Here is a 72089-nt window from a genome sequence, read left to right on the forward strand (position 1 = left end):
TTTCTTTATCAGAAAGGACCCAAAAAAAAAATGATCTTACTTACGTACTTTTAATTGTTATGTACTTTGCTCAACAAACACTACTACAGAAAAGTCTGAAGATAGCATGCGAAAAACGTTATGGATGTTGTCCATAGCGTTTTCCAAAACGCTATTAATGACGATGCTATGCTTTTATTGATAACATTTTCATAGAAAACGCTATCGAATTTATAGCGTTTCTTAAAAAACGCTATTATATTTATAGCGTTTTTCCCTTAGCGCTATTACCAATCGATAGCGTTTTTCCCTTAGCGCTATTACCAATCGATAGCGTTTAATATGGAAGTGCTATGCTATCTTATTGCGTTTGTTTCTATTGCTATCTATTTATTAATAACATTTTCTCTTTAGCGCTATCAATTCTATAGCATTTTAATTTGTGCGCTATCTATTTTAAAGCATTTCCTAATCACATGTATTTGTAATGAATTTCGCTTTTTTATCTTGGAAACACGATTAATTTTTATTTTTATTTGGATCCAGATGGATTCGAACCATCAACCTCTCACTCTCACTGAGTGAGCACTCTTTCCCATTTTGAGCTTATAGATCCACCAAAAAAAAAAAAAAAACACGACATACATTTGATTTAAAAAGGAATAATCACTTGTAGTTATATGGTTATACTCAAAATAATATAAAATAAATCTATACAGATACACAATATAAGTTACATAAGGAACTAGACATAGGAATGAAAAATAGGTAGTCAATATAATATATCTTCTTATACATGAAAAGACAACAAAAAAAATACAAGGATCATGGCATAAGTACATGCGACCTTATAAGATACTCATTAACAGGAGAAAAAAATCTTTGGAATATAAAGTTAAGGCACTTACCAAAAAAAATATATAAAGTCAAGGCAGTAAAAAGGATTTGGAGTATGCATGATACCTTACGCTCTAGCAAGTAGCAATGCAAATCTTCAAAAATAGTATAAAGAATTATCAGTTGCTGAATTTAACTGTGACAATCGGAATATATAGAAATATCATTGAATAACGTAAAATAGAATTTAACTATGTATTGATTAACTACCAAACAAAAGTCACATGATCACTTCATTTGTTCAATATTTACCTGTCCCCCACTTCACAGAACAAGCCAATCCTTTCAACCCTTAACTAGGATGCTCCACGAACTCTTAGCTAGTTAAGGAATGATGCTTAAAGCAAGTGTGAAAGTTGTTGCTTGTGGGTTGGTCGGTCAGGCAGCGCACCTTAAGGAGAGGAAATCACAAAGCATGTCCTTCCCTACTTCCTCGCTCCACTTGCTTTCAATCCGTAAACCTCTGTTGGAGATGCTTCCTTATTCCTAACATAGCCCACCTACTCTATCACCCAGCAGTTCGAAGAGTTAGCCATCCATCCGAATACTTATTTACTTAGGCCCTAAGAACTACTAAAAACAATAAGTGAACAAACAAACAAAAAACAGTTGAACTAAATTTCATCTATGAGGACCTCATTGAATGAAACCATTATTCTTATAGACCCCTTACATGTCTACCTGAGTCCTTGTTAAAACACCAAGGCAAAATTCAGTTGAGCGACCGACCACTTGAGCGTGCTTATCTTTTGTTAAAGAACAACCCATAGTGTAGCTAACAGAGTATCGTTTGGTTAGTTGAACTTGACCCACCTGAAAAATAAACCAACATCAAAACTAAATAACAAACAAGTCATTGAAAATAGAACAAAGAAGTAAACAAAAACTGATCACACTATTGTACACTTCATAAAATGATTACACTAATAAGAATCAGGCCTAACTTTTCTATAAAAAGAATCACTTGAACAAGTTCTTAAGTATTTCAATTAACTCAAGAAACCAGTAAAAAGTAACGTTAGTTCACATAAAAAATCACAAAGATGTAACATAGGCACCAACATAGTTTTCAAGCCCACGGTCAATGCTCTTTCACAAAGCTTTTGAGCTAGCCTTGTACTGATTTTAAATGGCCCCACTGAAGTCTACATTGAAATGTTTCATATAATATACAAACACAGAATTTACATTCACTTCTAACAAATCAACAAGCCAACAAAAATATTTAACTCATATTCTTAGACAAGACATACATACCCATATTACCAAAATCCCTAGTAGGAAACCACCATTGTGGATGCATTTGCATCAAGTATAATACTTCAACCATTAATACAAAACAAATCACATAATCTCAAACACGACAAGAATTGAAACAAGCCGTATTCTAATTAAAACATAGCAACTCGAGAGAACAATACCCAACACCCAAGGACTTGGATAGTGATTAACTTAATTATGCGTTCAACCTATAATGATTTGAACAATGAAAGTATAAACTTCTAAGCCCAAAACATATTTCATTCACAATACATAAAAATAATCATGCATTGATATTCAAGAGTCGCGCCAAATTCAACATACTTTGAAACTATAATTTATTTAGAATACAAAGAGAAGTAGGTAGATGTACTCACCTCAAATCTATAGGAAATTTACAGCAGTAAAAACAATATTAAATCCTCCAAAGGCCGTGGGTCGAAAAGCTCTCGTCCTCATTCATCACAAGATTCTCACATGTATTTACCCCCACATTGAACTGAAATTCAAACGCAATCATAGTAGAACCACCTACCAAACCATATACCTTACGAAAGCTCTTTGAATCTATTTTCCAACGGTCCAAACCGTGTAAAAACCAATCACTATAGAGAAAGATACAACTGTTTTGGTGAAAAGCACCAAATCTGCTCTAAAACCGATTTCCCTCTCATTTCTTCTTCTTGAGTGATAACATATCATAGATATTAGAATCGAACCATCATGGATTATGGGTATTTGAGATTCCCATCATCTTCTCCATGATCTTTAATCTATAAATAGGTGGATATGGGTTGATATGCATGTTAAGTGGTGCATGTAAAAAACGCAAAACCAGGCACACGTATTACCTGCTCTTGTACTCCCTCAGACTTGCAAAATCGAGCAAGCAACACCAGAGCTTGCACACCTCCCGCTACAACAACTTCTGTGCTACATTTGTCATGGGCAGCCAAGTTTGCAAGTGCACCAGCAGCACGTTCCTGACACAAACAAACGAACAACATGTTATAACGTATTCATAGAACCACATAAAAACATAATGTTATACAACAGAGGGAAGGCACATACAAGTACTCCATCACACCAGAAGGCCATTTAAAGTTCAGATTCACTAAAGCTTTTACACCACCTGCCTTGGCAATGGCACCCTGAAGAGAAAGACAGTTGATATTATATCCACAAACCCTGGAACAACTTTAAATATATAAACATATGTAATATTATATATAATCAACTTAGAGGTGATGACGTACAGTCCAGGTAAGATATGGATGAGACTACTAAGGATATAGACTATGTATAGGAGTTACCTCAAAATTCTCAGTACTCCACTCTTCTAAAAATTCCAAAATTGGATTTTCACCAGACCACATGCCTGGAGTACGTACCATACAGAAAATACCCACAAGTACTCACAGTTTGCAATCTTCATGCAAAAGATCAAAACCAACACATGCATAGAAGAATCTTTCATAATAAAGCATTCGATTGAAGGCATATTATGCACACATGAAAAATATAGCCATGAGAGAAGTGTTTTTAATCGAATAACTAACAGAATAACATAGGACAAGATACCAACATAACCAAACATCTGTTATTGCATAACATCTGCTTTCAATCAAAGAACTAGAAAAATAATATAGGACCACATACCAACATAACCAAACAAAGCCTAAACTAGCATGTCAAACAAATTTTCATTTTTAATGCCACAAAGCAGACACTACTAGGCCAATACAAAATATAAATGGATTATGATCTAGATCTCTTCTAACAAGCTAGCATAAGAAATTAACATTTTTAGAAGTATCAAGGAAAAAAAAATCACATCTAGTACGCTCAATGGACACAATGTAGAAGTTTGTCATAGGGGAGTTGATTGGATTAATTAATTTATAAACAAGTAGTGAATTGAAGGTAAACCAAGAAGTACGTGAGGGTAACCAACAGCAGCATTAGCAAACAGAGAGCAACTCAGATAAACTATTTTTTACTTGAAATGAGACATCTTACTAGAAATACTAAGGATTACAAATAGATGGTATTCAAGTATTCAACTAGAGTTCTATACTTTTATGGTCCTTCAAATATCTAGACAAGCTAGAAAGTTGATGGTTGACTGGCAACCAAAGTCATATCAGTCATAATTTACAGATTTAGAGTATTCTCCTTTGAACTCAACTACAAAAAACCAAATGCAAAAGTAAATTTTTAAAATTTAACTAAACCTCATTTCATAATAATCAATATTTATTAAAAAAAAATAATTAAATAACCCCAATTATTTACCTTGCAAATCAGGGGAACTATTGAAAATGGTGGTTGACGTTGTCCGTGATGGAACACGAAGATAATGGTCTGATCTAGTTCCAATCTGGTGGTTTCCCTGTTGTGGGGATGGAAACCCAACAAGGGACATTACTATTATGCATTGGAAGCATAGCAGAAGCCGTGGATGATGCTGAACTTGGCATTGGTTGAGTTCCACTCTACAACTATGAAGAAGGTCTGGATAGGAGAGAAAAAAATGAACTCCCCAATTCAGACTTGCCTGATTCACAAGACCTTAAGTTCGAGGTCTTGAAATCCACTGGTTCTCATACAATTCCACTGTCCATTGAGCTGAACACATGTCTACCATACGGGTAGATGAAACTACTCGCACTCTTCTCCATTTAAGGAAAAAAAAAAAGGAAAAAGAACCAACACAAAGGACATATTGATTACAAAGCAACTAACATGCACAGATTAAAAAAGTAGGACCACGGTATAGCTTCTCTAAAGATAGCGAATTTCGCAAGCTAATTAAGGTGATCAACGAGATGTTGCAGATGATATAGAACTGATAGACGGGTACGCCTTATTTTGTAATACAATAGAAAATGACATCAAGTTACACTCGGGATTTGGATTAGGTCCGTCCTTTTCTGTTTAGAGCAAATTACCCCATTTATCTTAAGTTGAGGAAAGAAGAAGCACATGGAACAGTTGATGTTTTACACTCATTTTCATGTGATTAATTCAAGAGGTCATGTTGTTTGTGTGAATCAGTATCTTCCACAATAGTGATGACATACAGACCTTATCGGGAAATGTATTTACTTTGCAAAACTGCATTGGCAAGCTGACTGAAAACTTAATTGGAATAGAAGTTTGTGTGTTAGTCATATGAATAAGCACATTTCTAAATTTAAATTCAACATAGACTAGAAAAAACCCATTCAGGTCACTCCTTCCACACAAAAACATATGCCCCAACTCCCAACAAAAAGTATAAGCCACACCAACAAATAAGGACTTGAAAAGGTGAAATATAAACATGAAAACATTTTATAAAACTGGGAAACAAACATACAAGCACTCAAATAAAAAAATTGTCTACAACCTGATAGTGTTACAAAACAACCTAAAAAAATCATCGAAACAAACAAAATATTAATATATATGAAATCAAATTTAATTTTAACAATCGACAAAAGAAGAGATTTAGGATTTGGTTGAGTGTGAGAGTGATGAGTGAGAGAGTGAGTTTACATTACCTTCTTTGAGTGGCTATGAGAGAGGGATGAAGACAGCAAAACGTGTATTTGGAAATCTTGACATGGTCATGTATATAAATCTAAAATACATAAGGGGTTAGAAATAGATAAGGGTTCGGAAAGAGATACTTACTTTTCTTGTAGCAGCAAGATTGATTCGCAAGTTTCAAAATTCAATCTCCAAAAAATTCAAAGTTCCATTCTCAGATTTTGGACGTGGTGGTGGAGAAATGGTTTTGCATTAGAGAGAGAGAGATGGTGGTCGATGTTTGGGGAAAGAGGGAAAATAGAGAAAAAAAAAAGCGGCCTCTTTCAGTTTTTGGGAATTTCAGTTGAAGTGGGCTGAAATTTTGGGCTGAAGTCCGACCTGCCGTTTATGATTTTATTGCATTTGCCATGCAAACGCAATTGTTAGTGTTCCAATTACAAACATACCATAGCACTAGATAGATAAACGCTATCCTTCAAAATACATAGCGTTTTTTTATAAGTGCTATTAAATGAACGCTATCTTATTGCATTTTTGTAGTAGTGAAAATGTACATGTAGCTTTTAATTGTTAGTTTTTTATTTTATCGCGTCCACGAGTTAACCGTCACCCATATAATAAAGTGGTGAACTATATAAAGCTAATCACGTCTAGGAAGTAGTTGATACAACTTCATTTTTCAGGAGCTTAAGTAAAGCCTTTATCAAACTGTCTAGGAGAAAGTAGTTTTGGGATATCTACCTTAACTTCATCAATGAACAACAATTTGGTGAGGTGTGATTGGATGACTTTGCTCTTCGTTTTTGCATACTCTTTGCTTTTGGTTTGTTTTACTTTATGTGCACTCGCATGCTCCCAATTTTCTCATTATGTATGTGTCTGCAAATGTCATAACAACATGGAGAGAAACAAATGCAGGTGGCGGACAGTTGTGCGCGATATGGTGCAGCTTTACAAAAAGGAGTTAGTAAATGGTGGAATACTCAGCCTCCATTCATACGAAATTTGGAAAACTATTTTACTACTTACTTTATATTCATCAGTTAATATTTCGATGTATTAGGGGGTACACATATGATGATACTCACACCCTCGATCATATTCTTTTTTCTTGTAACCTTTTCATTTATTTTAATCAATTACCTTTTAGCAAAAAAGATATATGTCTGCAAATTCTCATTAGCGTAAATCAATTTTCTTATTGGTAGTCTAAAGTTTTCTCGAGATATAAACAAAAGCAAAGTATTTAAATTTTACTTTTAATATACTAAAATGTTGGTTTCATTCCAGTTAGACTATTGTTATAGTTGTATTAGTGCCAAAGGCATGAAAAATAGTGGGTTAAGGGCATTGAAATGTAGTATCATTGGATGGAAGGGTTATTGGGGCGTATAAACGACATTGCTAACATGTGGAAAAGTCCATAGATGAAATTGACTGGAAGTGTTGCACCCAATGATAACGGTACATTAATTAGTATAGGATGGTTATAAAATGTTTGATTTACATGTCAACATGTTAGAAGTTGTGCTTACATTCCTAATTAAGACGGATTCCATCAATTTTACGTATCTGTTGGATGTATATTCATCTCGATATAATCTTGAGAGCGAATTTGTGGCAGACTTGTCCACAAACATCAGCTTCTCATTGGTCCAAACACTTTGTGGGTCAGATAAACAGTTTTTTTGGGCAGGTAAATAATTTTTCTGGGCAGCCTCTCCACCAATCAGCACATGAGGTCTTGTGGACAACAAATAGTTGTATGTCTAAAAAATTATTCTCTATAATCTCAGTTCAATTATAATCCTTTTAAGAGCCTACTTCCTTTTAACAAACTACAACCCTTTAGTTTTTAATCGCCTTCATAATGACTTGAGTGGCGTAACCACGGGTTAAATTATAATATTTTAACAAAATATAAATAAAATTACATAGCAAAGTTGTGAGGGCATTTGAGGGTCTGGCTAAGGGCCGCCTCATGCTTTCACATCTAGGACCTTCCCTCCCCTAAAACGTGAGGGTTGGACCGGCCTGGGGCGAGGGCCTTTTTTACACCCTTAGGCTTGAGTATGTGAGGGGGCAGTGGTTCTTTTGAAGTTTTTTAGAGGGGCCAAGCGTTGTAGTTTCACAAAATTTTGTATTGATTGTCATATAACATAGTAGTTTTCCCAAAAGAATATGGCGCACACTTCTCATCAAGGCACCACTCTCACAGTGGTCCTAGTGGCTTAATGTTTGACGTAGTCACACGACGTTAGTTACAACTCATGAATCACACATCGTCTCCAATTAAAAGTGAAGGTGAATTGAAGATTTTTCCTTAATGTTGGCAAAAACATGACATACCATTGGAGCATTGGACATTTGATTATTTGAAAGCTAATTTTCATTTGATTATGAAAAAAAATGTTTTTAACACCAAATACCAGTTAATACGATACAATTGAGTCCCAGAGTCATATATATATATACATTGAAGACATTATTTTGTGACCGTTGGGTACAATTGAAATATATGGGTCTGTATTGGGCAGCCTCCGAATTAGATTGGGCAGGCTCCAGCCCAAGCCCAAAAATGAAGTCCAAATCAAGCCCAATACACCCCCCACCTAAATCGCGAATTACCGGGAAAACCTTTCTAATCGGTATCATCTCTCTCGCACACTCTCCAAAAAACCCTTCGAGCATTTCTAACGAAAAAAAACTCAAAACCAAACATTTTCTCACCGTTTTAATTCGAGTTTGGACAATTAAATCACCACATTCGAGTTTCTCACCATTACATCAAAACACTGGTATGCTCTCTTGTGTAACCGCCATTGTTAATCTCTTGTGCTCTCATCAAATATCAAATACTACAGGTTTGTTTTCCATCCGTTTTAATTCATTTTATTCAATTTGTTTTCAATTCAATTTGCATGTTTGTTGGAATATTAGTAAATCTATGGAAGTGTGAAACTATTGTGGTTGGATGCATGAATAAAATACCTTCAAGGGTCGTCGATGAATTTACATGTTTGTGGTTGGTTTTTTGGAATAAAATGAGATTTCCGTTTTCTATCTCCCTTGGAACGGAGCCCACATTGGGCTTTTATCGTGAAAATCTAGAGTGATTGCCATTATTTGGGTCATTCTAACTAAACGACCTTCTCCCTTTTTCTCTCTGTCAAGACTACCTCTATATATCATATACACTAAAGTTTGTACTTCATTCTGTGGCATAATGAGAGTTACAACGGATGCGCTTGTGACCGTTGTTAGTGTCTTAAAGATTGTAGTCATCTTATGCTACTGAAACTTGGTTATCTTGGTTGACATTTTCATGACATTCGATAAGAGTTTCTATTTAAAGTAGGAATTGACATTCAAGAGAAGTCATAAAAAAATTTAAACATTTCTAATGGAATTATAGGAGCTGGCAAGTGATTTATAGCTTTAAGGGTTTATTTACTCTTCAGAAAACCATCAAACCATAGTCTTGGGAAATTGACTGGCCTAACACAGTTTCTAGATATTTAGTTGAACGACTGTAGTTTATTTTTAAGTCAATAGATTGAGATATATTTACTACAGGAAAAAGAGTATACAAAATTATAGAGTGGATATCTTAGTAAACTAAAACAAGTCCCGAGCACTAGCCTTTCCACTCAAAGATGATGTCCCCAATGCTCCCAACTAAAGATAAAGAGCTTGGTAGACGGTACAAAAGTTTCTAACATAGGGTCTATGCATATGGATAATGACAACTTAACTAGTAGGAGTAGCATATATGGAATGTAGGTTGGGCAAGGGTATTAGGGAAGACTATGGAGGTTTGAAGTATAGAAAATACTGGAAAAAAGTTTTCTATTAGTTGTAACTTGTAGAAGTATAGAAAATACAAATGAGTTTTATAGAAGTATACCTGGTGCATTGTTAAAACATTGTTTTAAGACTATGTTCATTTGTATTAAACATAGCAATTTATTTGGTTCGATTCCATTATCTATTGAAAATTGTTTGAATTTAATGATGTTTGATTTTGTTTTAATAATCTCAGTGGTATACCAATTATGGCATTTGTTTCTTTGCAAAGTAATCATTTTTGGAAGTTTTGGAAGTTTGGAGATTTTGGAACTATAATAGTAGTGTTAAAAATCAGAATATGATTTAGATTTGATTAAAATTATTATAGTTACTAATACTTGTTTTATTTTTCTTTGTAGTAATGGGTCCTCGATAAAAGAATGTTAAGAATGTCGCTAAAACTACATTCAAGGGTGTACAGAAGTTGTTTGGCAGCAGTGGTTCCTCTTCGAGTCGCGGTGACGTGCCTGAGCCTAAGAAGCAGAAAGTTAGGGAGTTGAGAACATCGGCTTCAATCCGTAGAGGCGATAGAAAAGTGAATGATCCTACTAGTGTAGGTGATGTAGAAGAAGATAAAAAGAGAAAAAGGGGAGCGGGCACTGAGAGTGATAGTGAGGGTGATAAAGATGTAGAAGATTTAGATGTAGATAAAGATTTAGTTGATGTAGATGTAGATGTAAATGTAGCAATGGATCGTGGGAAGAGTTTAGTTGAAAGTGATGGGGATGACTCAGGTGAGGACATAGATGATGGGGAAGAGTCTGGTGATGAGGAGGGTGATGAAGAGGATGACGATGATGAGGAGGATGATGATGATGAGGATGAGGATGATGATTTGGAAGAATTGATACAATGTGTTATGGTGGTGTTGAATCGGATGTTTATACTTTTGGTACTGCAATTAATGCATTTTGTAAAGGAGGGAAGGTTGGGGATGCGGCGTGTTTGTTTTTGAAAATGGAGGAAATGGGAATTGCTCCTAGCGTCATAACTTATAATACACTTATTGATGGGTATTTTAGAAGTGGGGATTCAATAGAACCTTACATGCTTAAAAACAAAATGATTAAAAATGGTTTGATACCTAGTGTTGTTACATACAGTATTCTTATAAATGGTTTGGTGAAATTGGGGAAATTCGACGATGCAGATTGTGTTTTGAAGGAAATGCTTGATAAGGGGATTGTTCCAAATGTAGTCATTTATAACACATTGATTGATGCTTACTGTAAAGTGGGAGAAATTGGCAATGCATCCAGAATGAGGGATTACATGGTGTCCAAGGGAGTCATTCCCAATTCAGTTACTTACAATTCACTTGTCCAGAGATTTTGCAAGGTTGGTTAGATGGAAGAAGCTCAGTATCTCTTGGAAGAGATGTTATCAAGAGGTTTTTCTATAAATCCCTAGACGTTTAATTCAATAATTCAGTGGCTATGTACGAAACTTAAGTTTGATTCTGCTGTTAGACTCTTTAGGGAAATGATGTTAAGAAATTTAAGGCCCAATAATGGGGTTTTGACAACGCTAGTGTGTGGTCTCTAAGGCGGAACATCATTCAGAGGCAATGGATATATGGTTTAGGCTGTTGGAGAAAGGTTTTGCAGCTAATATGATAACTTCAAATGCACTAATACATAGGCTTTGTGAGTCTGGAAATAGGCCGGAGGCATTTAGGATTCTCAAGGTGATGGTTCAGAAAGGGTTACAACTGGATCGTATCACATACAACACACTTATATCTAGATTCTACAAAGATGGTAAAGTGGAAGAAGGATTTAAGTTGAGAAATAAAATGGTTAGCCAGGGACTTAAACCGGACATCTTCACTTACAATGCACTAATGCATGGGTTGTGTAGTGTATGTAAAATGGAGGAAGCTGTTGGTCTATGGAATGAGTTGAAAAGAGAAGGTTTGATTCCTAATGTTTTTACCTATAATGTGATGATAAATGGATATTGCAAGGCTAAAAGACTTGAAGAGGGAGTGAATCTTTTCAATGAGATGGTCAGCCATGGGATGGAGCCAAATATAGTTCTCTATAATGCCCTTATTGGAGGATACTGTAGACAGGGCAATCTGCCAAAAGCATTCTCACTCTGTGATGAAATGAGAAGCAAGGGCATTGCACCAACTATTGTTACATATTCTACACTGATACATGGCATGTGTGGCATTGGCCGTGCTGAGGAGGCAAATAACCTCTTGGGAACAATGAGAAGGGAGGGCTTGGTCCCGAATGTTGTTTGTTATACTTTTATAGTTGGTGGGTTCTGTAAGCTAGGCTTAATGGAGGAAGCAAGACGTATCTTGCAGGAAATGATTGAGCAAGATGTGGCTCCAAATAAATTTACATACACCATCATGATAGATGGGTACTGTAAAATGGGTCATGTGAAAGAAGGGGAAGGGCTGCTAAAAGAAATGTTGGAGAAAAGTATTGCACCTGATGTTGTTACCCATAATGCTTTGACATATGGGTTCTGCAAGGAAGGGAAGATGGAAAAAGCTTTTAAGCTTTGTGATTAAATGTCTCAAAGAGGTTTGGTATTTGATGAAATTACATACACAACATTGGTTGATGGATTGACTAGTTCAGGCTTTGCAAGAGAAGCTACTTTATTATCAGAATGCATTGTTAAGAGTGGTATGGTTACTCTTCGTGTGTAAGGCAGTGGATTCGTTGGTTGATCCCTCCAAGGCTAAACTGGAGTGTTTGGAGAAAATCTAGGATTGCTGGTGAAATCATAGCAGTGTGCCTGTTTTCTTTATGGCCCGATGCTTTCCTAATGAAACCAACGCTATGACCTGAATTGGAACCTCGCAGGAAGCAGTGGTGAAGCTGGTTGCTTGAAACAAGTTTAGCTATGGTAAGACAGCTAATCGTTATATATATATATAATTATCTATCCAATAGATCATTGAACATTGAAAAGTTTCTCATCTTAGGTTGCTTCGCACATGGAAGCCGAGGACTGCATTGGATGATTGATGAACATCTTCTGACAGGTTGGATGGACTCTTCAATGTATGTTTTCTTTTGCTGCATTTCTGGTACTTGACATTGCGTGTGGTATTTATTGGATATGTCTAAATTGATGAAATATTTTGTAGTTTACAATTTGTATATTTTGGACTTGAAATCGTAATTGTTAGATTGACCTGTGGTTTCAATTATTCTTTTGCAGGTAACCTGTTCATCTTCAGTTGTGCGTGGTTCAGCAGTACAAGGTACTTTATATTACACAATTTTCATCTTGCAAAGTATTCATTAGTTCACCGACTCACTTTTAATGTTTATACCGACATTAATAGTTTAATAATATGTAGGTTTCTGTTGTTTCAACCATCATTTCGTTCGCAGAGAACAAGTCTTAGTAAGTTGATTTGTGTGACAGATGCACGTGAATATATATAGGGACTCTGTGTTGGTCCCGAGGAATTTTTTCTTTTCCCTACTTTTTCCAAAGCGAAATCCTAGATTTAAGGCTTTGGTAGACGTATAGCATTTTCTTGAAAAAATTACAACTAAAACGGATTAGATAAAGAAGAAATTGTATATTTGTACATATCACATTTCAAACTTCGAGCATTCTTATCCAGGAAGGAAGAGTCCACAGACAACCTGACATGAGGATCAGTAACTATCCCAAACTTTCCAACCAATGGATTTAGGTATGAAAGGTGTCTTCTAATCTTTCTTTGTTTTGTGTGCATTTCTTGGCTCTCTTGACCATAGAATATTTTTGGAGAAGATAATTTTTTTTGTGAAGTCTGATTTTCTATTTGGTTGATGATGATTTGGTGAACCACACTTGTCAAATATACTTTGTCCTGGAGGGGGTGGGTTGTCTTTTTTTCCTCTTGGTCTGGTTTAGGTTTTCCCAGGTGAAGAAACATCTAGCCATGGTACTTCCCAAGGCCGACCTTTTATGGAATTTTGTTTCTTTTGTTATCTTGTGGGGAGTTTGGATCAAAAGAAACAAGGGGAATTTTGAGGGCAGTGTAATTTTGAGGAGATAGTTTTCTAAATCATATTTATTTTTTTGGGTGCAATGATGTGGGAGGAACCGTATAATACCCCCTTTATCATTTTCTTTTTGGTTGAGTCTATGGGAGTAATTACCCGTGTAAATATTTGAAGTAAAAATTACCTCCAGTAAACAACTACTTTAGCAGACATCACATCGTTTTTTATTTTTATTGACGTAAATAAGGGGTACGTATGTGTGCATTGACATAAGGTGAAGACTCTAAAAGGTGGGCCAAGATCAACATGGATATAGTAAAGAAAATCACGAAGATGCACGCCTTTGTCGAAGATTTGTTGAAATGATACTCGAATTGCCCATCGTGTCATTCCAGCAGGTATCTATTGATCACTATAAAACTCTCGTCTCAAGGGAATGAGCATACTCAAAGATGCATTGTTATTAATGTTAGGTGAGATTACAGAGCATCAGTCATCCAACTGCCGCAATAAGATATTGGGGTGGTAGTAAACCTTTGAACCATGTGGATCCCATGTCATGAAAAGAAGAGCAAGACCTAATGTCTTAACGCTCATCCCCGCCATGTTATCTACCAGCGTGAGGCATAGAAGCACACCAGTTGCTGATCTGAACGTACACATTCTCTGCGAGGCAGATCCCAGGAGACGGATTTAAATGTGTTGCAATATATGCAATGAGAGGGAATTTAATCGGACAAAATAGAAATACAATAATTTCATTGGTACTTCAGAATAAGTTTTTTGATACACATATTGTAAACACATTCAGTCTTTGTCTCTTTGGTATCAATTTCAACAATGATGTAACTGCATAATGTGCTTGTTTTTTCTTTTCTTGAATTTTATTTTTTCACCCACGGCTACTATTTGTGTAAAAGCAAATTTTGAATAAATTTGTTTGTTGAAGTAGAAATGAAATTGTTTTTTTTTTCTTCAGGGTTTGTTGCTTATGTCATTCAACCATTAAATTGTTAACGAGTATTAACCCCCCCAATAATACAAAAAAAAATGGTCAATCCAAGTTGACTTTTTTTTTGTGTGTATTTAAGGAGCCTTAATTTCCACCCATCTAGTAGGGAGAAATCCTAATTGGCTCATCTAGTGGGGGCTAATACTCGTTAACCCTTCAATCAAAACGTCCAAACTACAACTCATTGATAGATTGGCTTGAAAGGAGATTTATACTAGGAAAGCGTCACACCCGTATCCACACAGTGAAGCACTTGCCATAATCTTGCTTTATATGATTATATCAAGCAGCCTAATTATCTCTAAGTAGTTGTCTAATAATCTTATTGCCATCTGGACATCTCCTGGCTTCTGCCAATGATATGTTGATGAATTTGAATAGTACTTCCCATGGTTTTTGTTACGACTAGAAAAATCTAAAGTCTCTTTCTTAGGCTAAGTCTAATGGTGCGCCATCCCACTAAATATGGCGAAAATTGTGATCCAATGGCGCGTCAAAACACTAACCCACCAACGCTATCACTATTAATTTACCTATGTATACAATCAGTTTTAGTGAGATGGCGTATGGTCTGTACGTTAGCACGAATGGCGGCTAAAAAGATATTGAGTTGCTCGCCTCTCCCAATGGCGGGTAGAAAGTGTTTGTTAATATGCCACACGGTAAACATGTCCCACACAATATTTTATTTTACTCAATTATTTTTCTACCCCTAATATTTTTATGTAATTCATTTGGGTGAGGAGAGAGAAAGGGGGAAAAATTGGGAGATTCAATTATTAAATCTGTGTTGCACGCCACTAGGAGTGGTGTGTGGTAATATTGCCTTGATCTGGGCTATACACCATTAGGAGAGGCGGCTAAGAATTTGAAACCATTGGGTGCGACTTACACCATCCCGCTAATGCTATCTTTGTGCTATAGTGGGATACCGCACAAAACCATTGGACTTAGTCTTAGTTCGTTGTGACCTCTTTTCTCCCTTTTCTTCAGGTTCTTTCCTAGGGTTTTTCTCCTCCTCTCCTATTCACTCATCCTCTTCTTTTTATACTGCTGCTCATTGCTACCCTTGTCCGTCCATCCTCTTTGTCATCCTACATTTGGATTTCCTCCACGTGGCCCTCTTCCCACAGTATTTTTCTACTTTCTCATTCCTTCGGCCCATTTTACACTCATCAATCAAGAGCCCCGGTCACCTTGGAGGCCCAATACCCCAGTCCTCATACTTCGGATCTATGGGCCTCATAGGCCTAAATAACAGTTTTGAAAAATCACGAGGGTAAACATCAAGTCAGAAAAATAAGGGTCCTGTATTGGGCAACCACCAAATTCGATCAGGCAGCCTCCAGCCCAAGCCCAACAATGAAATCCAACCAAAATAGCCCAATACACCCCCCGCCTCAACGCATACCGGTTACCCATTTTTTCGAACTGGTTTAACTGGTATCATCTCTCTCGCGAGACTTAACCCAAAAAAGCAATTTTTTTTTTGAGTTTTCTGTCATGTTCATACTACAAATTAACACTTAATTAATATAAATAACTCAAAAAATTGTCCAACTAATACCTAAACAAGTCTGGAAGGAAGGTTGAGCAAATTTTCGACAGGCTCGGCACGAAGGCAATCCATCCAATACTGATAAGGTTGTTTGTATAAACCCATTGAATACTGATGTTGTATAAACCTATTGTATAAACCCATTGAATACTGATAAGATTGTTTGGAAGTACCAAACTGAATTATTGTTTGAAAAAGCCCCAAACGACCCAGCGAGGTCGTTTTCAAGTTGCCCCAAACGACTCCATGAGGTCGTTTTGTATATGGCCCAAACGACCCAGTGAGGTCGTTTGAATGTTTTTTTTTTTTTTTTTTTTTGATTATTTGTACATTAGTTGTACGAGTTAATATAAGATTTTTGAGTTATTTGAATTGTGCATGGAATGATCGTTTTGAGTTAAAAACCCGAGAGTTTTGTCTCAAACGACACGCACAGACCGTTTGAGTGTACACAGAAAGGACATGGAGCGGTTGTTTGAGTGTACACTGAAACGACATGGCGAGACTGGTTGAATTGGTTATTGGGCCTGGGCTTTGATGGCAAACTTGTAATATTTCTTTTTTGTTTGTGGGTTGCCCAATCCAATTTGACGAGTGCACAATTAAACTACCTTTCTTAACTAGCCATGCAGCCAGGCCTATGGCCAGGCCTGTTAATTTAAGGTCTGTTACTTTATGTCCTTATGTTACCGGGTCTGTTATTTGTGGGCCTTTATTTTTGCAATAGTTTGTACGGATAGGCCTGTTAATTTAAACCCTGTTAATTTGTATTTCAACTTTTTATGTGGTTGGGTCAACGACTTTCTGATAGATATAGCCATATAGGGCATGCTTTTATGTATTAGATAAAGTAGGTGTTAAGATTAGATAAGTAAGAACAATAAAACTATTAATAAAGGGTTCATCTCCATTTACATCCTCTCAAGTGATCGATGTGTTGCAGTTCATTCAACGTGTTACATAAGATATTTATACACCTAATTTGCTGACTTCAACCTCAGAAAATGGGTTCACTTTTATGTATTAGCTTAAGTTGGTAAAAAATATCCTAAGTTTTCTCGTACTAAGCCCATGCAGATGGGGAAAAAAATGTATAAAATAGTTGTCAAATAAAAGGCAATCAGGACGATGCAATCATCTCTATGACTAAGCCTATGCCCAAAAAATCTCTATGGTTAAGCTAAATAGGCCATTAATCTGAATTAAGATGCGAAAATATCTAACTATATCTATTATATTCAACATGATTTTGGTGTAATATGTTTCACCTCTGCATTTTCAACTTAAATATATTCTTTGATATATGTTGTTCTAACCTTGACATATATGTTATTACTATTCGTTGGAAACTACTATTTAAGCCACAAAGAGCAAAATCAATGGGTAACCCGGCCAACTTTCCTAGTATGTGAAGGTATTATAAAATTTAGTCGTTTATCTACTTGAATCAATAAGAGAAAATATGGCAGATTGCACTTTAAAATCAATGTAATAGAAATGTGTTGTCATTAAAAACAATAGTTTTAAATCCACACATGCATACATATAGAAGAACACTATAAGTGAAACATCATTTTTTGAAATATAATATAAGACATAAAAAATAAACATTGGTCGCACATATGGCAGACTGGCCTGCATGCTATTCCAGCAAGAAAAGTTCACAATTGTCATATGCATTGTAATTTGTACATCCGATATACCAAATTATTATGCTTGCCTATTTTGGCCATATATATAATATAAGTTACATTCCAAGGTTTCAATATCAGGAAATTGGGTTTTGAGATTACATCACACAATTGATTGAAGCATAGCTATACTAACACGTAATAATAAGGTTAATTCACTTGGAATGGCAAAAGAGTGAGCATATTCATATAGGTGTGTAACTTTTTTTTACTGAAATTTGATCAATATAATACAGTTTCCGGTAGCAAATCAAACACGTCAACTTCCATGGTTTATTAGCACCTTTGAAGGCTAGCCAACGCGCACCAACCCTAACTATGAATTGACATATTCATATATCAAATCTGGTATGCATGACATATGACCAATTAACCAAAACATTCTCACATTAAAACCGACATAAAAATCAAAACATGAGTGAGCATTAACTAACTAAGAAAGATCGAAAGGATGACGGCCACCTAATATCCTCAACACACTTATGTTCACTCTACTTGGTGCAACATTCAAATCTTATAAAGAAAGAGATTTATCATCCCCGGCCACTTGTCAGTAAAGTCCCAAGCTCATTATCTAAAGGATGATTCTGACTGTGTCCTCCAGAAACAGTGCTACTACCACTAAAAAAGTTATCACTGCCACCTCCATTAGTGACACCATACTCTCCACCGCTTCCACCATAACCACCAGCAATAACACTTCCATCAAAATTGCTTCTACTACCATAGACACCACCTCCACTGCTGCCACCACTTCCACCACCACCACCACCATAGTCTCCGCTGCAATTGTGTAGTCCTCCTGACCGATCTGTTGCAAAATTTACCCTTATCTTTCTGCTATGATGTTCCTGTTGGTACATGGTCTGTATAACACTCTGTGCATTCTCATGAGATGCGTACTCAATGAAACCAAAACCTCTGGACTTGCATAGTCTCACGATCCATGATAATTCTTGTGCTTGTTCAAACAACTAACACATCGAATATCAATTCTCACAGTGATAAACCAACAAAAAAAAAAAATCATAAAATCAAATAAATACCCCAGAGAAAATGATAAAAAATATATAGCTGCATTCATATCATTCTCTTTGACATCAATCAAATTTGTACAACTTAGCTTACCCATATAATTTACACGCTCTTCTATAAGGTAAGTCCCAACTAACCTAATGTGCAAATAAAAGCTTCTTTGTGCTTTGTCCAATGTCTAAACAATTCAACAATGAATTCCAATCACAAACCAATATCATTAGTTCATTACCTTCTCAAACCCAATGCTTAACTTAAAGGTGGATAAATGTACCAATCTTCAATATAAATTTTCTAACAATGGCATGAGAAAATCAAACCTTCTCAAGAAATTGTAACTCCTTCTTTCGTTCTTTTCAAGTAGTTGCCTCGTTTGCATTATATGTGCACTAAATGAACGATATAAAAAACAGATTAAGGTACTGGTTAAAAAAAAACATTCCTTGGTACTGTTGACCCTCCATGATCAACTACAGTACATGCCATATAAGCTCTTGTAAGGATAATGCCTACAAACTATACTTATAAAATGTATGAACATGTTTAGACTTTAGACACATACATCGATATACACTCCATACTTATAAAATGTATGAACGGGTTTAGACTTTAGGCACGTACATGAATATACACTGGTTCCCACTACGACCCTGTATTGATTCTCACCATTAAGCCTTTCTTGATTATCAACAGTTCCCACCCTGCCGTTATTGTCACCATTATCCCTTCCTTGATTCTCACCACGACCTCTACCTTGATTATCACCATGAGTTCTTAATTGATTCTCACCACGGCCCTTCCTCGTTCAGGTATGGGGTAGATAAACTTAAGAACATTTTGCGCATGCGATACCTTTTTCACTTTATCAGCTTTAGAATTGGCATCCTCTTTCCGCTTTGCATCATCTTTTTGAACCACAGAAACCACTATTCCATTAGAAACCAACCCTGATTGATGAAATTCTCAGAAAGTGACAAAATGACAAAGGCAGGCCAAACAAAAAGTACATACCAACTTCACGAAAATTTCATGATTTCCTTTCTTGAGAAGCTTCATAGATTCAAATCCCTTAGAGTCAACTGTTCTTTCCTCGGTAGTTTTCGTTGAGAGTCTTGGTTTTACGCATCTTCTCATATTAGTTTAGAGTCATCACTGTTCCAGGACCAATGAAATATTAGCCAAGGATATATAAATAACATGCTAACATAGACTACACCTAACAGAATGACACAAACAGATAGAATAACTTGAAAGAATTAATTTCTGTAGTACTAAAACAGTATGTAGATAGGATGGGTTAAAATTAAAATGTGATGAGCAGATTTAATTGGAATTAGAGAACAAATAGGAGTTAATTAATTACTTTTCGATGATGACAGAAAACATAGAAACCCAAGTAATATATATATCTTATACATACTACAAATAAACCTGAAAACACCCATAATATCGCCTACCATGACTTAGATTTCAACTTTCTAATCAATAGTAAGAACAGAAACTGTTCTTTCCCTTTAACAGGCAAATGATTTGGTAAAACCTAAGAGAATAGAAGATCCTTTAGAATATGCATTCTTCAATCTTTATCAAGCACATACATTGAGTAAGATATGTTGAATGCACATTAGAGAAAACACGCTTGAAGGAATCATCAACATATTAACATATACACTCGCAACTAAACATGATAGCCAGTTCATACTTGATAGTCTTCAATTAGGTTACTTGTGGTCTTCTTATGAATGGCAGATGATTGGCGAAGGTTTGTTAAAATAAAATCATTACCTTAAAGTTGCTGAAAGGAAGACTGGAGGAAAAGGAAAATTCTTCAAATTAGGTGAAAGCTATACGAAACAACTACCTTTCCATGAGACAATGAGAGTAAGGTTTTGGCTTTGGAGGAAAGAGATGAAAATTTGAGAAAAGGGTTTCCATGAGGGGTGGGATTGACAATGGTTTTTTTGCTCTGGTCATTTTTATAGTCTGACCCAAGGGTTTTCAATTTTTAGGTTTGTATTACAAACGAAAACAGTAGAATCATGCGTGAGTTTTGTTTTTTTTTCTCAAAATATTTGAAAAGACCAAAAAGTGTTTTAAGAAATTACAAATTACACCAATATTAAAGTTAGTTTGGTAATTATATAGTTAATTATTTTTTAAATGGAGACTATTTTAGAATTTTGGCTGAGGTGGCACACTATGAGCATCCTGAGAGAATAGATATTAATGTAGGTAGGATTAGAATATCCGGTACTCTCATTGATGCCAATTATAGAACTAATTTCAAAGGCAAAATAAACTCCAGTGGGAGAATATGTCACAGTCTCGTACCTGCCAACACAGTTTCATATCTATCTATAATGGGTTACACTTACATAGTTACATGGCCTATTTTAAAGGTTGTCCAGAATAGCAAGAATGATTATTAAGCCATCTTCACCTAAAGATTTTAAAACTAGACATCTATCTACATAATAAAATGACTAATGTACAAAATTGATTTTTCGTTTCTAAAGAATCTGTACTCAATTATTGGATGATGATATATGACTCACTCATTGACGACCACCTACATGAATGTCTATTTGTTGACGGCAATGGTATGGAATCACAGTATATATACAGGAAATTTTAGGGTACATAAGAACAACCCAACTAATCCTACCTATATTAATATCCGTTTCTCCCAAGATGCTCATAGTGAGCCACATCAGCAAAGTTTTTAAAATAGTTCCTATTTGAAAAATAATTACTTGCCTTCTTACCAAACTAACCCTGAATTTGGCCTGCTCTCTAATTTAATATAAATTATAATTGTCCTTTCATGTGTTATGCTAAAACAAAAAACAAAACTACGCATTATTTCATTATTTCAAATGTACGCATGGGATAAAAAAAAAACAAATTCTAAAAAACAATGGATTAGTTAATTGATATGTATTAGTTATTGGATATGGATATGGATATGTATTAGTTAATAGATATGGATATGGATTACTTATTGGATATGGATATGTTAAACTTCCAAGTGCTTCCCTTAAATATAGGCCCAGACATGATGGGTTTAAGAATAACAGGCCCGGCCACAGGTCGGGCTGCATGGCTAGTAATTAATTAATAACTGAACTCTCTAAGAGTGACAATTGGAATTTGTAGGGTGATTGTGATGTACATGTCACTTGTATTTGTTCCTACTTGCAAGTAATCTACACTGATTAAGTAATTCTCAGTTTATTCGTTTAAAACTTAATAAATTTCATATTATATGATGTACAATACAAATTTCATGTGATCATGTCTTGTTTAATAAATATATAACAAATTATATATTGTCAGGTTGTGTCGGCAAAGAAAGTTGCCGTATGCAGAATCGTGGAGTCCATTCTAATCATCGAAATCATAGACAATAAGTCAATAATTAAGAAAGACTAGTTTCTAGAAATCACAAAATGATATTTACATATTTTACTGATGACGATCTGCTTCTAAATTTATTGCATACAGCAACACTAGAAACACAATACGGTAATAAGCTCGCCAATCAGGCCGAAGTAAAAAACAAGCTCCCGTGGACCTATGCTGACTCATATGCTGCTGATTATCCAACGGCAGTAATCAATTTACAACATTGTGAATTTGGGAAAAGAAGTTGATCGCCGGACGGATACCACCATGCCCAAAAGAAAACGACCTCTAATCTTCCGAAAATGAAGAATTTTTCACTATGTATTATGAGGATCTTTCTATTTTTCAAGACCCATTGCTAAACTTCATAAGATGCTGAGACTAAACAGAACTTACAGAAAGGGGAAAACTAGAATTTTCACGAAGTACAATTTCTACACACTGAACTAAAAATGAAACTCAAGGATAGATTGTGTATGTTGCGGAATTCACAATAAGAACAAATGAATAATTTCTTGACCACACACCAATATCCCCATAAGACGGTACCCTCGGTAGAATGCATGATTGACAATAAACAAAACAACCTGGGCTGAGAAACAAATAAGAATGCAAATTACACAGGTCTGGGCTGTCAAACATATCACAACAAGTATGCCCCATTCTGAAAAAATGAATTGCAAACTCCAAAATAAAGGATCATCGAATATAGTAGTGAAAAATATCGAAAAGAAAAAAGTACAATTAAAAACAGGTATATCAAACTGGAAAAAGCAAAAAATAAAAGACAGGTGATGTTTTCTTCTCCACCGTACAAAAATGGTACCTAACAATTGCCTCCCCTCCCACATTTTTCCCAAATTCTTTCTGCTGTGTTACTGTTGTCTTCTTTTATGTGGGGTGTATTCAGATAGGGGATTGTGGGACTTCAAGAGTGCTTCCAGCTTGAATCTGGCCCCAACCTATGAGCCGCCAGTGCTTCTCAACTCTCCTACTGAGGGCGACCTTCTCCCCTTTGCTAGTGCACACAGGAGAGGTAAGTTGTAGCTTAGCAAGATCATTCTTGACCGCAATCACTCGGGCCCCAGTAGACATAGATCCAATATTCAGCATCAATATCTCACCCTTTGTCAGCTTTGCAACTTTCCCTTGCCTCTCTGTACCCTTTGTTCTGACTCCCAAGAGCCGACGAAGAAGGAAAAAATTCACCTAAAAACCATGGGAGAAAGAAATTAATAATCTATGTTCCATGGACATGCCATATTTTAAAAATAATCTGGGTCGGATACGTGTCCATGTCGGACACGACACGCACATATTGTACATGATATACTTAATTTTTGGTATTTTTCCGTGTTCGAAACTTTGTATCCGTGTCAATGTAACTTAGTTAATAATCACAAAGCAGTGAGTGATAGAATAAGCTCTATATTGCATATGGATTTAACCTCCTATGTATAAAGGATCTACAATAAAGTGGTTCCCAGCAGTTACTATCCAAATTCCAAACATGAAACCCAAAAACTCATAGGTGTAAAGAATCTATAGTAAAACAAAATGGTTATTCGGACACTTAATATCCAAATCCACATTCCTAACATGAAACCCAAGATCTCATGGTGTAAAGAATCTACAGTTAAAGGAAATGTCTATACAAACACTTCATATCCAATTTCAAACATGATGCCCATTCTAGGCTGTAGGCAAATTCAGGTGGTTCAGGCTACATACCTCAAGTTCAACAAAAACTTCAGGAAGCGAACCCACTTCCCCAAGAACCTGACCGACAAGCCTATCAGCACGTGTCAACGTGGGGTCCATTGTGGTTCCAACTCCAATGAGACCACCAGGCACAGCAAACTGCAGCTCATTCTGCTCTGCATATAGTGAAACGATTCTAGAATATATTGGGGTGCACTTGATGTTGCCATTTTCATCCTTTACTACTATGCCCGGGCGGACTTCAATAAATTGATTGACCTTTAAAACACCCTGGAGAAAAGATTTATCAAGCACAAAGTGATAACCCGCAGAGCAGAATAAATCATAAGGCTCAGGATTCATTAGTGTGTTGTAAACGACTAAACATGCCACAAGTTTATGTTGATGGGACCTACATATGCCATCTAGTTTGCAGATGTGCCACGGAAGTATTTTGGTGGAACATAGGCATCCAACACTGAAACGTTAAACCCACATGACATGCCATTTGCAATTTCGTGTATCATCAAAGGAAATAGCAAATAGTTTAGAGAAATGTTGACTCCACATATGGTTAAGAGATAAGCTAGAAAATTGCTCAGGTCAAAATATCTTACAAATGCGCCAATCACATATACTTTAAACATGGACATGCATCATTCCCACCGATATGCATTTGGGAAGGATGTACTTATCATGCAACTTCATTCTTCTATAGAGAGATTTAAGAATATGACTTACTCTCAGGATGCTTCCACCAGCAACACCACCTCTTATATCATCGACCTCATACCCAGGCTTATTCACGTCAAAGGATCTTATTACAATCATATTCGGTGGTGAGATAAAGTTCCTTTCTGGGATGGGGATCTTTTTCACAATGTTCTCGCAGACAACGTCAATATTGTACTTCAACTGTGCAGAAATTGGTATTACTGGAGCACCATCAGCAACAGTTTTCTGCAAAATAGAAATTTGACATTTAACCCACTGGACTAAGAGTTTGTAAACAAGGATTTGAATCAGAAATTGATTTCAATTAAGTGACCTGAATAAATTTCTGAATAGCTTCATGCTGATTGATGGCAACATTCTCCTGAATAAGATCAACTTTATTTTGAAGAATTATAATGTGCTGGAGGCGCATAATTTCAACAGCAGCCAAATGCTCAGAAGTCTGAGGTTGGGGACAGCTCTCATTGGCAGCAATAAGAAGCAATGCTCCATCCATGATGGCTGCCCCATTGAGCATTGTAGCCATGAGAATATCGTGGCCCTGTTAACCAAAAAACAAAAAGAAACAGTAAGGAGCAAATCTGCAGCTTACGCAAAGAAAATGTAGAATGCATCCTCCTTTTCAAATCGGTTATACGAATAGGACACAGGTAATTAAGTTTTATGAATCTAGTCCATACGGAATACTCTTTGATGACATGGAGTCCCTAAGTGCAAAAGAGGTTATAAATAAGTACTCTGACCATGTAAGGCTGCAAGGGACTGTCTTGGGCATTTTACATTGAGATATATGATATCCAGCAGCTCAGCAACGTGTCAATGCAACATTGATGCTGCATTGTGATATTCAATGCAACATTGATGCTGCATTGTGATATTCAATGCATCATCAATTTTGCATTCAACATCAATCTTGCAATGAACTTTCACGGTGCAGCATTAATGTTGCATTGAATTTTCAGTTCAACAATTATGATGTTGCAAAGAACGTAAAAAAGACGCATGCTTATTTTTGGTCAATACATATTTTATATAACAAGTTCCTTGAGTCCTATACATGATTAAATCAAGCAAGGAGAGATGTTTGTCACAAATTCCCTATTAAAAAAGTAGATAATATATTAAACATACAATAATCAGAAGAATTAGATAACGGCTAACTAGTATTACCCCCCCCCCCCCCCACTAGATGAGCCAATTAGGATTTCCTCCCCACTAGATGGGGAAATTAGAGTCTCCCCCCCAAGTATAAACAAAAAAGTCAACTTGGGTCGACTGTGTTTTTTTTTTGTGTATTTTGGGGGTTGGACCCTAATTTCCCATCTAGTGGGGAATCCTAATTGGCTCATCTAGTAGGGGGGTAACACTAACTAACCCATTAGCATTGTTCTAAAAATCGGTCTAGGCGGTCGCCTAGGCAGTCTCTAGGCCCTAGTCATTTAAAAAATCGGTGGACCGATTAGGCGGGCTAGGCGGCCTCTAGGCAGTCCAGTCATTATTATTATTTATTTTTATTTTTTATTTTTTATTTTTTTTGTGAATGAGTCTCTAGGCCCTAGTCATTTAAAAAATCGGTGGACCGATTAGGCGGGCTAGGCGGCCTCTAGGCAGTCCAGTCATTATTATTATTTATTTTTATTTTTTATTTTTTATTTTTTTTGTGAATGATTAAATGTCGAAAAATAAAGACCCGTGTAGGCTTAAGATTTGAATGAGTTTAAAAGACTTAAGTCTAATGTAAATTATATGCCACTATAACAAAGAGTATGTTTTTATATGAAGTCAATATTCCTCAACTATTACGCATTTTTGTAATGAGTATCTTTGCTTGTGTTTATTTTTTGAGTTATCGTATATGATTTTCTTCATTTCTTGTAGTATATGTGTGTATTACTATATATATTAGGAAAAAAAACCGCCTAGCGCCTAGCCTGTCTCTGCACAGACAGCAACTCAATAACCTACTCTTTTGATCCTCTGAAGAAATAATTAATGCTGAACTCATCAAAAGCAGTTCTTATACTTATACTTCTAAATTGTAAGTTTAAGAACAATGGAAGTGAAACCAACACGCGCAATACACAGAAAGAGAATACTTGATATGGAGAAAGTAGAATAAAAAGTTGAAATTGTCAAAACTCAAAACCAAGGAAAAGGCTAGCAACCATTTGGGTAAGAAATGCTAGGCTGAGAATATCTATGTAATGCATACATTAGTAGGGAGACAATTATGATTGCGTTGGCACTCAAGTAAAAGCTATTAACATTAACAGATATCGATGATTGTGATGGCACTCGTGCAAAAATTATTAACATCAAGATCAAGCAGAAAGGAAAAACAAGTTGCAAAACCCATACCAGTTAACGTCAAAGTTTTTTTTTATTGATAAAACGCAAGTTTCATTAGCAAAAAGATGAAATGTTATGGTTAAAAAAGGATAGTATAACGTTTAGCAAGACGCAGAGACTCGAGACTACCTAAATCAGAAGAAAAGAAAATTACATTAAGACACCATACCAATTTCACACGAGATCTCAAAACATTTTTCTTTCCCACTTGGGGATATAAAGTTATGAGAACCCCAGAAGGAAAATACAACTTTTCACTACAAAAGAATGGTGTGCCAGTTGACACATGAAGTCTTGGAACCTCAAATCCTAAAATCTGGCAACATCCCCTATTCCAATCATACAAAGATTCTTTGACCTTATCTACTATCTTGGGCAACTCCTTTGACTTACGCCCAAATATTCTCCAGTTCCTTTGCTTACAGATTTACCCAGACAAAGGCTAGGAAGGTGATCTAACAGCTAGGATAATATGATATATAAAAAGTTCCTCATTGTTGTCAGATGGTCACAAAGACTTGTTGAAGAATGAAAAGAATAGCTCCCAAACCCGATTAACGAGCGGGAATTTCACAAGGATACACGCTCTTCACGTATTGTTGCAAAGAACAGACTTGCTGTTTATATCCAAACCATTAGCATTAGCACTAATCAACACCTACCCATGCACAAGTAATCACAAAAGTTTACATCTCAACTATTTTTGAAAGGCACATGCGACCTACAGTAGTGCTGTTTGTATTGGTTGTCACAGGTTTTTTCCTACTTTAGCACTACCAAACCAGTAGCAAACAGAAAATGTCTTTTCATGGGGATAAAATTGTCAGTTTACACACCATTGACTTGAGTTCTCAACCAAGTCAGTTAATTTCGACTGCCAAAAAAGAAAATACGTAAAAAACGGTATTCCAATGGTGCCTATTCTGAATTTGGAAAAACTATAAAGAATATAACAATCCAAACACCAGCCTTTTTCAAATAATAACAAATTATTAGAAATGCATCTCAGACAGATTACTCTCGCTATAATTTTGTATTCAAATACAAACAAGAAGGATTTAAGTTTTAATCTAAGAACCACTTCCGAGCAACATAAACAAAAATATTTGTCCATGTAGCAAATTTTAGAACATGAAAGTCAGTGACCTTACCGGGCAATCAACAAAAGAGACATGTCTCAGCAGCTTCATTCTTGCATTCTCAAATCCTGGAACATCGCAAAGAGGGCTATCTTCTTTTCCACTACCATATGCCCTAAACAAATTTTCCAACAGAAATTATGATGATTTAAAGTGAAACAAAGATCACAACAGTAAGTTATTTGAGATTGCATATGACTATACTTGTAGCATGCTGGCCTAGGGCACCGTTCATCTTCACATTTGTATATTTTTGCATTGGCATATCCAAGTTTGATAGTAATGTTGCGCTCCAGCTCATTCTTAAACCGCACAGTCTGAAAAAAAAACCAAGAAAGGGTCTCAAGGCCAAGCTTTATATATATGAAGATATAAGTGAAAAAAAACGGTGGACCGGTTCACACTCATGGGAGACAGACAAAAGCGTCACAAATTTCTACAACAGCAATAATTTATTAGCTAAAAAGTCACTAACTGATGCAAGCTTTATATGTATTTTGGGATGGCACTAAAATTGGCTGAAGTGAGAAGCTTAAGATTTCTGCATGTGATAATGTTATGGAGACACCTACTTCAAGAAAAACCAGTAGCTAGATATGATAGCACCATTGACAGTAGCATGAACATCAAATAAAATAAGTAATGAATAATTCTCATGTATGCTATCAATAAGTAAAAAAATATTCCATCCAGATGTGGAAAATAGCCAGGTCATAAAAGTACATCTAACGTGTTTGATTCCATGAGATTCCGTATCTTATCCCCTAAATTTCAGTACCTTGGAATCAAGTTGGATTATCATATTCACAAAAACTTACGAGAACTACTTACTAAAAAGTCGCACCACAGAATAGGAACACATTATTCAGAGGTTATCAAAAACTTATTCTTATAGTTTGGCGGTGAGTTCCAAATAAAGAATGATGAAACAAGTAGAATTTAAAGTAAACAGAATTGGATAAGTCGAGAATAGCACATCATATGTACTCAACAGTTCACCTATGACCAAGCGAATTAAAATGAAAGGTAAGCACCATGCGTAGCAGTAAGATTCAATAGTCAACTATTCAAATTTAATGTCTCACTACCCTATTCAGATTTGAGAATTGAAAGAGAAGTAATGTTTCAGTTGTATATTTGGGGCTCAGCTTGTGTTACATAACAGTAGAACTTTTCAGCATTTGATGTGCCGCATCTTTGGGGTACATAGACATGCAAAAGAAAATAGTATATCCATATTTTGTATGTTTGAATTCACCGTAGACATTACATAATCTTTTATGGAATGCATATATAATGAGGGTTATCCAATATTTGAGAAGGATCTAATGCCATGAGGGAAGGTCCACACAAACCGTTTTTTCCTACTCAATTAGATCAATCAGCAACTCCGCTACCACAATAACTAAAAAAACACATCTCACCAACAAAATAATCAGATATTGACATATTAGGCAAAACTAAAACTTTTCAGCTGCTAATCACATCCCTATTCTTTCAAATTGACAAATGCAAAATGATGTTGAGGGAGTGACCAGATTCAAGGTTTCCTTACATATCAAGGTTCATGCAATTTAGTAAAAAGGCGGTGAACTTACAAGGACATCACCCGAATATCAAACATTTTCTAACCCCAACATTAGTTACTACCTCATATTAGGGAACTTACACTTAATTAAATGAAAACAATCGTCTAAAATTAAATCCCTATAAAGCAAGAAAATATACCTGCACACCAGAGATAGCTTTCACAACAGTCGACTTTCCATGTGCCACATGGCCAATAGTACCTACAATCAAAATACCAGTATCAAAAACCAATCCTTAAATCTCTAATCGAGTACCGAAATATCAGCCGAAACATACCGATATTTATAGTAGCTTGTCGTGAAATAACCTCTGGTGACAGTGGATTTAACTGGGTCACATCTAGTTTACTCAAATCTTGCTCCATCAATCCTTTACGAGACGCCATCTTGTTTATCTTTTAATTAACTAACGACTGAAACAAAAACATACAAATTAGGGTTCAAGGAAATATAAAAGGCGGTTTCGTTGTAGATTAGAGAATAATAAAATGAAAAGAAGGCACGTGTTTAATTAGAGACCGTAAGTAAGAATAAGGAAAAAATAAAACAGGACGTACCGATTTCTAGGGCAAACGAAGAGGAGAGTTGTATGAGCGAGGGCTTTGAGGTACAAGATACGGTGCAGCAGCTACACAGATTTTTTTTTTTTTGCCCTGAAATCTATGAAAGTGCGAGATTTTATATTGAGTTCATTGCGTGGGCCTTTTTTGGTTATTGGGCTTTTGATTGAATATGATACCATATGTAATTAGATTCTCCCGTTGTATATAAGGCTTATATATATGGGCTCATAGCATTTTCGTTGATGTAGTGGGTTCAGCTTTTTTGAAAACTTTCTTATTTATTTTACTTTTTTTCTAATCCTGAAAACTTTCTTATTAGTACTACTTTGTAGTTAGGTATATTGTCTACTAGAAAATAGACCCGTGCATACGCACCGACTCTTTTAAAAACTTGCTTAATAATTATAATTATAATTATATATATAGAAAATTTTCTAACAAATTGTGATTCCCGTTTTCATTGCTAATCTGTTTTAATTTCTTAACAAATTGTTTTAATTAAGTCTTAAAAATCTATTTTCATTTCTTAACAAATTATTTTAATTAAGTTTTAAAAATCCATTTTTTAATTGGTGGAGGGATCCCATTTTAATTTAGAAGTGTGATTCCCGTTTTAATTAGAAGTGCTAGATTTTTCTTTTTCAATAGGAAAGGAATTCTCATTATAATAGGAGAAGGATTCCCATTTTAATTAGAAGTGATAAAATTTATCTTTTCAATATGAGATGAATTTCCGTTTTAATAGGAGTTGATGACGTGGAATTTTAAGAGAACTTGAAAAATACCCCTTGTGGGAGCTTTAATATTAATATATACAAGGTTTTAGACCCGACCATATGGCCGGAATCATTTCTAAAATTCACAGCCCATAAATTTTTGCGAGAAATTCAATGATGGATAATTATTAGCATAATTTTTTAGAATTGATTTAGCGATTGGAGTTGTATAAAATTTCCTTGCGAGATGTTGATTGACTTATTAGAGTTGTGGTTGTATTAGGAAACTTCTTAAGATTAAGAGCTCATGTTGTATTATGAAACTTCTTATGATTTACGAGTGTCCACGTGGCATACCTCTCTCTCAAGAACGCGCCACCTAGAAAATAGATAGTCCACATAAGATGTACTCTGCTTTAATATAGAGAGAGGTGATATAAATAGATTTAGGGTGCGTTTGGAAATGATAAATGGAATTCTCGTGAGAGTTAGAATTCTAATGGAATCTGATTCTCATGATTATGCAAGAATTATGGCTGTGTTGGCAAATTGTGAGAATTCTCGATAATTCTCACTGTCAATTTCCCACATATATGCTGTTTGGCTGCTAAGAATTCTCACATCAATTTCCCATACCATTTTTGTTAAATTTTTTTTTGGCTCAAGTATTTCACAAAACCAAAATAATAGTCATTCCAAAACACAATAAATGTGAAGATCAAATTTCATACATTACAACATATTATACATCATCAATCTAATTTATCTAAGCTAACATATAAAATGGGTATTGTCAAAATTATAGAACATCAATTTATTTAAAAAGAGTTATAGCATCAAAATAAGAAACAAAGGTCTTGTCACTGAATTTTTACGTACTTTAGACAGAAGTACATAAAAACTTATTGAAATTCAAAAAAAAAAAAAAAAAAAAAAAAAAAACTTATTGAAATTCAAGAATCAACTAAAAATATTTAAAGATAGAGGGGCATGTATTCAATCGTCAGGTTGCACTTGATTCCTAATCTCCCCAGATAATTGGTTTTCAATAGGGGGTTCATTCTCATTCATTATCTTGATCGTTAAAAAATTCAGCAAAGCGTTGGTATAGGGGAAGTGATCTTCCCTTATATCGTAGCAAGTGCCTTATCTCCTGTCAAATTTACAAAATGTGTAAATCATATGTGTATTAACTAAAATGACATGTAGATAGAATATTTGTATATATAATTTGGTAGTATCGGCATTTTTATTTTTTTATTTTTGATTGACAACATGTTTTAAATGAGATCAGTAACTCTTTGATGCTAGCGGGGTTCGAGCCCCAGACCTCTGGTATCATCACCCAAAGATTTTACTGAATTTACTAGTCGGCGCCTGCGTAGTACCTGCATTGTTGATAGAGAGCTCCAAATAGCTTCCTTGGGTTGTACCTGATTTGTTTCGTCATCCCATGCAAATTAAACCCTGTAATTGACATCAATTTTTGTACATCCTCTTTGATCTTTTTCCATTGACGAACCCGACCTGTAATATTGTGACCTGAGACATCAACACCGCATATGTAACTTACCTTATTGGCAATACGAAAAGAAATAATTCTAAAGCCCTTTCTACTTATATTGTCTTCCAACTCTCTCATTGTGTCCACCAAAATAGAGTCCATTTAAGCTGTCCACATAACATGACGACGTGGTTGGAAAGTTGGCATACCTGTCTAAATAAGTATCAGTGTTATCAGACCCAGCCCGGAGGTCAATCCGGTGAAGGGACTGGGTCAGTGGGTTAGTGGTTGGACCAATGGTTCAATGGTTGGACTAGTGGGTCACTATTTGGACTATATAGTATATATATTTATACATAACCAATAAACTGTAATAGTTGAGTGATAAGTTAGCATATCTTGATGTGTAAGTTGACTGATATATTGGGAACCAAGGTTCGATATTGCCCACAAACAATTTAATTTGGAATTCTAAGAATAGCACAGTCAGCCAGATTGGCTCAGCCCGCTAGTTAACCGTCCGGTTTAGCTGGGTTCAACAGAAAACCGCTCGAGTTAACCTATTTATCAATGGGTTAAGTGTTTAAACGATCTAATTATCAACCCAGCCCGGTTAAGGGACCGGTTTATCGGGTCAACTTGTCAGGTCAGGCCAGGCCGGGTCTGATAACACTGATCAGTATTAACACCAAATATTTATATAAATAAGTATTTCATATAATTAAATAATGTTTAACAAAGCAAAAACACAGACTAATAAACAACCATCATTAGTACATCAATTATTTCAAAGACTTAATAAATTAAATAAATTAAAGAACTACTTATTAGCTTAAGCAAGGTAACCATCTCCTAAAGCACGCTAGGAATAAAAAGTTTAACGAACCTAAAAACCATAAATCCTAAATGTGAAACAAGTGTTTTTCACATTACTTTATTTTACTAAACTGTAGTTCCTTAGAGCATCTCTAGGTGGTGGTAGTATACTCTTCAAATTTGAAGAAATTTTTTGAAGAATCTGGTCGCAAATTTCGACCAACTCTAGGTGGTCGCAAATATCGACCGCAAATGCAATTGTAGGCCCTACCACGCCAAGATTAATGTCGTCGCGACATTACCTTATCGCCCCCCAAATTAAAAAAACTCGCCAAATTACTAATGTCGCACCAAATTAAAAAGTTAAAAAAATAACTTCATGCGACATTAGTAGTGGCGCCACGCGCGCCATTCATGGCTTTGGTGCTAGTCAAAGTCAAAAAAAAACTTGGGGCGACATTTGCAATGGCTACGACATTACTAATGTCGCCCGCATCCGCATCCAAATTGCCAAATTTGTGAACAAGAATCTTGAACAAGCGGTGATCGCGACCCGCTAATCGACCACCTAGAGTTGGAATTCACGAAATTCGGCGATTTCTTCAAATTTGAAGAATGCGACCACGAATGCGTCCACCTAGAGATGCTCTTAGCTTCTACCGTACCAAATGCCAACTAAAATTGAGATGGATATGGCATCGAGTGGTAATTAAACTTCTTAACAAGTCACCGTTGACGTTGATGTTCGTCCATATTGAGAAACATTCTCCGCTTCTTAACATCTTGAGCAAACCACTCCATAGCTTCAATTTTAAATCTTCATCCGCATTAGCAAAGGCTTTTAGAGCTTCCCTCAAAGGAGCCTAGAGAGAATCATTCATTTCATTTGTCGACTCCATAGCACCTGCAATGCGACCAATTTCCTTAGGCATTCCAACCATCTCACGTTGCACCCCCTGCAATTATAGACCGACGACCATTTAGTTTGTCATTTGGTTGAGCAAGGATTGGGTTGGATGAGGACGAATCAGGAGTAGGCGGCACTGTATCCTCATGCCCAACATTATCATCGGCATCCTCCATGTTCACATTGCCTTCCATATCATCATTAACATGCATGTCTTCATCAACCATGGTTGTAGTTGTCTCTCTCAAACCATTTGCTTGATCATTCCCTACCACTTCAAGAAGTTCTGCATAATTCTCAATTTCCTTGCCCTCCAGTTTTTTCAAATGTTTCATTTCCTGTCAAATATGAAATAACAAGTGTTAAATGTTTGCTTCTTATTGTATATTGGGAAAAAAAAATATGACACATAATATATAAAACTAATACCTTCAAAGCATCAGCCCAAACAGACTCATCGGCAGTAACAATTTTCTTACGGTCATCCCAGCCAAAACCACTCGAACCTAGTAATTCCTGCACTCCGCTCACAATTTTCTTCCATGTCTTCAAATGGTTTATGACATGGATACTTGTGATTTTCATTCTGCATATGTGCAACACATTGTTAACCACCGCTGTATATGCTACAACTTTCCATCCCCCTTGGCCTTTGTTACCAAGCGACAATTGTTCACATAACGTGTCCAACATCACTTGGTCTATTTGGTCATTCCAAAATAGATGGCCGGATTGTTGAAACTTTGGCCCAGACTCAAATTGGGACCCTATACCTATTTAATAAAATAGTTGAAAATGCATTCATCTAATTTACAACGTAAAATTAGTCCTATTAATTATTACCCGGCCCCAATAAGTAAATGGATCAAATGTGAAACCAATAAAGTTGCTCAAAATAATAATAAAAAAAATACTATTAACATACCACAAAGATGAAATTTCATAAAAAAACATTTATCATAAAATCATATCATATAAAGACAAACTAATTATTTCTTAGGGGAGGGGGTTGATTCCACGTTGTCGTTGTAAGATGATTCCTAAAATTTGTCCAATCATTATTTGGTTCAAGTGCTGCAATTTCCTCCTAGTCATTTACTAAATCATTGTGTTCCTCCTCAGGCTCATCTACCCATTCATTGGCATTATCATTTGGATCATCATCTAGTATTATGTTATGAAAAATACAACACAAGTAAATATTAACTTTATCTATGTATCAACAGGATAAAACGGGGTTGTCCTCAAGTAAGCAAAACATTTTTTTAACAACCCAAATACACGCTCAATCACAGTATGCAAAGATGAGTGACGATAGTTGTATAACTCCTTGGCTATTGTTGGTTCTCGTCCTAGATGTTTAGCCAGATGATATCTAGTCCCACGATAAGGCGTCATAAAACTAGGAGCGTGTGGAAAACCCGCACCACCGAGGTAATACTTGCCTACGAATCAAATTTAGGAAAATATATGTGAACATGAAATCGATTATATATAATAAGTTACTAAAAAAAAAAACAAAAAACAGTTGAGTGCCCGTTCCATGAAAGAACCGTCCCACCAATTTTAGCTGGGTGAGACGGTTCTTTCATGGAACAATTAACTTGTCTCTAATTCTTATTAGAGAGGATTTCAACATCCTACTGTCATGAACTGATCCTTCCCACCCAGTTAAAATGTATGTCATCTTCATATCAAAAGAGCAAGCAACCAAAACGTTATGTCTAATATATATCACCCTTTCGGTTGCGGTAACGTGGTTGGTCATCTAAGGGTACCATTGCTGACATGAAAGAATCGTCTAGTGCACTAACACAATCCTATAAGAAATTTAAATGTGAATGGTCTCTAAGAATTTGAGTGCCCCTTAAACTTTATGATGTACATAACTAGTATTTACCTTGAAATATCTCATGGTCCAAGGTCTTGGGTGTACACTTCGACTTATTTGTGGAGAAAAACTTGCTCGTGCAGGCTTCACAACTTTTTTTCCAAGTTTTAGGATAGCTCGCAAGACATTGTGAAAATGTCGATGCACTGTTTTAGAAGATCTTATGACACCAAATGCACTGTGCGTAATACGTGTGTCGTGGCCAACAATGAGAAAGAATAGAGCCACTTGCTCCTCTACATCAACCTACCTACTAGGTTGCAAACCTTTCCCCTTTAATCGTGCACACAACCTATGAAATGCAAACCTATTCATTCTGAGCATGTCATGACAATTGTTATCACTTTCCATGTAAAGCCTCCTAAGAATTTGATGCCTCTCTAAATCCCTATTCCTAGATGGTTCTCGATCTATGTATATAATAGACAATCCAATCTGATAATAAATCCATGCAACAATACATAAAAAATCCATGTAATAGCCCGGTAATCGTTGTAAGAGTTTGTCATTTTCCTACATATCCAAAGCATATATGCAACAATAATGAGTAACAAGTTATGATAGTAACAAAAGGAAAATACTTCTAAATTCATGCAAGTACCCAACAAACCTTAAGAAGTAATAAGTATAGCAGAAGAAAAGTTCCTACAACATTGACTAGTGTCTAATTACTGAAAATAAGTACTTGGAGGCACTATAAGTAAATGGTAGTCCTAGTGTCTATAAGTATATGCTGGTTTTTCTTGAATGGTGATGGTTACAACAAGCTAACAGAACACTAGGAATGCCTAACCCCATCAACTTAATTCTAAAAACAAAAACATACAAACACACTAGATCAGGTAAAACACCTGATTAATGCGAAAAGATTAGTCAGCAGCAAGAACACTTGATAAACAAACTGATTTTATTTATATATGTGGTGAATTATGTTACAGGGGGGAATGAGAGCACACTGGACACTGGAAATGAAAAAGAAAATTGAAAGCTAAAGTGAAAGATGATCCTCAACAAGGGTGTGGTATCTTTTATGTAATAGTCGGATCTCAAAATATAATTTGGAGTTCGCATAGGAGGTGACTACGTGTGCTTTAGTGGTTGCAGTCGACTGGGCCACCTTGTTTTTTACTTTTGGCTGAAAGGATAAGAATCCTTATAATGCATGAACTCCTATTCACCTTTGGACTTTTGAGAAAAGGAAAAGCTAGGACGTAGTTTTCAGGGGTCCAACTTGACAAAGCATTTTTGTTTATATTCTGGTTTTAAGGATAAGAATCCTTATCATCATGAGAAAAATAATGTTTCTTCTTTATCTGGAGAATAATTCTATTTTAGGTCCTTTTCATGGGCCCTAAGTACTCATAATGTTTGCCAATAAAATTATTGGTCAGAAGTCACAAGTTAGGTCCGTAGATTCTTAGTAACTTGAGCAAGGAAAATATCTTCTTCTTCCACTTTTTCTGTATCTGAGTCAGAGGTGAAGCCACCTAGATGAGTGAGGAAGTCATACGGGCCCTCCTCTTCAATGAGCTTCCACGTCTCAAATTCATAAGAATTCTTTCTGCACAAATTCTCATAAAATCTGGTTATATTGGAATTATCCAACGATTCTGTTTGGATAAGAAATCTATCAGATTCAAACAAGTGTAAACCTTGGATTCTTTTGTACCGAACTAAGTTTGATGGACTATTTAGTCTGATGGGGACCTGACACTTGTAAATCGTGGTTTGAGCTGGGGTTTTTGTTGTTCATCTTAAATCTAAGTGGGAAGAATGGTGATGGAGAAAACCCCACCTTTTTCTTGATTCCTCTATTGTTATTGGGTTGGTTTGTTTGTTTGTTTGTTTGTTTGTTTGTTTGTTTTTTTTATTTTTTATTTATTTATTTATGTATAATGAATTTTAAAACTAGCTATTGTTGTTTTGATGTTGAAAACATGGAAATAAGAGTTGTTTGATAATGAAAAGCATAAAGAACTTGATAGGAACAAAGTAACTTGATTATCAAGTTATACTCATTTGATTGATTCAAATGAGTATAACCAACTTTGGTTAGGTGAATGATGAAATAAAAGATGTTTTTGATGAACTATTGTTATGGAAAACAAGATAATACAACTTGAATAGAAGAAAATCAATAAGATTTAACAAAGCTTCAAGCTTTAAGTAATGAAAATGGAAAATAAGGTAAATAACAATTAAACTATTAATTTAAAACATATTAATCTACTCCTAATGACCAAAGATTAATTCTAGGGTAAGTTATCTCTCCTTTCACTTTGGCTTATATACTACACCATTTACATATTGCAACTTTGCCCTCATCCTTTAGAAATAAGACACCTCATTAGGGTTTCGGTATCTTCTTGAACAAGCTTGCTAATGATGCCAACTTTTGAGTTGAGGATATAATCTTTGGTCTTGTGGGTTAAGGACATGATTTTCCGTCTTTTGGTTTTGAGTCTCTAACTGTTGACCGTTGACTTTTTGGCACTTTTTCTCCTAAGCTGGAATCTTTCTAAGCAGCGTCGATATCACTCCTTTTTTTTTCGCTAAAATGCATGTATTAGGAGTATACATCCTAAATGGCATGTATCCTGCAAAAGGTAGCAAAAGCTATAAGTTGTCTGTTCATTAAACATAAGAAGGGCATATTTGCAGCATTGTAAAGGTAATAAAACGCATATTTGGGGACTGATCAACTACCCCCAAACAGCACTTTGCTTTTCCTCAAGCAAAAATGAGAGAGAAAAAACTAAGATAACAAATATGTGATTTATTATACTAGTCTCGTTTCACGGAGTGTGATTGCATTGACAATATGCAACAAGGCCTTAAACCACTAGAAATTCCCTAGTGGACGAGCTTAAGCCTCGTGAGAGTTTTCCATAGAATGTTACTCACAAAATTCTTCTATCTAGTACAAAAGGTCTTATTTCCTTGTTTATTCTCAGAAGTCTATACATCTCATTAGCAGGGAATAAATACAAACTCCTTTCAACTCAGAAAAACATATACACAGTAATTTAATCATCTAATGATAAACGTGCAAAACATGAACGGTGAAATGCAAAAGCAGAGTTGTTTTCGAAACTTTTGAAGAGCGTCCTTAAGGTGGGTTCTCACAAAGGTGTGTTGCAATCACAACTCTCTGATAGATTCACTCAAGTTTCATTTTCTCAAGTGCAGAGGACACTTATAATCCTCACATACATGAATGATGTCCAAAGAAACCAGGGTCGATTGATCATAATATCCACTTACTATCGCACCATCCTATTCCTAGTTGAGCTATAGGTATTTTATTAGGAGTTACGGGGCTAAGGCCCCGGTTAGAAATAAAAAGGAAGGGAAAACAAACTCTGATAAATTGAGAAATCAGGTCTTCAGGATATTTGTAACTAGAGAAGAACCTCGTTTTGTTCTTTGCTTCTTACTTTGTGATTCATTCTTTAGCCCTTTAGCATTGTGACTCCATATGATTTTGATTTTTGGGAGTTCATTCTAGTTTTTCTTTTGTTTATTTTGAAATTGACTCCATTTGATTATGAACTTTTGGGAGTTTCAATATGAATCTTTCTTTTCTTTTCGAAGCAACTAATTGTTCTGTTTTTGTACAAGGTCTTCTATTTTCTTTTTACTGTTCATCCAATTCTCAACACGTCAGTTGGGTAAGCTTTTTATTGTGTGTAGTAACGGGTTAGGGATTGATGGAGAAGAACAAAAAGGCTTTTAGAAGTTTTTGAAGGCTAAAAAAGGGGTAACTAGAGGAAAAATATCTTTTTGGATTTTTAACTTTTATTTGGCTATATTGATCCAAAAAGGGCCTAAATTCTCTTCTAGGATATGGCGTGGTGATCAAGCAAGTGGACGTGCGGTCTTTCTATCTGGACATCCTTTGTGTCATCACTCAATAAACATACAGATGAGGTTTTTGGCTAGATTCTTACAGGATATGGAACTTAATTGTTCTAAGCTTGGTCTCAGAAACTTACTGCTATATACAATCAAATGCTGATGCATGCCATTCATGAAAAGATACAGAAACTATTGTATATATATTAGTCTAAGTTCGAAGAATGAATCCTTACTCTATTGCTATAATGAGACTTCTAGACCATGTATTCATCATAGAAAAAAGAATCAAGACTTTTAGTACTAAACAGAAAAATATTTTTGGTCTTTACGAAAATATTTTAAGAAAGAAAGAAATATACTAATATACCTAATATAAGAAATGCATAGTTTTTGCAGAATGTTACTATACCACCCCCAAACAGAAATATACTTTGTCCTCAAAGTATGAAAAAATATGGAAAGAGATTACCATAGGAACATGAACAAAAACAGCAGTACACCAGTACTCTGTTCTTTGTGATGAAAATATACCACCCCCAAACAAGTTTGGAGCGTGAGTTGCTGGATATAGAACAAGAAATACATGGTTCATCTAAAGAAAAAAAATGCATGAATGGGTAACAAACTATACACGAAATCAAACATTAGTGTATAAACTTTTATTTGAGCAAATTTGGGTAACGAAGTGTACCACGTTTTGCAACGTTGGTTTTTGTTTCACTTTTGTCTATTTTTTTCCCATGTGACATGCTACTTTTCTTTTTCTCTAATTATGTGTCCCTATTTTCCCATGTGGTATGCCAACACAAAACATAAACAACTATCATCTTCTCCAACTATCATCTTTTTGCGAATTTTACGCCCAAGAACACCACCACCACCACCACCCACTTCTCTCCCTAACTTTGAGGAATTTGTGCAATTAAACAATACAATAACACCACTTTGGATGAATCTTTATCTCCACCATCCTTAGAACCACTACTCTTTTGATTTTCACTGCCACTACCTAAACGCACATTCACAGCCTACCATTGCTTTATAATTCCTCAGCTCTCGTTTCAGCCTCCTTTTGTAACTTCCTAAAAACATTATCAAATTCATTGCAAACCATCCACATAAAGATGTAAAATCCATTGTTAAACAACGATAAATATCAACCCAAGATCATTATGGAAGGTGCACTTGAGAGTATATATATAAGCAACACTAGGAGCATCGTAATTGTAAGACACATCGCTTGATCGTTCTTCCAATAAGAAAGATCGGATCAAAGTGTCAATTGGTGATCCTTTAATGAATAAATTAATATTATTTATTGAAGAATAAGTTTGGGTTATTCAATATAGTTTCTAGTACAAAACGTATTGATTTATGTATTGGGTCATCTTTGATTCAGAGCGAGGGTTTGTATCATGTCTCAAGTTAGAGCAGAGGAGTTTGATTACATGACAGACGATGAAGAAGACATGGGTAGTAATATCGTTGGACATGCAACAGATGAAGATGAATCAGTATGCTTTTGAGATTTGGAAGAAGATGACGTGACCAACGTTGGATTGATTGAATATCAACGTCCAAGATAATGCCTCGTCCTATTTATAATTTTAATGTATGATTAGTCATAACCGTCTGATCATTTCACATTGGTCGTTGTGATGTTGCCACGTGTCTCATAACTTAAGTATAGAGCACATGATTCGTGCATGGGGAGTTGCCTAATTAATCTTGTAACAGATGTACTATATACCACCATTTGCCACATAAGAAATAGTCGCATTGGAAAATAATTAGAGAAAAAGAAAAAGAAACATGCCACGTATGAAAAATATGGATGGAAATGAAACAGAAGCCAACATTGCAAAACGTGGTACACTTTGTTATCCAAATTTGCTAAAAAAAAAGTTTATGCACCAATGTTTAATTTCGTGTATAGTTCGTTACCTATTCATGCATTTTTTTCTTTATCTAAATAGTAAGTTACGTAATTATTCTACCATGAAATTTTTGGGTTTTCGTATTTATTTTTGAAAAACATATATAATGCAGAAATACAAATTTTTTTGGCATGATATATTTGTATTATCTTATACTCATATACCAAATTCTGCATAAGAAAATTCTAAACATGCATTTATACTATTAACCTAACACAATAAAACTAACAGTTATTACAAATAATAAGTGCAAACAGTTAACATAAAACTATATATACGGACACTAGGGATATGCCTAGTCAGAATCTGTGCGTGACTCATCGTTATGCCGAGAAGATCCTTCTCCTGGTTGATGACGGTTTCTGCGTTGCGTATCTCTACCAGTAACAACATTCTGTATCCTACGCAATGTCCTTGTGACATTGTTTTAAAAGAATCTCTGCTCGTGCTGGAGGCTTGTTGATCAACTAGAATGGCTTCTTAAGTTTGCCTAAGCTCGAGAACTTTCTTGTGGAGGTGTCTTTGGCCCTCATGGAGGAAATGAATTCCATCTATCGGCTGAGAGAACTGGCGAGTAGCGCCTGGAGCAAAGTAGTCTTCAGGTTCTAGACTAGCATGAACTTGCTCGGCTTCTCTAGATGCAGGAGGTTGCCAATATAGCTGGACACAGTGGGCATAGATGGGACCTGTCGTAGCGTACTCGACTTCCACTGTGTCCTCAGGAAGCTCAAAACCCCATTGTTGCATGATGAGAGTGCAAATCACAGGGAGGGAAGCATAAGTCTTATAGACTTTACAAAGCTGCTCCCAAATGAAATGAACTACGCAGAAACTATTTTTATGCTCTTGCAGAATCCAAAGAATGTGCAGGTGACTCTTACTGATATCGGAGGACTTGGCTGAGCCTATAAGATTGTAGGCTATCCATTGCAAAGTTGCCAACTGGTTCCTCCTCAGGGAGTTCTGATAAGCGCAGTGAGATGCGGTGTTATTTCTAACCTCCAGACCTCCAGAAGCGTCTCAACAATCAGAACATCCACATACTTGTTTTCTGGAGACTGTTCTGTCTGAGTGTGTAAGCCTTCAATGGAATCCTGATGGCTTCACTCACCACCTCAGGTGTAAGCTCAAAACGTACCCTCAGCAAACATATAGAAAACCTTACCATCCGCTGCTCGGTGCATACTGTTATAAAATGAAAGCGTGAGCGAGGGAAAGTAAGTTGTATGCACCAACTCAACCAAAGACTCCCAATGTCTTCTCACTATCTCTGCTCTGAAATGAATGCCAAAATAAATGGAATTGAACAGGGGCCCAAAATTTTGTTCCGAAACGTTCATTTTGGCTTTGAATTGGTGAAATAGGAGAGGAGATGTGTTGTTGTTGTCGAAAATGGAGTGAGCTGTGAAATTTTCAGTGGGTGGTGTTGGTGGTAGAGGGGTGGACGCGACTTGGTTAGGGGCGGGCGCGGGTTGAGTTGCGGTGGCTAGGGTTTTGTTTTGGCTGGGGAAGATGGAAAGCGATGGGGTTGAGCACGTGGGGTAGAAAAGAAGTAGGCACATGCCCTTTTTTAGGTTTTTAATTTTTGGGCCCGAGTCCATATGAAATATAATAATTATGATAATGTCCTTTGTATCTCGAAAACTGTAAAATGTAGATTCCCGCTTCGTTACCTGTCTGATTTGGACCAATGAGCTACCAAAACGATCGGCTCGAAAAAAAAAACAATCCAACAGTATATCACTTACTAATATCCAAGGGTGAATGACACACAAGATGATAGATGAACGCCTTGAAGCGTGTATATGACATAAGTTGTATATACGAATGAGCTCTAAAAAAGAATAGAGTGTGCCAACTTGAAAGCAAATGTGTACGAATAGCGGAATGAATCAAAAAGAATTTTACGAGAGCAAAGGGATCTAATGGAGGAAAGAATATACAAACGTGAAATTAAAGACCAATTAATTTTTTTGGACTAAATTTTTGAAAAGATGTAAAAAGGTAGGTCGTTTATAGTTAGATCCCCAAGACTCGAGTTAATCCCAACCAGACGGTTTGATCACTTTATTAAGCTGGGCTATGTGTTTTGGTGTAAGACACATATAGACTGTAAATACTGAACCCTCGCTTATCGGCTGAAGTCCAGGGCAGTTTGGTGTTTGACATCTCAAACACCAGTTCTCCCTGACTGCACGCTGTCTGCGCACGTAGGAACTTTTTCCTACACCAGGTGTGATGGTGTGAATTCTCTTCTAGATATCAAGTTGAATATCAATCGGAAGAGAAGCAAAAACTTCAGAATCGGACGATACACGTCTCCATTGAGCATTGCTCGGTGGAGAAGAACCGTTTTTAGACATTTTGAAAGGTTTGTAGAAAAGGGGTGAGAAAAGAAGTTTTTGAATTTTTGCAATTTTTAGCAGCTGAAAATTTTGTTGGGTTTTAGAAAGGGGGGGGGGGGGAATTTTTGAAATTTTTGTACAAAATGAGTCTTTTAACGTCAGATTCTCGAGACAATAATAGAGAGGTGCATAAGATAGAATTAAACAGATCATGGTTTCGCTTTGGGTTACACCATTTGTTTAATTCTAGATTTCGATGCCTCGTCAAGGGGTTTTTTTTTTTAGTAATAGGTTCTCGTTTTCCCCAAAAGGCATCTCTAACAAAATGGAGGGTTTTTGCAAGAAGATAAAATCATACATTTATCCAGTATCATTTTGGTTACTCTGGGACGTAAGATTTTAAATTTTTATATCCTCAAGTTTTTGAAAAACTATGTAGAGATATATACAAAGAACTCGTACAAAAGCAGTGATTAAAAACATACCATAACAGATTGTCATAAGTAACTTTTATGTCGGTTCAGGTGAACCCAATCCAGACAGACAGAGCTTCAGTTATACGAGTTAGGGGATTTACTGCGCAAGACATGATACGTCCTGACCCATGCGAATTGCGCGGTGATATAGGCGACCCTTAATAAGCAAAACTGATCTCAAACCGCCCATATATTGCAATGTTCTAGGAGTTCGTCCATGTAGAACCCATTGTCCGTTTTTAAAAAAAATCACATGACTAGTGTTATATCGAGAATCTTCAATATAGAGAACGGGGAAAAACAAACATTTATGAAAGGATAAGAGAAGAGTTTTTCTTTTTGGCTTTTTGGGTTTTTGTTCATAAATTACTTAAAACAATAACAGAAAAAAAAGAAGACTACTAAGAAAAATCACTATGAGGAGAGTGATCTACCTAATAGAAAGAAAAGATTTTCGAATTTAGGTGACTCAAATTGCGAACCATCCCATGGGTTGGCTTTCCTAGATCTTCTACCTCTCGTTTTGCAAGTAGGCAAATCTAGTGAAGAGGACTAGCTCTATTTCTAGATAATCTAGTCTCTCCTTTTCTACTTTCTAGTTAACCCTTGTTAAAACCATTCCAATTAGATTGTAATACGAAACTCGAAACAACTAGAAATCGCCCACAGAAGGAATTTTTTTTGAAATAAAAAGGGGTCAAATTGCTAACCATCCCATGGTTTGGCATGCTTATATAAGACAAAGCATGCTAAACAACCATGAAAAGCAACCATAAGTCACTTTCACACAATCACCATCTCACCTCTGCTTTGTTTCACATCTCTTCTTTATAGAGGAAAGACTACTCAAGCGTCAATAGTGAAGATTGAAAGAAAGAACTTATGTAAGACAGAAAACTGGGAAATAACAAAAAGCAGGAAATGTAAAGTAAATTATAGGAAAAGAACACTATTTTAAAAAGAATGTAAAATAAAGAAATAAAAAATGTATACTTGCTCCATAAGGGTACACTACTCAAACTACGAGTAAAAGTGTTAACAAGGACTATGCAAGGTATACATGGACTCAAGGCTCTGGCACTTACAACCACACACTCCAAGTAGAGGGTCCGGTTACCTTTTATGATGTATTCCATTGAAGCAGATATAAGAGAATGAATGGATTGGAAATACATCACGGAAAAAAGGATTTAATCTTTATAGATAGGGTCGTGGAGAAGGGTTCCTTCTACATCCGTAGACCATAACTCATGATAGCGCTTACTTGGGATCACTTATAGTTTCAAAGGCTGTGTTTACTTGTTTAGGATTGGGAACTGCTTGTCCTAGGAACACACCTTTTTGGACTTTTTCTTAAGTTAGTAGGTTTAGAGATTGTTGTATAGACACCAAGATTTGAGTTATTGTTGCATCAAATATAGCATCATTACGGATGTTTTATCTAACGGGACACTAGTGGGTGGGGCAACTGGAACTAGGTCTCTTTAGTTGTTGATTGGTGGATTTTGGTAGTTATGGTTAAAATTGGATGGAACCATCGATATATTCTGATTGTTGTAGGTACTTGTCCTTGTCTGAACTGATTGAATGTATTTTGTGGTTTGGCATGATTTATGAACCCTGAAGGTGGTTGGGGTTGTGGATTAGTATTCCACTAAAAATTTGGGTGTTGCCTCCATGGTTGGTACATTGAAAGCACAAACTTCTTCTGGTTGAAGTGACGCTATGTTGTTGAGCAAGGGACAATGGGTAGATATTGATGTTAGCACTTTGATGGTATTATATCTATGCAAGTTACACAACCATTTATGTACCAATATTCAATGATATACTTTACTCACGGATTTCGTGTGTATATTTCGAGTAAGGTGTTCGTCCAACCATAAGACTAGAGTGATGTCACAACTAGAATATGTTCAAGGGAACTAGTGAGAAGGATTTTTGTTTTAAATTTTTTATTTTTTACTTCCTACGATAATTTAACATGCAAGACAAGGTAAAAAAAGAAACTTTAATTGTTTAAATAAGAAAACTAGAGAGAGAGAGAAGAAAGATAGAGGATTAATCTTACTCATGCAAAGTCTAACTACGTACTTTTTTAGAAAAATGATCACTATCATCTCTAATCCATTTTGGGTTTATAGACAAACCCAAAAACGGACTCGAGTATTGATCCCTAGCAAGATGTACTCATCTCTGAGTCTATTTTACTAGCATGAGGAGTTGAAATGATATTTCAACTTTGAAATACCATCTCAACTCCTGGAATCATCCTACATCAACCTGTCAAATATAGGAGTCTAAAATCCCCAAGGGCTCGCGTGCGCGACTAGCCCTAGTGTCACTTGGGTCGCGCACACGAGTTCATCTCAAGCTCCAGGCTTTCAATTTGGCCAGACACTACCATTTTGGGGTATGATGTCAAATGAGTCCTAAGTTACTAAGTAGTGGTTATGTATTCTAAGAATACGTAGCCTGATCCTCACATGAGCATCATTAACCCTATACCTTGGAGGGTTTAGCTCATGATCATGGGATTGAAAAAATATGCTAAATTATGCTATGATAATTGAAGAATGGAAGAAGAAGAAGAATAGAAAGAACATATTTTACCTAAAGGAAATACTGATTTTTATTTAGAAGAAAACAAGTGACTCTATTAACACTATTCAAGATAACTTAAAGTTTTTCCTAAAAATAAAATATGCATGAATGGGAATGAATTCTCCCAAATTCAAATTCAATACATATGAGAGCATTCTCTCATTTTCCACATGAAACCACCTCCCACCATTTACTCACATTTAATTCCATCTTATCTCCAAATCATACAAAGCCAAAATTAAACACTATTTGGCATAAAAAGTATAGTCAAGGTAATTAATACATGCAAGGTGTCAATTTGTGTCAATAATTTGGCATTTTTGTCTTGACTTGCTCCATGATTGATGACTCATCCCTTCTTGTGGGCCCGCAGAGTAGGTCCATGTGCTGCGTCCAATGGTGGGTCCGCAAATCAATTTTTGTAAAATCTGGTATGAGGTAGAGCTTGTCGTATTGATTGTCTGGGCTGCTTACTCGCCGAAATCAGAGTCCAGGTTCAAGAGATATGAGCTTCAGAAGTTTGATGCTTTTCTGCATGTAATCCCGTTCTAACTTGATTTTGTCGTGTTGGAGTCCCTAGGCTTTAATCCAGCTTTGTTGAGCTTCACATGGTTTGATTAGGAAAACTTCAGCTATATACAATATTCCATGCTTTAATACAGGTTTAACCATTATTTTCACGTTAACTGTGAAACCCTGCAAAAGTGTGAAAATCTAATTATTTCATACTTATTAAACACATAATTAACCAAATTGCTATGTCTCTACAGGGTTTAATATTACAATTTTGGGTGCTTATCACACTACCCCCAAATAGTACTTTGCTTGTCCTCAAGCAAAGAAGAGACATTAAAACAGATAAGTGGCAAAAAATGTGTAATCCTAAACTAATTATCATTTCGCAGAGTGCGGTTGCATTGACCGTATGCAACAAGGCCTTAAACCACTAGGAATTCCTTAATAGACGAGTTATAGCCTCGTGAGAATTTTCCAGAGAAGATATTCATAAACTTCATCTATACTATAACGACTCTGTAACAAAAACTTATTTCCTAAATTAATCTCAGATATTTATACATCTCCCTAGTGGGGAACGAGGGATTAATTCCTTTGAAACTCAAGTGAATATGCATACAATAATTAAAACATCTACATATGAACATGCATATAATAAATTTTACATTGAAATGTACAAGCATAGTCGTTTATGGATCTTTTGGAGAGCGTCCCTAAATAGGTTCTCATAGGTATGTGTCAAAACACAAATTTGCTCATAATTTTTCCACTCAGGTTTCACTAACTCCAGTGTGCAGTGACACACATTTCCTCACATCTCAATGACAAACAGAGGAGCCGAGGTCGATCAATCACATCCATTACTTATTATCACACCATCCTACTCCTAATTGAGATAGAGTTCTTTATTAGGCATTGTGGGGGCTTAGGTGGTGGTGTAGAAGAAAATGGAAATGGAAAATCAAATAAATGACAAGTATGAGAGAATAAGGTCTTCAAAATATTTACATTAGAGAAATCCTTGTTTTCTTTTTCTACTTCTACATGAGTTTTGATAAGAGCCCAAAACTGTAGTTTTAACCCCTTAATAATCATACTTTTAGATCAATTATGTGAGTAATAAATAAGAGTTAACACTGATTACGTGTTTTTTATGTATTTCAGGCAGTAAAGTCAATTATGTGCAGAAATGTGCTACTTTGGCGAGATAAAGGAGCAAGGATTGGTTGCTAAGAAGTTATGTGATAAAGGCCAAGATTCAAGGAGACAAAGCCTTTCTAAAGCCCGGTAAAAGCTAAGAAGTCAAAGTCAACGCGGGCAGAAACAACGCACACAAAGTTAGCAGAACTTCCGAAGGTCGTATCTTTGGACTCAGACATCGGAATTGGGTCTACCTTATGTCAAAACGACCGGCTCGGGAAGAGCTTTCTAATGGTCCAAGTCTTGACCCAATCAGAGAAGCAGAAGTGGATGAAAAGTTTGTTGGAGCCAAATCCAGCTGAAGAGCCCTTTTCGGACTAAAAGAATTGGGTTTTGGGCCCGATTTTCCGGCCCAAAACATGGCTCCAAGCCCATGCACGATTTTTGGATCTGGAGCATATAAAAACAAAAGCTTAGCTCTTTGTTAATGGTAGCTAATTAGACCTAAACTATAGATAATTCTAGATCTAGTTTTAATTGTTTTTAATTAAGTTTAGTTTCAATTCAATTCTTGTTTTAGATTAAACTCTTAAATCATTGTTCTTCATCAATTAGATAAATAAAATAGTAGATTCTTGTTCATTTCGATTTTGTCATTTACAATTGTTTAGATCTAAATTCCTTTATTACTTGTTATTAATTTCCCAGTTATTACCTAAGATTTCAATTATTGTTTAGACAAATTGCATAAAGATAGAATTTTTATATGATGTCTAGTTTTAATTCAATGGGAAATGATAGTTGTATGAATCAAGGCTAAACCTCCATTAGAGGGGTTGAAGAAGCCTTGATGAAGCTTGATCTTTGTTAAACTTAGAAATCATCGTGATAGTTATTCCACTCTAGAAACGATTAATTCACCATGAGAATGGGTTTAATCGCTTACATGCTAGTTATGAATTGGTAGAAATGCCATGTATAATTAGGGATTAGAATTACTATTTTGATATGCGAAGCATTCAATTTGGATCACGACGAGTCTTTGTTAGTAGGATTAAGTCGAGTTAAGGTGGATTCAATTCCCTTTAATTCTTTATCTAGATTTAAACCCTTAGCATTCTATCATTTCGTTATTCGTAACTTGTTAATTGAATTCACCTCGCAGTATAGAATTCCCCTCGTAAATCTCTCACTAGACTTATGATTGATTAGTTGACACGAAACCATTGCATGCTAAAGAACTAGGAGTGGAACGAACTTCCTACTCCACTATATCTTAATTTGATTGAGAGTAGAAAACTTTGATAAATTAGATATATGAAAATAGTTCTAGTTTTACTAGCATTTAGAGTTCTCGCGAGCTTTAGTCATTAGTAAAACTACTCTTTTTACGGGTTATCAAATGGCGCCGCTGCCATCTTAGTTCCCTTTAGCTTTGGTTTCATAGTATAATTAGTCATTTTTAAGTCCCATTAAACCCACCCACCCTTGTTTGATTCATACTGTGGTTGTCCGCTTTCAAAGATTGAAAAGTTCCTCGAAAAACACGAGAGGGCTTCCTGCTTGCAAAACGCTGGAACCCTAAGCGCGACCTGCGACCAAACCGAGCGCGACCCCCGCTCAAACACTATAACTTGAAGTTACATGGAGCGCACCTGTGCCCTCTGCTAAAATTGCCCGATTTCCTCAAGTTTGTTTCAAACTTTCCATTTCTTCAAGTTTTCAGTGTTCTAACTTGTTATACACACTGATCACGCGTAAACAAGACGCTATTCGTAAGCGAAGCAAGGAGGAATTCAGGTACTCTTTTCTTCCACACCTTGCATCTCCAGTTAGAGGTTTATACTAGTATATCAAGATTGTTTGGAGTGTTGTCGTGTTTAGACTTAGACTTGCATTAGATTAAGGTCTGGTCGAACAAAAACACCTAACGTACTTACACGACAATGTCAACAAACACGTCTATCTAGTATACCAATCACTACACCTCTAGCTACTATTCCACACAACACACCTGACATAATGGCTGAAGAAAGAGACTCCTCTCTCCGACTTTTACAAAGCCTTGAGCGATAGCCCTAAATCTTGCATTGTTCTAGCAGACCCAGTGGGGGATTTTTGAATCCCCCCAAGCATATTTAATTTGTTACCCGTTTTTCATGGTTTAGACCATGAAAAACCTTATCAGCACATGCGTAGGATTGAACAAGTCCTTACAACATTCCACCATCCAACGGTTGGTGCGGAACAAATTAAACTGAGGGTATTTCCCTTCACCTTAGCCGATAAGGCGGCGTCTTGGTTAACTGCCCAAGCGCCTAATTCTGTGGACTCGTGGGCTAAACTTGTTTTTTGTTTATGGAATATTTTACCCACCCCTAAAGACGGATGAGATGCTTTCCAAGATTCATTTCTTTCGACAAAATCCTCATGAATCATTTTTCGAGGCTTGGAATCGTTTCACCGATCTCCTTATAGAGTGTCCACATCATAACCTAAATAAAGACACATTAGTTCGTGCCTTTTTCAAAAGGACTTCTACACCACCATAAAGAAGTCCTTGACATAATGAATGGGGTAGTTTCCTAAGTAAAGGAGCCTGGAGGCTTACAAATTTTTTAGAAGATCAAACTAAAGCTAATAATAATAATGGGGGTAGTGATGATATCCCCCGGCTCTGCTAGTTCTTCTTCAATTAAGGCCCGGTATGTTAGAGATGAAACCCGATCCGTAACTTAAAAATTTAATCGAATCTCTAACTAAAAAGGTAGAGGCTATTTCTGTTCAACAAAAGCCTATCCCCATAATGAATGTCAACTCCAACCCATGTAATTTCTGTTTGAGTCCTGAGCACCCTGACTCTTATTGTCCTCTCGCCTATGAACAACAACAATCAGAGCAAGATAATGTTTGCTCCATTAATAGCTATCCTATTCCTAATGCCCCATGGAGACAAAATCGCAACTTCAGTTGGCGAAACAATCAACAAGTTACACCTCCAGGGTTTAATAACCAAAATTTTAGGCAAGCAAACAATTATAACCAAGCTCCACCTAGACAAGGACAAGGTCAGGGGAATTATAATAATTATAACAACCAAGCGCAACCACGACAAGGTCAAGCATAAGGTCAGGATAATTATAATAGTTATTATACCAATAGAGGTATCGTTCCGGTTAACAATAATAACTATCACAACCCGCCCATAAATAATCAACGTGAGATAGTTCTAGTAGCACCACCTGTGACTACTACACCTACACAACCGGATCGTGATCGACGCTTTTTATACAAAGTTATCCAACAACTTTTCCAATCAATGACTCAATCGAACCAACGGCTCTTTACAATCCATAAATCGGGGCATACAACGGTTAGCCCAAGAGAAAGCCCAACCAAAAGGCGTGTTTCAGGCCAAGCGATATCAAACCCTAAAAACAAAGAACCACGGCCTTTGAGGTAAACGGTAATACTAGTACGAAAACTACAACCGTAGGTGAGCTAAATGCCATCACCACTCTCTATTCTGGTAAAGTGGTTGATAACAAAGTAACTATGCCTATAGTTACCCCACCAGTAGTCCCTACACCGGATATCGAACTAGATACCGAAATAGAAACTGAAGAGCCTACCACTGTAGAGGTACCAGTTAAACCACAACCTACGAAACAGATACCCAAGGTTAGACATCCAGTTGAGCCATACGCTAAATATAGAGCAAAACCACCGTTTCCCCAGAAATTAGCCATGCTAACCAGGAATACAAACTTTGAGGAGATTAGGAACGTTTTCAAAAATCTAACGATAAACCTTCCTTTTCTCGAAGCTATTAAAAAGCTACCTAACCACGCTAAGACCAACATACCTAAAGACGCCTTTCTAACTGAACAATTCCCAACTTTATCAGAAAATAATGGAATTGTTAAGTACAAGGACCCTAGTCGTCCTACTGTAAAATGCACCTTAGGAGAATCCTACACGACGACCGCTTTATTAGACGTGGGGGCGAGTGTTAACTTACTCCCGTTTTATTTGTATAAACAAATAGGTCTACAAGAAATGCAACCTACAAAAATGACGTTGCAGTTAGCGGACAGGTCTATAAAGTATCCTAAGGGTGTAGTGGAAAACATGCTTGTTAAGGTTCATGATTTCTACTATCCTGCAGATTTTGTTATCCTCGATCTGAGAATTAAGCTAACGACTGCATCCGATCATCTTAGAGGCGTCCCTTTTGGGTAACCGCCAACGCCAGCTTATAAATTGCCGCGATGGTAAGATGTCCTTATCTTTTGGCCATCTTTCTGTTGAGGTAAATGTTTTTAAAATGATGAAACAATTACCAGAATCGTCTATAGATGGGGAGTTTAGCATGATCGAGAGCTTAGCTCAAGATTATTTAAACAACACGTTTCCCGAAAACCATATGTATAAATTCCTTTCTTTTGGAACTTCAGATTTTGTAAATGACTCCTACTTAGAGGAAGTCAACACCATCCTTGAGTCCACACTAATTGTAGACCCTTCGGTTGCTCCTTATACTGAGTCTGAAGACTTGCTACCTAAGCAAGTATTCATGACGCAAGATGAGGACCCTGACGAAACATCTATTGACTTTCCTTCCACCTCGGTGCTTAAACCTCTTCCCTCGGAGTTAAAATATATTCAACTTGATCCGGATGGTAGTCATCTAGTAATTATATCTTCTATGTTATCTAAGGATGAAGAGACACGTTTAATCAGGGTGATTAGGGAACATCGGTCTGCGATTGGTTTGTCCCTAGCCGACATTAAGGGAATTGACCCTAATGTTTGCACTTATCGTATCCATTTGGAGGATAACGCAAAGACTTCTCGCGAACCTCAGCGTCGCTTGAACCCTGCCATGAAAGAGGTGGTTAGGGAAGAAGTTTTACGATTACTCGATGCGGGTATCATATACCCAATCTCCGATAGCGAATGGGTAAGTCCCATTCATGTAGTTCCTAAGAAATCGGGGGTTACCATGGTACATAACGCTAAGGGTGACTATGTTTTCACACAAGGTCTTATGAAATGGAGAATCTGTATTGATTACAGACGTTTAAATGCTATGACACGAAAGGATCACTTTCCCTTACCTTTTATAGATCGATGCTTTCGAACGCCTAGTCTAGGGGTCATGCTTTTTATTGTTTTCTGGATGGCTACTCTGGCTATTTTTAGATTATTATTGATATTGATGACCAAGAAAAGACTACCTTCACATGTCCTTTTGGAACGTATGCCTATAAACGAATGCCTTTTGGCCTTTGTAATGCTCCTGGTACCTTCCAGCGGTGTATGCTTCATATATTTAGTGACATGGTAGAGGGCTTTATGGAAGTTTTCATGGATGATTTTTCTATCTATGGAGACTCCTTCACAGATTGCTTGTCAAACCAGTCTAAGGTTTGACACGGTGTGAAGAAAAGAGCCTCGTTTTAAATTGGGAAAAGTGTCATTTCATGGTGAAAAAAGGCATAGTACTAGGTCACATTGTATCTAGTGATGGCATCGAAGTAGATAAGGCCAAACTAGATAAGATCGCGACTCTACCTATACCATGGACTGTCCGTAATATTAGAGCCTTTCTAGGCCATGCAGGTTTTTATAGGCGCTTTATTAAAGATTTCTCGAAAATAACTAGGCCTTTAACTAATCTGCTTTTAAAGGATGCCATCTTTGATTTTAATTTTAACTGTAAACAGACTTTTGAAATTTTAAAAGCCGCCCTAACCTCTGCACCAATTATACAGCCTCCTGATTGGTCTAAACCTTTCGAACTCATGTGTGATGCTAGTGATTATTATGCGGTTGGTGCCGCTGTCTTGGGACGAAAGCTAGATAATAAGTCCATTTGTTATTTATTATACTAGTAAAACCTTAAACGATGCTCAACGGAATTATACAACTACTGAAAAAGAATTCTTAGTCATCATTTATACTTTAGATAAGTTTAGGCCCTTATTTGGTTGGTTCTAAAACTTTAGTTTACATGGACCATGCAGCCCTTAGGTACCTTCTTGCAAAGAAGGATGCTAAGCAGAGATTAATCCGATGGATTCTTCTCCTGCAAGAGTTCACTTTAGAAATAAAGGACAAAAGAGGGGTCGAAAACGTAGTTGCCGACCACTTATCTAGACTTACAAACGACGATGATAGTGATTCTGAGTCTATACCGGACTCTTTTCCTGATGACCATCTGTATGCTATTTTTTCAGCACCTTGGTATGCTGACAATGTAAATTATTTAGCGGCTGATGTTATTCCTTATAATTGGTCAAGAAATGAACGTAAGAAATTCTTGGCTAGAGTTAAGTTATACTACTGGGATGAGCCCTACCTTTTTAAGTATTGTGCGGATAAGATTATTCGTCGTTGTATTCCCCAGTGGGAATATAATGAAGTTCTATCGTTCTGCCATGACAAAGAGTGTGGTGGCCATTTTAGTGGAATGAAAACAGCCGCTAAAGTTCTTCAATGTGGATTTTATTATCCTACCCTTTTTAAGGATGCCCAAGTGCATTGCAAGACGTGTATTCGTAGCCAACAACTTGGGCGAATGACGAAGCGTAATATGATGCCATTAAACCCAATCATGATAGTAGAAATTTTTGACGTTTGGGGCATTGATTTCATGGGTCACTTCCCTGTTTCCCACGGTTTCATTTATATTCTAGTTGCCGTGGACTACGTGTCTAAATGGATAGAGGCCATGGCTTGCCGTAGCAATGACCATAAGACAGTGGTATTTTTTATTAAGGAGTATATTTTCTGTCGTTTTGGCATTCCTAAAGCCATCATTAGTGATGGTGGAACACATTTTTGCAATAGAGTTGTTGCATCTCTAGTGAAAAAGTATGGAGTCACACACAAGGTAGCAACTCCTTATCATCCACAAACTAGCGGACAAGTAGAAGTTTCTAATAGGGAAATCAAAAAGATTTTAGACACAACTGTAAATCCTGATAGGAAAGACTGGTCGAAGCGTCTATCGGATGCCTTATGGGCGTATAGGACGACTTTCAAAACTCTTATCGGTATGTCTCCCTTTAGACTTGTATTTGGGAAACCTTGTCATTTGCCCGTTGAATTAGAGCACCGTACTCTGTGGGCTATAAAAAGCCTTAACTTCAATATTGATGAGGCGGGTGTCAAACGCAAGTTGCAATTGAATGAGCTTAAGGAAATCCGTAGAGATTCTTACGATCTCGCGAAGGATTATAAAGCTAACATGAAATGTGTTCATGATAAGCAAATCTTGCGCAAAGAGTTTGTGGTCGGTCAAAAGGTCTTGCTTTACAACTCCCGTCTACATATTTTCCCAGGGAAACTAAAACCCGTTAGTGCGGTCCTTTTCTCGTTTCTTGAAGTCACCCCTTTACGGGGCAATCACCTTGGTAAATCCCAAGGACAACAGTACCTTTCAAGTAAATGGTCAACGGTTAAAACATTTTCACGAACTTCTGTCCCCTGATGTAGAGGAAGTCCTTTTACAGGACCCTGTTTATGAGGACTGACCTTTGTCATTTGGTGTACTTCCTTTCACTTCCATATAGTGGTAAGTGCACCATTCAGTAACCGGCCCTCCCTATGGAGTGTGTGGTCGTAAGTACCGGATCCTAAGTCCACGTTTCACATAATTCACGTTTTCTACTTTTGCATGTTTTTTCGGTTTTTGAGTCATGTTCCTCTATGGGGTGAATTATGTATTTATTGTTTTTCGTTTTTCTTATAATAAACTAATAAAAAAAAAAAAATCTAAAATCATAGAAATAGCAATCCAACAAGTCTTGGGAATCTGACTTTAAACGACCCACGTTTAAAACAAATTGTGTGTTTAAAAATTTGTTTGGGGGTGGGGCAGTTGGTCTTTCCATCCGGATTGCTTGAACTTTCCATTTGTGTTGCTTAGGCCCATTAGTCGTAGTTCATTCGGGTTGACGTTATCTATAACTAAGATTTCCTTCGTTCGTATAACTTACGTCACACACGCACTTTGAGGCATTTTTCCACCTTCTTATACGTCACCCATGGTTGGAATTGAGTGTTTTATGGATCATTGGATTGGAAATTCTCTCGATCATTTCCATAACTCATTAAGCCAAAATCGGATCGAAATGAAGCAGCAAATTAAATTTGAAATTGCGCCGAATATCGAAAAAAAGTTCGAATTAATTGGGCTTGGGGCCCGAAACCGCGCATGTAATGCGGGCATCGTCTCCTTCCTTCCCAAAACGCTTAGCCGGGTTTCCTTTTCCATCCCACCAGTTAACAAGGTTTAAAGGAAAACCTAACAACCAAAAATAAAAAAAGAAAAAGAAAAACAAACACCTATATACACCACGCCCATTGTTAACCACCAGCCCGAGTTCTCTCAAACAAATTTCCCAAACCACCGAAAACAGCCGCCAATTCAAGCTTCCAACCTGCCACCGTACCCACCATCGCCACCACCATTGTTTTTAGTTGTTTTTCATCAAACTCGCCTCCTCCACCGTTTACAAAACCATTGTTTGTTTCAAAAACTTCAATGGCGCTATGACGAAGAATTTTGCCGGAGCACGCGTTTGCTGCCGACCGCTTCACGCCATTTTACGACGCGGAGATGATTAGGAGGGATTGGAACGGACTGTGGTATTCGACTGAGGAGTTCTATCACTATGATTTGGTAGAACAGTTTTATAAGAAGCGAGAATTTGAGGGGGATAGGATTTTCATTAAGGTAGCAGGAACGAGGAGGGAAGTAACGGCGGTTTGTTGGTCGAAATTGTTAGGCGCTACGAAAGCAACCTAGAAGCCACCATTCAGGAATCGCAGTATACTCTTCTTGCTTTGATGAAAGATACTGTCGTGGAAGGTGAATACAATCCGAGTTTTCATTGCGTCTGCCAGTCAAGTCTGAGAACCAACCAACTGACTGTAGCTCAATGGATTGGTAGGAACGTCATCGGGAAAGAAAAAGTCAGCGATATCGGTCTGCAATGTCTACACGTTCTCTGAATTTTGCAAACGAATAAGTATAATTTTTGCATCCTCGATTTAATTTTTAATGTGATTAGAGGAGTGGGAAAGAGCATTGCGCCTCTTCCCGTATTGATCACTAAGATCATGCTCTCATTTAGAGCATCACAAAAATCTGCTCCTATTATGATCAAATTGCATTCTAATGCAAGTATTTATATCTGGATTGCATCCAAGAGACTTGGCGTTATCCGAAGGAAATGTAGTTGAGTTGGAGGATGAAATGGAAGATATGACATGTCCGGATGAAGATGCATTAGATAGTTGTAGTTCTATTTAGAGAACGCATGCAAGTGTTGCAAAACCGCTTCGCGTTGCATTTATGGTATTTGTGAAGATATCCGAGATAGACAGTTGTAGTTCGAAATAAACAAACGAACCTTCGCCGGGCGAGTTGAAATGCTTTCGAAAGGGTCGGAAGATATCTTGTCTAACATGGAGACTATCCACCAGCATCACCAAGCCTAGTATGCAGTACTCAGGACTGAGATGGAAGCACATCGTTTGTTCCGAATAGAGATGCTACGACGCATGCCACCCTTGGAGGGTTCTGTTTTAGATGAGTCTGAGAGGCATGAGCGTCGTCGCTGAAGAATAGATGGCACAGGCAATTCATCCCAAGACCAATCTCTATCTCAGGGTCCATCTTCATCACATGGCTAGGTGTTCACCATCAGTTTGTGTTCGATGTTATTTCATTGTTTTTATTGTTTTATTAGTTGCATTTTAATTCAGTAGTTAAATTTAAATATTAATTTGTTTGTTTTATGTTGTTTGGATTTAAATTTTTTTAATATAATTGGTTATTTTCGAATTGTGCGTGTTTTTATCATTAATCCCACCTTCTCGAATTGTTTGGGGGTGGTAATATTTATACCGAGCATAATTCGTTATATGATCATCTTCTGTAAAGTTGTCTTGGAGTAAAAGTTGAGAATTTGGCCGATATCGGCATATCTATGATTATGTGTGGTGGTAGTATGAAATCTAGGAGAGTTTAGAAGTTACTATTCTAAATCCAGTATAAAAGATACCAGGGTTGTTATAAAATCAAGAACATGGTTTGTTTCCGTTTTCGGGTTTGGAAATTTTCTATTTCTGGAAATTGCCTTCAACAATTTGGCAACTTGCCGATTCGTTTTGGAAGCTCAGAACCTATTTAAACTTCCTTCATTCTACACTCACAACCCACACTACACCCCACCATCATCTCTCACCTTTCACTCCAAGCTTTTCCTTCTTTTTCCTTGTAAACTTTTGTTTCAAAGACTTACGAGCCTTTTGAGCCCTAGACACCTGTCGAAAATTTTACTCAGGCGCTTTGCACCAAGTTGAGTCGACTTCCAAAAACACTGTAAATCCAAAACACCCGAAAGCACTTGAGCCCCCAAGTGGAGCGACTGCGCTTGACCTTTCGTAAACACGAAAATTTCCAATTTTCTGAGGGTTGTTCCAGGATTTTTGGAGCTGTTCCAAAGAGTAGTTGAGATGACATCTCCTATAGTCATACCTGAACAGTCTTTCGAAGATGTGTTGGGAACCGAGATATATGGACATTGGTTCTGAAACAGGATCCTACAGTTAGGATGGTGCCATCTACTGGTAAGTAATGACGATTCATATTCAGCACAGCTTACTGCTTATTTCTACGACCATGTTAGTTTCTATTGTAATCAGGATGGAGAACAAGAATTCTCCGTCGTAGTCGATGATGACATGACACTAGAATTCAATAAATATGTGGTAGCTTTAGTTTCAGGATTACCAATACTTGATCCTGTTCACACATGGAGATATATGACCGATAATGCATACCTTTATGATTATACATATTTCCATGAGTATTATGGGGGAGGGGTATTTCGAGTAATGGACCAGGGGCGATATAGCATTGCCCTTGGTAGCCTGTCCCTAAACGTAGGCACCACCATGTTATTCATCCTGATGAATATTTTGGGGGAATGGCAGTTCACTTCTGCAAATAGTACTGCTGGTGACATTTTCCTCGCTTTAGCTGAGGGACGTCGCCGATATGACATTCCCCGAGTTTTAGTCGCTAGTCTTAACAGAGCCCAAAGCATGAGGTGTAAGTATCTTCTTATGCCTGTTTTGGTAAGCTGCATCATGCGTAGTTGTTTACCTGTATTCTATGCCCAATTCACAGATTGGAAAAGGGTTGAAGTCATGAGACCCACCAATTGGGTGGTTTGCTCATTCATGATTATGACTTGGTCGGATGGCGGTGCGACCTCATTTGGTCGCCCCGTACATCCCATCAGACATAATAACACTTAACAGGTTAGCATTAGTATATGATAAATGGCGGCAAGCTTGGCAAGTTATAATGGCCTGGCAGGATGTGAAGGAACCTCATCTCTTTGATGAGGAGGAGGATGCATAAGCGGGAGATAAGGTAAGTTTTTAGTTTTGTTATTGTCTGCTTATGTCCCAAGCAATTTAATTCTGTTAACCCCATAACGGGTGGAACTCTTATAGAGTTGCGTCAGTTTTCCTTCCTATATTAGTATGTTCTACCCTTGTTTTGCAGATGTTCCAGAATTTCACGCGTTTCCATGGTATTTTCCTACCCTCGTTATTTAAAATACTTTGAGGACAAAGCATGCATTTTTGTTTGGGGGGGCATAGAAACACGTGTAATTAAGGCATCTGTTAGGATATAGATATGTATAATATGCACTTGTTTTATAGTTAAAATTTTTTAAATTCAAAAATATAAATAAATAAGTTTATGCTATACACTTAGGAATATTGGTATTGTTTTCTTTCCTTATGCTCTTAATAATCTAGAAGTCTCGCGTAGCTTTTGCATTAGAATAAGTTTTAGAAACTTAGGTTAATATGTATGTAATAATCTTTGCATCTATCTATAAATATATTACATGAGTATCTATGATTGTTAGCGATTAGTTTAAAAATCTAGGCTAGAGTACTTATTCTACAAATCCTGTGAATATATAGCCTAAAGCCTTATATGAGTGAAACATTTGAGAAATGACACAAGGGAGAAGTAAAATCCGGATAGAAATCACACGTCCACTTGCTTGATCACTATACCATATCCTAAGCGAGAATTTAGGCCCTCTTTGGATCGATATAGCTAGAAATTCAACCCTTATGAAATTATTTTCCGCTAGTCGCCCCTCTGATCCTTTCCTTAACCTTCCATAAACCACAAATCCTTTACTTTGTTACAAAAATAAAACAAAATAAAAAATTCAACTTACCCAATCTAGAATAAGTCTGAGAATAGAATGAGTGAAGAAAGAAGAAGAGAAAAACCTGTGTAAACAAAAATTAGTTAGTTGCTTCAGGAAAAGAAAAGAAGTTTCCATCCAAGGAAAAGAAAAAGAAAAATAGAAATAAATAAAAACTCCAAAAATAGAATAAAAGGGAGTCAAAAGCCAAAAAAAGAAAAAAAAAAATATGGCTAAGGATGGAAACAAAGTGTAGAAGCAAAAGTAAATAACAAGGGTTTCTCTAGTTACATAATATGAAGACTCTAATATCTCAGACTTGTCCTTTCTGAATATCTGTTTCCTTCCTTCTTAAACCATCTCCTAATCCCCGCAACACCTAATAAAGACCTCTAGCTCAATTGGGAATAGGTTACTGTGATAGTAAGTGGCAGATGTGTTTGATCGACTCCGGCTTCCTTGTTTGTCATTGAGATTGTAAGGTAAAGTGTGCCCACTGCACACTGGAGTAGCAAAACTTGAGCGGGAAAATCGGAGTGTTTGTATCTTGACTTATATGTGAGAATCTACTTAAGGTCGCTATTCCGAGTTTTCAGAAACGGACCTGCTATTGCATTTCATAGTATTACTCATTGTATATATGTTTATTGTAGATGATTGATTATTATGCATATATTAGCTTAGGTTTTGACTTGATTATTCTATATTCATTGCTAGTGAAATGTATAGTTAATTTAGAGCATGAATAAGGAAACAATAGTTTTATTTCTTAGTCGTTGTAGTATAGATGAAGTTTGTGAGTACCTTCATCGAAAAACTCTCACGAGGCTATAACTTCGTCCACTAGGGAATTCCTAGTGGTTTAAAGAGGCCTTGTTGCATATGGTCAATGCAATCACACTCTCAAAAAACGAGATTAGTTAGAACTCCATTTTTGGTCACTTATTCTAATTTCTCATATTTGCTTGAGGACAAGCAAAATACTGTTTGGGGTGGTTTGATAAGAGCCCAAAACTGTAGTTTTAACCCCTTAATAATCATACTTTTAGACCAATTATGTGAGTAATAAATAAGAGTTAACACTGATTATGTATTTTTTATGTATTTCAGGCAGTAAAGTCAATTATGTGCAGAAATGTGCTACTTTGGCGAGATAAAGGAGTAAGGATTGGTTGCTAAGAAGTTCTGTGATAAAGGCCCAGATTCAAAGAGACAAAGCCTTTCTAAAGCCCGGTAAAAGCTAAGAAGTCAAAGCCAACGCGGGTAGAAACAGCACACAAAGTCAGCAGAACTTCCGAAGGTCGTATCTTTGGACTAAGACCTCGGAATTGGGTCTACCTTATGTCAAAACGATCGGCTCGGGAAGAGCTTTCTAATGGTTCAAGTCTTGACCCAATCAGAGGAGCAAAAGTAGATGAAAAGTCTATTGGAGCCAAATCCAACTGAAGAGCCCTTTTCGGACTAAAAGAATTGGGTTTTGGGCCCGATTTTCCGGCCCAAAACATGGCTCCAAGCCCATGCACGATTTTTGGATCTGGAGCATATAAAAACAAAAGCTTAGCTATTTGTTAATGATAGCTAATTAGACCTAAACTATAGATAATTCTAGATCTAGTTTAATTGTTTTTAATTAAGTTTAGTTTCAATTCAATTCTTGTTTTAGATTAAACTCTTAAATCATTGTTCTTCATCGATTAGATAAATAAAATAGTAGATTCTTGTTCATTTCGATTTTATCATTTACAATTGGTTAGATTTAAATTCCTTTATTACTTGTTATTAATTTCCCAGTTATTACCTAAGATTTCAATTATTGTTTAGACAAATTGCATAAAGATAGAATTTTTATATGATGTGTAGTTTTAATTCAATGGGAAATGATAGTTGTATGAATCAAGGCTAAACCTCCATTAGAGGGGTTGAAGAAGCCTTGGTGAAGTTTGATCTTTGTTAAACTTAGAAATCATCGTGATAGTTATTCCACTCTAGAAACGATTAATTCACCATAAGAATGGGTTTAATCGCTCACATGCTAGTTATGAATTGGTAGAAATGCCATGTATAATTAGGGATTAGAATTACTATTTTGATATCTTGAAGCATTCAATTTGGATCACTGACGAGTCTTTGTTAGTAGGATTAAGTCGAAGTTAAGGTGGATTCAATTCCTTTAATTCTTTATCTAGATTCAAACCCTTAGCATTCTATCATTTTAGTTATTAAGTAACTTGTTAATTGAGTTCACCTCATGCAATATAGAATTCCCTCAGAAATCTCTCACTAGACTTATGATTGATTAGTTGACACGAAACCATCGCATGCTAAAGAACCAGGAGTGGAACGAACTTCCTACTCCACTATATCTTAATTTGATTGAGAGTAGAAAACTTTGATAAATTAGATACATGAAAATAGTTCTAGTTTTACTAGCGTTTAGAGTTCTCGCGAGCTTTAGTCATTGGTAAAACTACTCTTTTTATGGGTTATCAAGTTTCCATACTTTGAACTTTTAAACTTTTGGACTCCTTTTGATTTGATTTTTGGTAGTTCAATTTTTTTTTTCAAAGTTAGAAACTGATTTTTATTTTAGGACAAGTCTTTCTCTTTAAGGAATTGTTAGTGAAAGTGAAATGTTTGATGAAAGGTTTAGTGGGGCGACTAGCTGTAAAATTTGTAACATGTATGAATTTTTGGCCATGTCGATTTAAAGAAGGCCTAAATTCTCGCCTAGGGTTCAGATGGTGATCAAGTAAGTAGAGGCGTGATTTTCTCTATTCGGAAAAACTACTCCTCCGTGCCATTACTCATAATTCACACATATCGAGACTTTTTGGTTAGATTCTCACAAGATTGATAATTTAAGTAACTAACCGTGGGTTCCATAAACTTACTGCTATGTACAATCAATGATACTCAGTGCATGAATACTCATGAAAAGATGTAAAAACTATTGCGTACGTATTATCTTAATTTTCTTAAGAACAAATCCTAATTAGAATGGTAATGCGAGATTTCTAGACAATTTTCATCATATAAAAGGAAACAAAACTTTGTTACTAAGTACATTCACTAAAAAGAAACTAGAAACTATATACAACCTACAAGTTGCCTAATTTTTGCTACATGTTTAAATCCCACCCCCAAACAGAATGATGCTTAGTCCTCGAAGTATCAAGAGATAAATAAAGAAATTACCTGAGAACCGTGAGCAAAATTAAGGCTGGATAGCTGTAACAGAAGTTATTCTAATATAATATAATATACAGAAATAAATAAATAAAAATGATAGCACAACAAACAGAACTATATACAGTTAGATATATATACACAGTGGCCTGCTCAAATTTACCAACCACTAGATATTGATGTTCTCTCGTCATCCCGAGTGAAATGCATTTCCTTAGCATCACGCCAATAGATAATAGTTTGCCAAATGGTGCTCCATTATTGTTCCCCTGATTCGTTCAAATGTGCCAACATATCATTGTCGTCAGGGAAACAACGAACGTACCTCAGGTACCGTGAAGGGCGATCACACCATTGCCGAAACATTAATGAACGAATTATTCTGTTCGCAAAGCACATAGAATCTACTTTAACCCAGTCGTTAAAAGTAGCCGAAAACTATGGGAAATGTGTCCTCTGATAATACAATAAAAATTGAATATAATTCTACCTACGAATAAAATGATGAATTTCAAAATGCAAGTAAAACTATTTCTTTTACGAAGACAGTTCTTATCAAAGATTTATACTCTCGAATCTATCGAAATAGAGTGGAGTAAAATATTCGTTCCACTCCTAGTTCTTTAGCATTCAAAGTTTTCTATAATTATTAGTTTATCCAAAGTCTAATAAGAGTAATGGTGGGATTATACTACGATGTTAATTCTAAGAACAAGATACGCTAACTCAAACTACGAAATGCTACGGAATACTAAGGGTTGAATCTAGATAAAGAATTAGGGGGGATTGAATCCACCTTGAATCCAACTTAATAAACTAGCATAGATTGTTGTAATCCAATTCTTACGTTCTTACGGTAAGAATTGGTCGTTCTAATCTCTAATCAATCATGACAATCTCTACCAAATAATGACTAGCATGTGAGGAAGTCCAACCCATTCTCATGGTGAATCAACGACCTTCTAGAGTGGAATAGACTCTTACAACGATTCTACACTACACAATCAAGTTTTCATCAATGCTTCATCAAACCCCTCTAATGGAGATTTAGCCTTGATTCATCAAACTATCATTTCTATATGAAATTGAATAAAACATAATATAAAGATTATAACTTTACTATATCAATCTACTCAAGAATTCAATTCGAAAGTAAACAACTAAGAAATGAATAACAAACAAGAATTGAAATTAGATCTAAGCAATTTTAAATAGCACAATCGAAATTATCAAGAACTAACTATTTTATTTATCTAATGGATGATAAACAATGATTCAAATAACTAATCTAAAACAAGGTATAAAAAAAACTAATTAATTAACTAATAAAAATTCTCAAAACTAGATCTAGATTATTCTCTAATGGCTACTTCTATCCTAAGCTAATTCATCCTTAAGAGCTAAGTTTTGTGTGTGGAAAAGGAGGAGACCGGATCCACATTTTTGTGCATGGGCTGAAGGTCCATGTTTTGGGCCGGAAAATAGAGCCCAAAGCCTAATTTCTTCAGTCCACAGGGCCCTTTTCAGCTGGCTTTGACTTCAACAGGCTTTTTGTCCACTTCCGCTCATTTGATTGGGTCAATCTTGGACCATTGAAAAGCTCTTTCCGAGCAGGTTATTTTGACATAAGGTAGGCCCAATTCCGAGGCCTGAGTCCAAAGATACGGTCTTCGGAAGTTCTGCTGACTTTTGTGTGCTATTTCTGCCCGCGTTGACTCTGACTTTTCAGCTTATGACCGGGCTTTACAAAGACTTTTTCTCCTTGAATCTTGGCTTTTAAATATAGAACTTCTTAGCAACCAACCCTTGCTCCTTTATATTGCCAAAATGACACATTTCTGCACATAATAGACTTCAATGCCGGAAATATATAAAAACACGTAATTAGCATTAACTCTTATTTATTACTCGCATAATTGGTCTAAAAGTATTATTGTTAAGGGGTTAAAACTACAGTTTTAGACTCTTATCAAACCACCCCCAAACAACATTTTGCTTGTCCTCAAGCAAATATGAGAAATTAACATAAGTAACCAAAAATGGAGTTCTAACTAATCTCGTTTCGCCGAGTACGATTGCATTGACCATATGCAACAAGGCCTTAAACCACTAGGAATTCCCTAGTGGACGAGTTATAGCCTCTTGAGAGTTTTCCAGTGAAGTTACTCACAAACTTCATCTATACTACAACGGCTAAGAAATAAAACTTTTGTTTCCTTATTTATGCTCCCAATTATCTATATATCTCACTAGCAATGAATAAAGAATAATCAAGTTGAAACCTAAGCTAATATATGCATAATAATCAATCATCAACGAATAAACATATATACAATGAGTAATACTATGAGATGTACTAGCAGGCTCGTTTATGAAAACTCGGAATAGCGTCCTTAAGTAGGTCCTCACATAAATGTCAAGACAAAAATCACTTTGATTTTTCCGCTCAAGTTTCGCTACTCCAGTTTGTAGTGGGCACACTTTACCTTACAATCTCAATGACACACAAGGAAGCCAGAGTCGATCAAACACATTTGCCACTTACTATCACACTAACCTATTCCTTATTGAGCTAGAGGCCTTTATTAGGTGTTGCGGAGATTAGGAGATGGTTTAAGAAGGAAGGAAATGGATATTCAAAAAGGACAAGTCTGAGGTAATAGAGTCTTCATATTATGTAACTAGAGAAAACCTTGTTCTTTACTTTTGCTTCTACACTTTGTTTCCATCCATAGCCATATTTTTCTTTTTCTTTGGCTTTTAACTCCTTTGATTCTATTTTTGGAGTTCTAACTCTTTATTTTCTTTTATTTATTTATTTTTATTTGATAGAAACTTTCTTTTCTTATCTGAAGCGACTAACAAATTCTTGATTTCAAAGGTCTTTCTCTTTTCTATTCTTCATCTCTATTCTCAGACTTATTCAAAGAATGGGTAGGTTGTTTTTTTTTTTTTTTTTTTTTTTAAATTTATTAATTTTGTTTTGTTTTGTAATAGGGTAAAGGATTTGCGGTTTATGGAAGGCTAAAAAAAGGCTCAGAGGGGCGACTAACGGAAAATAATTCATAGGTTTGAAGTTTTGGCTATATCGATCCAAAGAGGGCCTAAATTCTCGCTTAGGATATGGTATAGTGATCAAGCAAGTGGACGTGTGATTTTTCTATCCGGATTTTACTTCTCCTTTGTGTCATTTCTTAATGTTCACTCATATAAAGCTTAGGCTATGTTCTCACAGGATTTGTAGAATAAGTGCTCTAGCCTAGATTTCAGAAACTTACTGCCAACAATCATAGATACTCATGTAACATATTTATAGATAGATGCAAGGATTATTACTTACATATTAGCCTAAGTTTCTAAAAACTATTCTAATGTAAAAGCTACGTGAGATTTCTAGATTATCAAGGGTCTAGAGAAGGAAACAATACCAATATTCCTAAGTGTATAGCATAAACTTTTTATTAATATTTTTTTTAAATTTTTTGAATTTTTAACTAGAAAGCAAGTGTATATTATACATATCTATATCCTAACAGATGCCTTAATTACACGTGTTTCTATGCCCCCCCAAACAAGAAGCATGCTTTGTCCTCAAAGTATTTAAATAAATAGGGTAGAGAAATACCATGGAAACGCATGAAATTCTGGAATATCTACAAAACAAGGTTAAACATACTAATATAGAAAATAAAAACTGACGCAACTCTATAAGAGTTCCACCTGTTATGGGGTTAATGAGAAATAAATTGCTTGGGACATAAATAGACAGTAACTGAAATAAAAACTAACCTTAACTCCCGTTTAAGCATTTTCCTCCTCGTCCTCAATAAAGAAATGAGGTTCCTTTGCATCCTGCCACGCCATGGTAATTTGCCAGGCTTCATGCCACTTATCGCCACTTGGTCGGATGGGGTGTAAGGTGCAACCTGATAAGGTTGTATCCTCCACCCTTGCCAAGTCATTGCACGGAACGATTGAATAATACAATTGGTGGATCTCATAATGTCGACCCCAACCCAATCACTGAAACGGGCACAAAAAACAAGGAAGAAACATAGCATAATACGGTAAATTAAAACAGGCATAAGAAGGTACTTATGCCGCTTGCTATGGGCTCGGGCTAAACTAGACATTAGGGTCTGGGGAATATCATAGAGTGTACGTCCCCTAGCTAAGGCAAGGAAAATATCACAAGTTTTGTCATTCACAGAAGAATAACTCTATTCCTCTCTAATGTTTAACATGATCCAAAACATAACAGTTCCCACGTTCATAGACAGGCTACCAAGGGCGACGTTATAATCCCTTTGGTCCTCTATCCTAAAGATTCCTGCCCCGTAATGCTCATGCAAATCATCATAGTTATACATGTACATATTATCTACCAAATAGGCCCATAAGTCTTGTATTTCGGCGGGCATAGCAAGTCCAAGCACAAAGGCTAGCAAGAACCTGGAAATTTCCGTTGGTTCATCCCCGATGGTGATGGAGAACACTTGTTCTCCATCTGGTCTATCAAAGAACTTACAATTATCATAAAAATAAGATGTAAGTGCGGGAGAATAAAGTTCATCAGGACTTACCAATAGTGGCTCCCAACCTGCTAGAATGATCACTTCACGAAACCACGCACCATAGGTGTCACTTTGGAACAAGTATTCAAAAGACTGTTTAGGTATGATACGAGGGGATGTCATCACCAATCTACTCGCTGGAGCAGCTACAAATGATCCTGGAACAACCTTCAAAAGATTGGATTTTTTTCGTGCCCACAGGGTCAGGGCGCGGGGTGCGCTCAACCTATGCATGGGATAGGGGCAGTGCGCCTTGGTGATTTTTGAGTTCCAGGCACTTGAGCGCAGGGCGTGCTCACTTTTTGCCTGGGATGGGCGCGGGTTACGCTCAGGATGAAAACTGGAATTCCAGTGTTTTGGGCGCAGGTCGCGCTCAACTCTGGGCTTGGTAGGGCGCGGATCGCGCTCTGATGAAATTCTCGCCGATTGCCTGGGGCATAGGTCATCCTGGCAGCAGCGGCGAAGCTCGATTGAAGTTGCTAAAATGGAGAAGAAAAATGGGAAACATGGGAGTGAAAGGTGAGAGATGAAAGTGAGGTGTAGTGTGGGTTGTGAGTGTAGGAATGTTTTATGCCCCAAAAAGCTTTATTCGCGGCAAAATTCCCAAACAATCAAAACAACCCTCTTTTAGATTGAAAAATTATATAATAAATTTGTGGATCATATAAAAATCATGTTAGACTAAATAATACCACCCCCAAACAATTCTGGAAGGTGGGATTAACAATAAAAACAATGCACAATTTGAAAAGAACCATATTATATTAAAAAATAAAATTCAAACAACATTTTAACTACCGAATTTAAATTTAACTACTGAATTTAAAAAAACTTAATATCCAAACTAATAAAAACAATAAAAACAACTAAATAACATCGAAACACCAAATTTTTCTAAACACCTAGCCACGTGATGAAGTTGGACCCTGAGATGGAGATTGGGCCTGGGATGAAGATGGGGCTTGAGATGAAGAAGGGCCTGAGCCATCCGTCCTTTGACGATGACGCTCATGCCTCCCAGACTCATCTGAAACAGAACCCTCCAGGGGTGGCATGCGTCGAAGAATCTCTACTTGGAACAGGCGTTGTGCTTCCATTGCTGCTTTCATCTCTGCCTCATCTCTATATATTGCGCCTTGTGACACTGAAGGAGTGTCTCCATGTTACACAAGAGATCCTCCTGACCCTTTTCGAGGTTTTCAAAACTCGTCTGAAGGTTCTTTTGTTTATTTCGAATTATAATCTGCCTATCCCGTACAACTTCACAAATAGCATAAATGCAACGCAGGCCAGTATGTAACACTGACATGCATTTTGACTTAGATGTACACTTCTCCAAGGTATCTTCATCCAAACATGTCATGTCCTCCATTTCCTCATCCGAATCAGCCACCCTATCCTCCGGCAACATCCAAGTCTTTTGGATGCACTCAGTATAAATAATTTCATTTGAATGCAATTTCAACATAGTCCGCTCAGTTCTTGGTCCCCCCCCCCCCCAAGACAACATTATTTTCGTAATTAAAGCAGGGAATGGTGCAATACTCTTCCCAACTCCTATAATCATATTTATCAAAAACTCGAGGATACCGAATTCATACCTCTTCTCTTGCACTACCCAAATAACGTGCAGACATGTCAAACTGATGTCGCTCACTTTCTCCTTCCCAATGACGTTCTTACCAATCCACTGAGCTACAGCCAGTTGGTTGGTTCGCAGAGATGACTTTCGAGCACAATGAGAATTCAGATTGTATTGACTCTCTATGAGAGTGTCATTCATCAATGCAAAAACTCTAGTATACTGGGATTCCTGCAATGTGGCTTCGAGGTGGCGTTCAGGCGTAATGCCTAGAATCTCAGCCAACTTCTCTCTCGATAATTCTCTCTTGGCCCCAGCCACCTTCATGAAAATTTTCTGACCATCCAACTATCTCTTCTTATAGAATTGTTCGACCAAATCGGAGTAGTAGAAATTATCTGTCGAGTACCACAACCTATTCTAATTCCTCCTAATCATCTCGTCATGAAAAAACGGCACGAAGCGGTCGGCCGTAAAAGCTTGTTTCGGCAAAATTCTTCGTCTTAGAGCCATTGGAAGTTTTGAACTGATTTGAGGGTTTGTAGAAGGTGTAGGAAACAATGTGAAACACCCTTATTTAAAAAAATGATGGTGGTGGCGCGGAAGTTCGAGTTTTTTCAAAAAATTTACTGTTTTGGTAGTTGCAATTGTTGGAGATGGCGGTGGGGAGGTTGTGAGGAAGGTTTGGAGTGGGTTTATTTAGGTTTCTTTTTATTATTATTATTTTTTATTTTGGTTAGGGTTTGGAAACATGTTAATGGCGGTGGTGAAGGTGTAATGCGAACTGTTGCTTTGAAGATGGAGACGCACATGCCTGGCACGTGCGTGCGAGATTGGGCCCAAGCCCAATTTGATTTTCGATTTTTGTCGATTTTTTCTAGCAACTTCAAACTAAAATTGCCGCTTCGTTACCGGTCCGATTTTTGCGAATGAGCTATGGAAATGATCAGGAGAGAATTTCCAATCCAATGATCCATAAAACACTCTATTCTGACCATGAATGAAATATAAGAAGATAAAAAATGCCTCAAAGTGCGTGCATGACGTAAGTTATGCGAACAAATGAACTCTAAATTAATAGATCATGTCAACCCGAGTCGGAATATGATTAAATGGTCTAAGCAACACAAATGGCAAGTTGAACAATCCAGTATAGAAAATGAACACCCCACCCCCAAACAAATTTTTGGCAACGAAGTTTAGAAAATTTGTTTTGAAAGCGAGTCTTTTAAAGTCAGATTCCCAAGACTTCATAAATTACTATTTTTATGATTTTAACAATTTTTATTTTTTTATGAATAAAATTTAATATAAGAAAAATAAGAAAGCAATAAATGCATAATTCACACCATAGAGGAACATGACTAAAAAACTGAGACAACATGCACGAGTGAAAAACGTGAATTATGTTAAACGTGGACTTAGGATCAGGTACTTACAGCCACACACTTCTTAGGGAGGGCCCGGTTACCTGAGTGGTGCACTTACCAATATATAGAATTGTAAGAAA

The 72089-nt window shown here is 36.5% G+C and overlaps 1 protein-coding gene, 1 long non-coding RNA gene and 1 pseudogene across 3 annotated transcripts; 1 reads left to right on the forward strand and 2 right to left on the reverse strand.

Annotated features, from left to right (window-relative positions):
• Window positions 1-10204: 10204 nt before the first annotated feature.
• LOC147504453 (uncharacterized) lies at window positions 10205-12752 on the forward strand (annotated as a pseudogene). The gene is made up of 3 exons (XR_015220403.1): window positions 10205-12390; window positions 12470-12548; window positions 12709-12752. The product of XR_015220403.1 is annotated as an uncharacterized LOC147504453 (transcript).
• Window positions 12753-17941: 5189 nt separating this feature from the next.
• LOC147504454 (uncharacterized) lies at window positions 17942-19691 on the reverse strand. The gene is made up of 2 exons (XR_015220404.1): window positions 19408-19691; window positions 17942-19175 (listed from the first exon to the last, which is right to left on the reverse strand). It is a non-coding gene; the product is annotated as an uncharacterized LOC147504454 (long non-coding RNA).
• A 3177-nt stretch (window positions 19692-22868) lies between these two features.
• LOC147504455 (eukaryotic translation initiation factor 2 subunit gamma-like) lies at window positions 22869-30398 on the reverse strand. The gene is made up of 9 exons (XM_086557337.1): window positions 30262-30398; window positions 29982-30117; window positions 29844-29905; window positions 28320-28432; window positions 28128-28230; window positions 24941-25168; window positions 24634-24852; window positions 23923-24183; window positions 22869-23400 (listed from the first exon to the last, which is right to left on the reverse strand). Exons 2-9 carry the CDS (start codon window positions 30088-30090, stop codon window positions 23098-23100), a joined length of 1398 nt encoding a protein of 465 aa, XP_086413463.1. The 5' UTR covers window positions 30091-30117; window positions 30262-30398; the 3' UTR covers window positions 22869-23097.
• Between the last annotated feature and the right edge of the window lie 41691 nt (window positions 30399-72089).

The sequence above is a fragment of the Coptis chinensis genome, chromosome 4 (genome assembly GCF_015680905.1).
Source record: "Coptis chinensis isolate HL-2020 chromosome 4, ASM1568090v1, whole genome shotgun sequence".
NCBI classification, from domain to species: Eukaryota; Viridiplantae; Streptophyta; class Magnoliopsida; order Ranunculales; family Ranunculaceae; genus Coptis; species Coptis chinensis.

What these genes read in the sequence shown, in the direction of transcription:
- LOC147504455 (XM_086557337.1), bottom strand. Translation starts at nt 30,090, where the DNA reads ATGGCGTCTCGTAAAGGATTGATGGAGCAAGATTTGAGTAAACTAGAT. An exon ending in AAGCTATCTCTGGTGTGCAG is followed by an intron (nt 28,433 to 29,843) that starts GTATATTTTCTT and finishes TTTTTTTTTCAG; the next exon opens with ACTGTGCGGTTTAAGAATGA. An exon ending in CTGGTGGAAGCATCCTGAGA is followed by an intron (nt 24,184 to 24,633) that starts GTAAGTCATATT and finishes TCTTTTCTCCAG; the next exon opens with GGTGTTTTAAAGGTCAATCA.